At 29.3% G+C, this 72089-nt stretch overlaps 3 protein-coding genes, 2 non-coding genes and 3 pseudogenes across 10 annotated transcripts; 7 read left to right on the plus strand and 1 right to left on the minus strand.

Annotated features, from left to right (window-relative positions):
* The first annotated feature begins 16420 nt into the window (after window positions 1–16420).
* Window positions 16421–17733, plus strand: LOC114172001 (chaperone protein DnaJ-like). 2 transcript variants are annotated; one of them, XM_028056749.1, is made up of 5 exons: window positions 16421–16647; window positions 16743–16849; window positions 16949–17012; window positions 17145–17241; window positions 17387–17733. In XM_028056749.1, exons 1-5 carry the CDS (start codon window positions 16599–16601, stop codon window positions 17463–17465), a joined length of 396 nt encoding a protein of 131 aa, XP_027912550.1. In that variant the 5' UTR covers window positions 16421–16598; the 3' UTR covers window positions 17466–17733. The 2 variants fall into 2 exon arrangements, with proteins under 2 accessions (XP_027912550.1, XP_027912551.1); XM_028056750.1 differs by having other exon boundaries at window positions 16438–16647; window positions 16752–16849.
* A 1401-nt stretch (window positions 17734–19134) lies between these two features.
* On the plus strand, window positions 19135–19237 carry LOC114172003. The gene has a single exon (XR_003601785.1). It is a non-coding gene; the product is annotated as a small nucleolar RNA Z279/snoR105/snoR108 (small nucleolar RNA).
* Window positions 19238–27010: 7773 nt separating this feature from the next.
* LOC114172004 lies at window positions 27011–27114 on the plus strand. The gene has a single exon (XR_003601786.1). It is a non-coding gene; the product is annotated as a small nucleolar RNA Z279/snoR105/snoR108 (small nucleolar RNA).
* Window positions 27115–31549: 4435 nt separating this feature from the next.
* On the plus strand, window positions 31550–37283 carry LOC114172000 (annotated as a pseudogene).
* A 9007-nt stretch (window positions 37284–46290) lies between these two features.
* On the minus strand, window positions 46291–47441 carry LOC114172002 (ethylene-responsive transcription factor SHINE 2-like). The gene is made up of 2 exons (XM_028056751.1): window positions 47239–47441; window positions 46291–47104 (listed from the first exon to the last, which is right to left on the minus strand). The coding sequence occupies exons 1-2, from the start codon at window positions 47316–47318 to the stop codon at window positions 46579–46581; spliced, it is 606 nt and encodes a 201-aa protein (XP_027912552.1). The 5' UTR covers window positions 47319–47441; the 3' UTR covers window positions 46291–46578.
* Window positions 47442–59046: 11605 nt separating this feature from the next.
* LOC114171999 lies at window positions 59047–62281 on the plus strand (annotated as a pseudogene).
* A 1577-nt stretch (window positions 62282–63858) lies between these two features.
* Window positions 63859–67507, plus strand: LOC114171996 (annotated as a pseudogene).
* A 701-nt stretch (window positions 67508–68208) lies between these two features.
* On the plus strand, window positions 68209–71181 carry LOC114171997. Of its 5 annotated transcripts, none has more exons than XM_028056744.1 (5): window positions 68209–68412; window positions 69591–69796; window positions 70413–70500; window positions 70718–70837; window positions 71073–71181. In XM_028056744.1, exons 1-5 carry the CDS (start codon window positions 68357–68359, stop codon window positions 71152–71154), a joined length of 552 nt encoding a protein of 183 aa, XP_027912545.1. In that variant the 5' UTR covers window positions 68209–68356; the 3' UTR covers window positions 71155–71181. The 5 variants fall into 5 exon arrangements, with proteins under 5 accessions (XP_027912545.1, XP_027912546.1, XP_027912547.1 ...); XM_028056745.1 differs by having other exon boundaries at window positions 70718–70784; window positions 71073–71177; XM_028056746.1 differs by having other exon boundaries at window positions 70718–70784; window positions 71027–71175.
* The last annotated feature ends 908 nt before the right edge of the window (window positions 71182–72089 follow it).

Raw genomic sequence — 72089 nt, forward strand, 5'->3', positions numbered from 1 at the left:
AAGAAAAGAAAACTAAGGAAAGAAAGTGTAAAAATAAGTAATTCAAGAAGTTTAAAAAAATTAGGAAAAGTGAGAAAATAGATTTCAAGAAAAAGATTTTAAAAACTTTAAGAGAAGAACTCAATATGATGAGTAAAATTTTATAAAAACCATTTCAAGAACATAATTAAAGATTTAAAAAGGATCCAGAAGTTGATAAAAACTTTAAAAAGAATTGAAAAAGTTTAAGAAAATAAAATTCAAGAAAAGAAAACTAAGTAAAGAAAGAGTAAAAATAAGTAATTCAAGAAGATAATGAAAATGAAGAGTTTAAAAAAATTAGAAAAGTGAGAAAATAGATTTCAAGAAAAGATTTTAAAAACTTTAAGAGAAGAACTCAATATGATGAGTAAAATTTTGCAAAAACCATTTCAAAAACATAATTAAAGATTTGAAAAAGATCAAGAAGTTGATAAAAAGTTTAAAAAGAATTGAAAAAGTTTAAGAAAATAAAATTCAAGAAAAGAAAACTAAGTAAAGAAAGTGTAAAAATAAGTAATTCAAGAAGTTAATGAAAATGAAGAATTTAAAAAAATTAGGAAAAGTGAGAAAATAGATTTCAAGAAAAAGATTTTAAAAACTTTAAGAGAAGAACTCAATATGATGAGTAAAATTTTGCAAAATCATTTCAAGAACATAGTTAAAGATTTGAAAATGATCAAGAATTATAGATTTGAAAAGGATCAAGAAGCTGATAAAAACTTTAAAAAAGAATTCAAAAGGTTGAAGAAAATAAAATTTAAAAGATTTGAAAATGATCAAGAATTATAGATTTGAAAAGGGTCAAGAAGCTGATAAAAACTTTAAAAAAGAATTCAAAAGGTTGAAGAAAATAAAATTAGAAAAGAAAAACTAAGTAAAGAAAGTGTAAAAATAACTATTCAAGAAGTTAATGAAAACGAAGAGTTTATTAAAATTAGGAAAAGTGAGAAAATAAATTTGAAGAAAAAAATTTTAAAAACTTTAAGAGAAGAACTCAATATGATGAGTAAAATTTTATAAAAACCATTTCAAGAACATAATTAATGATTTGAAAAGGATCAAGAAGTTGATAAAAACTTTAAAAAAGAATTGAAAAATTTTAAGAAAATAAAATTGAAGAAAAGAAAACTAAGTAAAGAAAGTGTAAAAATAAGTAATTCAAGAAGTTAATGAAAATTAATAGTTTAAGAAAATTAGGAAAAGTGAGAAAATAGATTTCAGGAAAAAGATTTCAAAAACTTCAAGAGAAGAACTCAATATAATGAGTAAAATTTTGCAAAATTCATTTGAAGAACATAATTAAAGATTTGAAAAGGATCACGAAGTTGATAAAAACATTAAAAAGAATTGAAAAAGTTTAAGAAAATAAAATTCAAGAAAAGAAAACTAAGTAAAGAAAGTGTAAAAATATGTAATTCAAGAAGTTAATGAAAATTAATAGTTTAAGAAAATTAGGAAAAGTGAGAAAATAGATTTCAAGAAAAAGATTTTAAAAACTTTAAGAGAAGAACTCAATATGATGACTAAAATTTTGCAAAAACCATCTCAAGAACATCATTAAAGATTTGAAAAGGATCAAGAAGTTGAAAAAGTTTAAGAAAATAAAATTCAAGAAAAGAAAACTAAGTAAAGAAAGTGTAAAAATAACTAATTCAAGAAGTTATGAGAAGGAAGAGTTTAAAAAAGTTAGGAAAAATGATAAAATAAATTTCAAGAAAAAAATTTTAAAAAATTTAAGAGAAGAACTCAATATGATGAGTAAAATTTTGCAAAAAAAATTTCAAAAACATAATTAAAGATTTGAAAAGAATCAAGAATTAAAGATTTGAAAAGGATCAAGAAGTTGATAAAATCTTTAAAAAGAATTTAAAAGTTTAAGAAAATAAAATTCAAGAAAAGAAAACTAAGTAAAGAAAGTGTAAAAATAACTAATTCAAGAAGTTATGAGAATGAAGAGTTTAAAAAAGTTAGGAAAAGTGATAAAATAAATTTGAAGAAAAAAATTTTAAAAACTTTAAGAGAAGAACTCAATATGATGAGTAAAATTTTGCAAAAAACATTTCAAGAACATAATTAAAGATTTGAAAAGGATCAAGAATTAAAGATTTGAAAAGAATCAAGAAGTTGATAAAAACTTTAAAAAGAATTGAAAAAGTTTAAGAAAATAAAATTCAAGAAAAGAAAACTAAGTAAATAAAGTTTCAAAATAAGTAATTCAAGAAGTTTAAAAAAATTAGGAAAACTGAGAAAATAGATTTCAAGAAAAAGATTTTCAAAACTTTAAGAGAAGAACTCAATATGATGAGTAAAATTTTGCAAAAACCATCTCAAAAACATAATTAAAGATTTGAAAAAGATCAAGAAGTTGATAAAAACATTAAAAAGAATTGAAAAAGTTTAAGAAAATAAAATTCAAGAAAAGAAAACTAAGTAAAGAAAGTGTAAAAATAAGTAATTCAAGAAGTTAATAAAAATGAAGAATTTAAAAAAATTAGGAAAAGTGAGAAAATAGATTTCAAGAAAAAGATTTTAAAAACTTTAAGAGAAGAACTCAATATGATGACTAAAATTTTGCAAAAACCATCTCAAGAACATCATTAAAGATTTGAAAAGGATCAAGAAGTTGATAAAAGCTTTAAAAAAAATTGAAAAAGTTTAAGAAAATAAAATTCAAGAAAAGAAAACTAAGTAAAGAAAGTGTAAAAATAACTAATTCAAGAAGTTATGAAAATGAAGAGTTTTAAAAAATTAGGAAAAGTGATAAAATAAATTTCAAGAAAAAAATTTTAAAAACTTTAAGAGAAGAACTAAATATGATGAGTAAAATTTTGAAAAATAATTTCAAGAACATAATTAATGATTTGAAAAGGATCAAGAAGTTGATAAAAACTTTAAAAAAAAATTGAAAAAATTTAAGAAAATAAAATTGAAGAAAAGAAAACTAAGTAAAGAAAGTGTAAAAATAAGTAATTCAAGAAGTTAATGAAAATTAATAGTTTAAGAAAATTAGGAAAAGTGAGAAAATAGATTTCAGGAAAAATATTTCAAAAACTTCCACAGAAGAACTCAATATAATGAGTAAAATTGTGCAAAATTCATTTGAAGAACATAATTAAAGATTTGAAAAGGATTACGAAGTTGATAAAAACATTAAAAAGAATTGAAAAAGTTTAAGAAAATAAAATTCAAGAAAAGAAAACTAAGTAAAGAAAGTGTAAAAATATGTAATTCAGAAAGTTAATGAAAATTAATAGTTTAAGAAAATTAGGAAAGGTGAGAAAATAGATTTCAAGAAAAAGATTTTGAAAACTTTAAGAGAAGAACTCAATATGATGACTAAAATTTTGCAAAAACGATCTCAAGAACATCATTAAGGATTTGAAAAGGATCAAGAAGTTGATAAAAACTTTAAAAAGAATTGAAAAATTTTAAGAAAATAAAATTCAAGAAAAGAAAACTAAGTAAAGAAAGTGTAAAAATAAATAATTCAAGAAGTTATGAGAACAAAGAGTTTAAAAAAGTTAGGAAAAATGATAAAATAAATTTCAAGAAAAAAATTTTAAAAACTTTAAGAGAAGAACTCAATATGATGAGTAAAATTTTGCAAAAAACATTTCAAAAACATAATTAAAGATTTGAAAAGAATCAAGAATTAAAGATTTGAAAAGGATCAAGAAGTTGATAAAATCTTTAAAAAGAATTGAAAAAGTTTAAGAAAATAAAATTCAAGAAAAGAAAACTAAGTAAAGAAAGTGTAAAAATAACTAATTCAAGAAGTTATGAGAACGAAGAGTTTAAAAAAGTTAGGAAAAGTGATAAAATAAATTTGAAGAAAAAAATTTTAAAAACTTTAAGAGAAGAACTCAATATGATGAGTAAAATTTTGCAAAAAAACATTTCAAGAACATAATTAAAGATTGAAAAGGATCAAGAATTAAAGATTTGAAAAGGATCAAGAAGTTGATAAAAACTTTAAAAAGAATTGAAAAAGTCTAAGAAAATAAAATTCAAGAATAGAAAACTAAGTAAATAAAGTTTCAAAATAAGTAATTCAAGAAGTTTAAAAAATTAGGAAAACTGAGAAAATAGATTTCAAGAAAAAGATTTTCAAAACTTTAAGAGAAGAACTCAATATGATGAGTAAAATTTTGCAAAAACCATCGCAAAAACATAATTAAAGATTTGAAAAAGATCAAGAAGTTGATAAAAAGTTTAAAAAGAATTGAAAAAGTTTAAGAAAATAAAATTCAAGAAAAGAAACTAAGTAAAGAAAGTGTAAAAATAAGTAATTCAAGAAGTTAATAAAATGAAGAATTTAAAAAAATTAGGAAAAGTGAGAAAATAGATTTCAACAAAAAGATTTTAAAAACTTTAAGAGAAGAACTCAATATGATGACTAAAATTTTGCAAAAACCATCTCAAGAACATCATTAAAGATTTGAAAAGGATCATGAAGTTGATAAAAGCTTTAAAAAGAATTGAAAAAGTTTAAGAAAATAAAATTCAAGAAAAGAAAACTAAGTAAAGAAAGTGTAAAAATAACTAATTCAAGAAGTTATGAGAATGAAGAGTTTAAAAAAATTAGGAAAAGTGATAAAATAGATTTCAAGAAAAAGATTTTAAAAACTTTAAGAGAAGAACTAATATGATGAGTAAAATTTTGAAAAATAATTTCAAGAACATAATTAATGATTTGAAAAGGATCAAGAAGTTGATAAAACTTTAAAAAAGAATTGAAAAAGTTTAAGAAAATAAAATTCAAGAAAAGAAAACTAAGTAAAGAAAGTGTAAAAATAAGTAATTCAAGAAGTTAATGAAAATTAATAGTTTAAGAAAATTAGGAAAAGTGAGAAAATAGATTTCAAGAAAAAGATTTCAAAAACTTTAAGAGAAAAACCCAATATGATGAGTAAAATTTTGCAAAAACCATTTCAAGAACATATTTAAAGATTTGAAAGGGATCAAGAAGTTGATAAAAACTTTAAAAAGAATTGAAAAAGTTTAAGAAAATAAAATTGATGAAAGAAAACTAAGTAAAGAAAGTTTCAAAATAAGTAATTCAAGAAGTTAATGAAAATTAATAGTTATGTGATGAGTAAAAGTGAGAAAATAGATTTCAAGAAGATGATTTTAAAAACTTTAAGAGAAGAACTCAATATGATGAGTAAAATTTTGCAAAAACCATTTCAAGAACATCATTAAAGACTTGAAAAGGATGAAGAAGTTGATAAAAACTTTAAAAAGAATTGAAAAAGTTTAAGAAAATAAAATTCAAGAAAAGAAAACTAAGTAAAAATAACTAATTCAAGAAGTTAATGAGAATAAAGAGTTTAAAAAATTAGGAAAAAGGATAAAATAAATTTCAAGAAAAAAATTTTAAAAACCTTAAGAGAAGAACTCAATATGATGACTAAAATTTTGAAAAACCATTTCAAGAACATAATTAATAATTGAAAAGGATCACGAAGTTGATAAAAACATTAAAAAGAATTGAAAAAGTTTAAGAAAATAAAATTCAAGAAAAGAAAACTAAGTAAAGAAAGTGTAAAAATTGTAATTCAAGAAGTTAATGAAAATTAATAGTTTAAGAAAATTAGGAAAGGTGAGAAAATAGATTTCAAGAAAAAGATTTTGAAAACTTTAAGAGAAGAACTCAATATGATGACTAAAATTTTGCAAAAACCATCTCAAGAACATCATTAAAGATTCTAAAAGGATCAAGAAGTTGATAAAAACTTTAAAAAGAATTGAAAAAGTTTAAGAAAATAAAATTCAAGAAAAGAAAACTAAGTAAAGAAAGTGTAAAAATAACTAATTCAAGAAGTTATGAGAACGAAGAGTTTAAAAAAGTTAGGAAAAGTGATAAAATAAATTTCAAGAAAAAAATTTTAAAAACTTTAAGAGAAGAACTCAATATGATGAGTAAAATTTTGCAAAAAAACATTTCAAGAACATAATTAAAGATTTGATAAAGATCAAGAAGTTGATAAAAAGTTTAAAAAGAATTGAAAAAGTTTAGAAAATAAAATTCAAGAAAAGAAAATCAAGTAAAGAAATGTAAAAATAAGTAATTCAAGAAGTTAATGAAATGAAGATTTAAAAAAATTAGGACAAGTGAGAAAATAGATTTCAAGAAAAAGATTTTAAAACTTTAAGCGAAGAACTCAATATGATGAGTAAAATTTTGCAAAAACCATTTCAAGAACATAGTTAAAGATTTGAAAGTGATCAAGAATTAAAGATTTGAAAAGGATCAAGAAGCTCATAAAAACTTTAAAAAAGAATTCAAAAGTTGAAGAAAATAAAATTAAGAAAAGAAAACTAAATAAAGAAAGTGTAAAAATAAGTAATTCAAGAAGTTAATGAAAATGAAGAGTTTAAAAAAATTAGGAAAAGTGAGAAAATCGATTTCAAGAAAAAGATTTTAAAAACTTTAAGAGAAGAACTCAATATGATGAGTAAAATTTTGCAAAAACCATTTCAAGAACATAATTAAAGATTTAAAAGGATCAGAAGTTGATAAAAACTTTAAAAAGAATTGAAAAAGTTTAAGAAAATAAAATTCAAGAAAAGAAAACTAAGTAAAGAAAGTGTAAAAATAAGTAATTCAAGAAGTTAATGAAAATGAAGAATTTAAAAAATTAGGAAAAGTGAGAAAATAGATTTCAAGAAAAAGATTTTAAAAACTTTAAGAGAAGAACTCAATATGATGTGTAAAATTTTGCAAAAACCATTTCAAGAACATAGTTAAAGATTTGAAAAGATCAAGAATTATAGATTTGAAAAGGATCAAGAAGCTGATAAAAACTTTAAAAAGAATTCAAAAGGTTGAAGAAAATAAAATTAAGAAAAGAAAACTAAGTAAAGAAAGTGTAAAAATAACTATTCAAGAAGTTAATGAAAACGAAGAGTTTATTAAAATTAGGAAAAGTGAGAAAATATATTTCAAGAAAAAGATTTTAAAAACTTTAAGAGAAGAAAATCAATATGATGGGTAAAATTTTGCAAAAACCATTTCAAGAACATAATTAAAGATTTGAAAAGGATCAAGAAGTTCATAAAAACTTTAAAAAGAATTGAAAAAGTTTAAGAAAATAAAATTCAAGAAAAGAAAACTAAGTAAATAAAGTTTCAAAATAAGTAATTCAAGAAGTTAATGAAAATGAAGAGTTTAAAAGAATTAGGAAAAGTGAGAAAATAGATTTCAAGAAAAGATTTTAAAAGCTTTAAGAGAAGAACTCAATATGATGAGTAAAATTTTGCAAAAACCATTTCAAGAACATAATTAAAGATTTTAAAAGGATACAGAAGTTGATAAAAACTTTAAAAAGAATTGAAAAATTTAAAGAAAATAAAATTCAAGAAAAGAAACTAAGTAAAGAAAGAGTAAGAATAAGTAATTCAAGAAGTTAATGAAAATGTAGAGTTTAAAAAAATTAGGGAAAAGTGAGAAAATAGATTTCAAGAAAAAGATTTTAAAAACTTTAAGAGAAGAACTCAATATGATGGTAAAATTTTGCAAAAACCATTTCAAGAACATAATTAAAGATTTGAAAAGGATCAAGAAGTTCATAAAAACTGTAAAAAGGATTGAAAAAGTTTAAGAAAATAAATTCAAGAAAAGAAAACTAAGTAAAGAAAGTGTAAAAAAAAGTAATTCAAGAAGTTTAAAAAATTAGGAAAAGTGAGAAAATCGATTTCAAGAAAAGATTTTAAAAACTTTAAGAGAAGAACTCAATATGATGAGTAAAATTTTGCAAAAACCATTTCAAGAACATAATTAAAGATTTAAAAAGGATCAGAAGTTGATAAAAACTTTAAAAAGAAGTGAAAAGTTTAAGAAAATAAAATTCAAGAAAAGAAAACTAAGTAAAGAAAGTGTAAAAATAAGTAATTCAAGAAGTTAATGAAAATGAAGAATTTAAAAAATTAGGAAAAGTGAGAAAATAGATTTCAAGAAAAAGATTTTAAAAACTTTAAGGGAAGAACTCAATATGATGAGTAAAATTTTGCAAAAACCATTTCAAGAACATGTTAAATTAAAATGATCAAATTATAGATGAAAGGATCAAGAAGCTGATAAAAACTTTAAAAAGAATTCAAAAGGTTGAAGAAAATAAAATTAAGAAAAGAAAACTAAGTAAAGAAAGAGTAAGAATAAGTAATTCAAGAAGTTAATGAAAATGTAGAGTTTAAAAAATTAGGAAAAGTGAGAAAATAGATTTCAAGAAAAAGATTTTAAAAACTTTAAGAGAAGAACTCAATATGATGGGTAAAATTTTGCAAAAACCATTTCAAGAACATAATTAAAGATTTGAAAAGGATCAAGAAGTTCATAAAAACTTTAAAAAGGATTGAAAAAGTTTAAGAAAATAAAATTCAAGAAAAGAAAACTAAGTAAAGAAAGTGTAAAAATAAGTAATTCAAAAGAAGTTTAAAAAAATTAGGAAAAGTGAGAAATCGATTTCAAGAAAAAGATTTTAAAAACTTTAAGAGAAGAACTCAATATGATGAGTAAAATTTTGCAAAAACCATTTCAAGAACATAATTAAAGATTTAAAAAGGATCCAGAAGTTGATAAAAACTTTAAAAAGAATTGAAAAAGTTTAAGAAAATAAAATTCAAGAAAAGAAAACTAAGGAAAGAAAGTGCAAAAATAAGTAATTCAAGAAGTTTAAAAAAATTAGGAAAAGTGAAAAAATGATTTCAAGAAAAAGATTTAAAAACTTTAAGAGAAGAACTCAATATGATGAGTAAATTTTAAAAACCATTTCAAGAACATAATTAAAGATTTGATAAAGGATCAAGAAGTTGATAAAAAGTTAAAAAGAATTGAAGAAGTTAAGAAAATAAAATTAAGAAAAGAAAACTAAGTAAAGAAAGTGTAAAAATAAGTAATTCAAGAAGTTAATGAAAATGAAGAATTTAAAAAATTAGGAAAGTGAGAAAATAGATTTCAAGAAAAAGATTTTAAAAACTTTAAGCGAAGAACTCATATGATGAGTAAAATTTTGCAAAAACCATTTCAAGAACATATTAAAGATTTGAAAGTGATCAAGAATAAGATTTGAAAAGGATCAAGAAGCTCATAAAAACTTTAAAAAAGAATTCAAAAAGTTGAAGAAAATAAAATTTAAGAAAGAAAACTAAGTAAAGAAATGTAAAAATAAGTAATTCAAGAAGTTAATGAAAATGAAGAGTTTAAAAGAATTAGGAAAAGTGAGAAAATAGATTTCAAGAAAAAATTTTAAAAACTTTAAGAGAAGAACTCAATATGATGAGTAAAATTTTGCAAAAACCATTTCAAGAACATAATTAAAGATTTAAAAAGGATCCAGAAGTTGATAAAACTTTAAAAAGAATTGAAAAAGTTTAAGAAAATAAAATTCAAGAAAAGAAAACTAAGTAAGAAAGTGTAAAAATAAGTAATTCAAGAAGTTAATGAAAATGAAGAGTTTAAAAAATTAGAAAAAATGAGAAAATAGATTTCAAGAAAAAGATTTTAAAAACTTTAAGAGAAGAACTCAATATGATGAGTAAATTTTGCAAAAACCATTTCAAGAACATAATTAAAGATTTGAAAAGGATCAAGAAGTTGATAAAAACTTTAAAAAGAATTGAAAAGTTTAAGAAAATAAAAATCAAGAAAAGAAAACTAAGTAAAGAAAGTGTAAAAATAAGTAGTTCAAGAAGTTATGAAATGAAGAATTTAAAAAAATTAGGAAAAGTGAGAAAATAGATTTCAAGAAAAAGATTTTAAAACTTTAAGAGAAGAACTCAATATGATGGTAAAATTTTGCAAAAACCATTTCAAGAACATAATTAAAGATTTGAAAAGGATCAAGAAGTTCATAAAAACTTTAAAAAGAATTGAAAAAGTTTAAGAAAATAAAATTCAAGAAAAGAAAACTAAGTAAAGAAAGTGTAAAAATAAAATAAAAGTAATTCAAGAAGTTTAAAAAAATTAGGAAAAGTGAGAAAAATAGATTTCAAGAAAAGATTTTAAAACTTTAAGAGAAGAACTCATATGATGAGTAAAATTTTCAAAAACCATTTCAAGAAACATAATTAAAGATTTAAAAAGGATCCAGAAGTTGATAAAAACTTAAAAAAGAATTGAAAAAGTTTAAGGAAATAAATTCAAGAAAGAAAACTAAGTAAAGAAAGAGTAAAAATAAGTAATTTCAAGAAGTTAATGAAAATGAAGAGTTTAAAAAAATTAGAAAAGTGAGAAAATAGATTTCAAGAAAAAGATTTTAAAAACTTTAAGAGAAGAACTCAATATGATGAGTAAAATTTTGCAAAAACCATTTCAAGAAACATAATTAAAGATTTGAAAAAGATCAAGAAGTTGATAAAAATTTAAAAAGAATTGAAAAAGTTGGAAGAAAATAAAATTCAAGAAAAGAAAACTAAGTAAAGAAAGTGTAAAAATAAGTAATTCAAGAAGTTAATGAAAATGAAGTTTAAAAAAATTAGGAAAAAGTGAGAAAATAGATTTCAAGAAAAAGATTTTAAAACTTTAAGAGAAGAACTCAATATGATGGGTAAATTTTGCAAAAACCATTTCAAGAACATAATTAAAGATTTGAAAAGATCAAGAAGTTCATAAAAATTTAAAAGAATTGAAAAAGTTTAAGAAATAAAATTCAAGAAAAGAAAACTAAGTAAAGAAAGTGTAAAAATAAGTAAGTTCAAGAAGGTTTAAAAAATTAGGAAAAGTGAGAAAATAGATTTCAAGAAAAAAGTTTAAAAACTTTAGAGAAGAACTCAATATGATGAGTAAAATTTTCAAAAACCATTTCAAGAACATAATTAAAGATTTAAAAGGATCCAGAAGTTGATAAAAACTTTAAAAAGAATTGAAAAAGTTTAAGAAAATAAAATTCAAGAAAAGAAAACTAAGTAAAGAAAGGTGTAAAATAAGTAATTCAAGAAGTAATGAAAATAAAGTTTAAAAAATTAGAAAAGTGAGAAAATAGATTTCAAGAAAAAGATTTTAAAAACTTTAAGAGAAGAACTCAATATGATGAGTAAAATTTTGCAAAAACCATTTCAAGAACATAATTAAAGATTTGAAAAGGATCAAGAAGTTGATAAAAACTTTAAAAGAATTGAAAAAGTTTAAGAAAATAAAATTCAAGAAAAGAAAACTAAGTAAAGAAAGTGTAAAAATAAGTAATTCAAGAAGTTAATGAAAATGAAAGTTTAAAAAATTAGGAAAGTGAGAAAATAGATTTCAAGAAAAAGATTTTAAAAACTTTAAGAGAAGAACTCAATATGATGAGTAAAATTTTGCAAAAAACATTTCAAGAACATAATTAAAGATTTTGAAAAGGATCACAGAAGTTGATAAAAACTTTAAAAAGAATTGAAAAAGTTTAAGAAAATAAATTCAAGAAAGAAAACTAAGTAAAGAAAGTGTAAAAATAAGTAATTCAAGAAGTTAATGAAAATGAAGAGTTTAAAAAAATTAGGAAAAGTGAGAAAATAGATTTCAAGAAAAAGATTTTAAAACTTTAAGAGAAGAACTCAATATGATGAGTAAAATTTTGCAAAAACCATTTCAAGAACATAATTAAAGATTTGAAAAGGATCAAGAAGTTGATAAAAACTTTAAAAAGAATTGAAAAAGTTTAAGAAAATAAAATTCAAGAAAAGAAAACTAAGTAAAGAAAGTGTAAAAATAAGTAATTCAAGAAGTTAATGGAAAATGAGAGTTTAAAAAAATTAGAAAAGTGAGAAAATAGATTTCAAGAAAAAGATTTTAAAAACTTTAAGAGAAGAACTCAATATGATGAGTAAAATTTTGCAAAAAACATTTCAAGAACATAATTAAAGATTTGAAAAAGGATCAAAGAAGGTTGATAAAAACTTTAAAAAGAATTGAAAAAGTTTAGAAAATAAAATTCAAGAAAAGAAAACTAAGTAAGAAAAGTGTAAAAATAAGTAATTCAAGAAGTTTAATGGAAAATGAAGATTTAAAAAAATTAGGAAAAGTGAGAAAATAGATTTCAAGAAAAAGATTTTAAAAACTTTAAGAGAAGAACTCAATATGATGAGTTAAAATTTTGCAAAAACCATTTCAAGAACATAATTAAAGATTTGAAAAGGATCAAGAAGTTGATAAAAACTTTAAAAGGAATTTAAAAAGTTTAAGAAAATAAAATTCTAGAAAAGAAAACTAATTAAAGAAAGTGTAAAAATAAGTAATTGGAAGTTAATGAAAATCAATAGTTTAAAAAAATTAGGAAAAATGAGAAAATAGATTTCAAGAAAGAGATTTTGAAAACTTTAAGAGAAGAACTCAATATGATGAGTAAAATTTTGCAAAAACCATTTAAAGAACATAATTATAGATTTGAAAAGGATCAAGAAGTTGATAAAAACTTTAAAAAGAATTGAAAAAGTTTAAGAAAATAAAATTGAAGAAAAGAAAACTAAGTAAACAAAGTGTAAAAATAAGTAATTCAAGAAGTTAACGAAAATAAAGAGTTTAAAAAAATTAGGAAAAGTGAGAAAATAGATTTCAAGAAAAAATTTTAAAAACATTAAGAGAAGAACTCAATATGATGAGTAAAATTTTGATAAAAACATTTCAAGAACATAATTAAAGATTTGAAAAGTATCAAGAAGTTGATAAAAACTTAAAAAAAATTCAAAAAGTTTAAGAAAATGAAATTGAAGAAAAGAAAATTAAGTAAAGAAAGTGTAAAAATAAGTAATTTAAGAAGTTAATGAAAATGGAGAGGTTAAAAAATTAGGAAAAGTGAGAATATAGATTTGAATAAAAATATTTTAAAAACTTTAAGAGAAAAACTCAATATGATGAGTAAAATTTTGCAAAAATCATTTCAAGAATTTAATTAAATATTTGAAAAGGCTCAAGAAGTTGATAAAATTTTTAAAAGGAATTTAAAAAGTTTAAGAAAATAAAATTCAAGAAAAGAAAACTAATTAAAGAAAGTGTAAAAATAAGTATTTCAAGAAGTTAATGAAAATTAATAGTTTAAAAAAATTAGGAAAAGTGAGAAAATAGATTTCAAGAAAAAGATTTAAAAAACTTTAAGAGAAGAACTCAAGATGATGAGTAAAATTTTGCTAAAACCATTTCAAGAACATAATTAAAGATTTGAAAAGTATGAAGAAGTTGATAAAAACTAAAAAAAAAAATTCAAAAAGTTTAACAAAATGAAATTGAAGAAAATAAAATTGAAGAAAATAAAACTAAGTAAAGAAAGTGTAAAAATAAGTAATTCAAGAAGTTAATGAAAATTAAGAGTTTAAAAAAATGTGGAAAAGTGAGAAAATAGATTTCAATAAATTTTTTAAAAACTTTAAGAGAAGAACTCAATATGATGAGATAAATTTTGCAAAAACCATTTCAAGAACATAATTAAAGATTTGAAAAGTATCAAGAAGTTGATAAAAACTTTAAAAAAAATTCAAAAAGTTTAAGAAAATGAAATTGAAGAAAAGAAAATTAAGTAAAGAAAGTGTAAAAATAAGTAATTTAAGAAGTTAATGAAAATGAAGAGGTTAAAAAATTAGGAAAAGTGAGAAAATAGATTTCAAGAAAAAGATTTTAAAAAATTTAAGAGAAAAACCCAATATGATGAGTAAAATTTTGCAAAAATCATTTTCAAGAATTTAATTAAAGATTTGAAAAGGCTCAAGAAGTTGCTAAAAACTTTAAAAAGAATTGAATAAGTTTAAGAAAATAAAATTCAAGAAAAGAAAACTAAGTAAAGAAAGTGTAAAAATAAGTAATTCAAGAAGTTAATGAAAATTAAGAGTTTAAAAAAATTAGAAAAAGTCAGAAAATAGATTTCAAGAAAAAGATTTTAAAAACTTTAAGAGAAGAACTCAATATGATGAGTAAAATTTTGCAAAAACCATTTCAAGAACATAATTAAAGATTTGAAAAGAATCAAGAAGTTGATAAAAACTTTAAAGAGAATTGAAAAAGTTTAAGAAAATAAAATTGAAGAAAAGAAAGCTAAGTAAAGAAAGTGTAAAAATAAGTAATTCAAGAAGTTAATGAAATTGAAAAGTTTAAAAAAATTAGGAAAAATGATAACATAGATTTCAAGAAAAAGATTTTCAAAATTTTAAGAGAAGAACTCAATATGATGAGTAAAATTTTGCAAAAACTATTTCAAGAATATAATTAAAGATTTGAAAAGGATCAAGAAGTTGATAAAATTTTAAAAAAGAATTCAAAAAGTTGAAGAAAATAAAATTTAAGAAAACCTATTCATGTCGTTTTGCCCGTCCGTATTGTCGGGTTTTTCCTAGTCGTCGGGTTTGTCCTGGTCGTCGGGCTCGTCCGGGTCGTCGGGCCCGTTCGGGTCGTTGGGCCTTTTGGGATCACCGGGCCCGTTCAAGTCGTTGTTCTTGTCGAGGTCGTCATGCAGGTTCGAGTTGTTCGACCTATTATGGTTGTCGTGTTTGTCCGGTTTGTTTGGTCTGTCCCACAGATAGTAATATATTTTAAAAAATAATATATTTTTCATGTGAAAGATGAAAGCCCATGGGTTGGCCCAAGCCCACAGGGCTTTTGTAAAGTTTTTAGCCCTGTGGACTTCTTTGATAGGGGTTTTTTTTTCAATGTGGGCTTTTTTGGCCCTAGTCCACATGGCCCAGGACCCAATCCTGTGGGCTGGGCCAAATTGCCACCTCTATACATTATTAGACTTTTAAATTTTGATATGGCGTTCGTCAAAACTTCTGAATGTTAAGTGTTAGAAAGAAAATGCCTTAGAGAACTACAGTGACATGGAACATTGGGAACCATTTAAAATTACATAAATAAAAAAATCATTGACAGTATGAGATGAAAGACTAATACAAAATCTAAAGTGGAAAACTTGCCTTAAATTGCATTCATACCAACATGATGTTTTTAGATAGGAAAATAAAGGAGGATGCTCCCGGATTTGGCCTTTCATTCCTTTTGGTATAGATATGGATTGATTTGGGAATGAGAATTATTTTGACAAGTATTACATGTGATGAAAATTATACTACATGGGTACTTGTAATTTCTTAATATATTAAATCTTATAGAAAACAACGAGTTCAGCGAGATTTACTAATTTGAGTTAAGTTTTTATAATGTTATTTTTACATGAGATATATTTGAAAATAGTGTTTGAATGTCACATAAAAGAGGTATAATTTCAATTATATATATATATATATATATATATATATATATATATATATATATATATATATATAACAAATTATTTTAGATTGATTAGTATTTGTATTATAACCTTTGATGTTCATTGTGTTTTGGAAAATGAATGCATAGTGAATTATAAAAATGAAAATTTTGAAAAGTCATAAGAAGGTGGTTTAGGAGGAATCATGTATCAATGATTAAGTGAATGTTAAGATCAAGTGACCAATTGATATTAAAACACAAATGAATGATTGATAATATAATGTAGATGAAAATATTATGCGGTGAACATAGATGTAGATGAAAATATTATGTGATGAAAAATCGATGGATGTTTTATTAATTATGTGAGTTTAAGAGAAATCCAATTTCATGAGATTTTTTAAAAACTTCTTTAATAATATTCTAGATTAATAATTATTTTGTATACTAATGAATTTAGATAATTTACTTGTATGTTCTTTATGCGAATATTTTGACATGTCGTGACCATGTTTTAACGTGTAAATAATTGAAACTAAGTAATACAAATTAAGAATTATTCAAATATTCATGTTTGACAACTATTTATTTTTTTACTATGAATATAATATATTAAAGTAGTTTTATTAATGTCATAAATAACAAATTTATATGTTTTTGTATATATTTTAATGTATATTTATGAGATTTTATAAATAACATACAGTTTAAATACCAATTTTGCACTTTTGTGAAACAATATATGAAGGTAATGGGGTTACACTAGGGGTGAAAGTTTGTTGCGTTTTTTAAATTTGTTTAAATGGCAATAGCAATCAAAATACAAACAAACACACATACATGTAATGAAATATTTAATTTTATTTTTTTCTTTGTATTTACCTTTTCATTTTAATAAATATTCATAAATACCGAATGTAAAAGTAGTATAGAAATACTTGATATTTGAAAATTATATATTTTTAAAAATTACGTTTTCTAATATACACTTCAACTATGTTAACATTTAAAATTTTACATTCAAATATTTTTATTTATTAATTAAAGTTGAAAAAAAGTTTTGCTATTTTAATTATTTTACATGTATTAAAATGAAAATTGATATACACAAAATAAAACAGAGTGGATTTCAAATTTTAATGCTCCATACAACATCGCCTTCAAAGTGAGTGAGTGGGTCCTACAGGACTGAATAATCATTCTAGAATCAAAACGAGTTGGGACATAACATAATTGAGCTCCATTCTTACCATAGAAAAGAAAAAAATATCTCACTAATATCTCAATCCATTTTTCTCATTCTGAGTCTCCAACAGCTCCTAATTATCTAACCTTATCACTTCAATTGTTCATTACGCTGTCAAACTTAAACAAATTACAGTCTTATTATACTCTAAATCTTCCAATGTTTCCTGCCCTGTGCCTAAGTTCCCCAAGAGCTACACCACCATCAGGTTCACCCGTCTGCATATATTAATTTCTGTATTGTGTTATATCTTTATATTCGTCGTTTGATTCTAAGTAAGCTATTTCTGTGCTCAAACTTTAGAATCCTTAGGTGTTAGCATAGAAAGCCATGCAAATTCAAAGCATATTGGAGTCAATTATGTGTTTATTGGCCCTCTCACTACCAAATATCGCCCTGTCATTGTTAAGGTACATTTTCATTTGCAAATAAGTTTCCTTTAGAAATGACACACGAGGAGATTCAAATCCCATGTTTGTATAAGCTAATGTCAGTTTCTATTCACACAGGCTGCAAAAGAAGACCGAAACACCAAACCGAATAGTGTGATTTGTGCTGACTGTGATGGGAATGGTAAGATGCTTGTGACTTTAGAACCAGAAGATGTATAAAGGATTTGAAATAGTACACTTAAAAAGACAAAAAGAAAAAGAAAAGAAAAGTATCTATGATTTGAAAGTTTTGGTTTTGTTGTGTGATTAACAGGAGCAGTTCAATGCTCTCAATGCAAAGGCAATGGGGTGAACTCTGTTGATATTTTCAATGGACAGTTTAAAGCTGGTGACTCCTGTTGGCTTTGCGGGTACCTAAATAAACCATTCCATTTTGCTTGTGTTCTATCTCATACATTCTAAAATTTCACTTCTTCAATGGTTTGTCTTTGAATTTTGAATGGTGTATGAACAACATTTGTTTTTTCACCTTACAATCTTTTCTGTTTTTTGTAGAGGAAGGAAGGAGATGTTATGCGGAAATTGCAATGGTGCAGGCTTTGTTGGTGGCTTCTTGAGCACTTACGATCAGTAGGAACAAAGTCCTTGAATTGCTGTGATACTTATATGTCTGTGCACACATATACATGTCTTCAACACTTTCACTCTGCAGATTTTATATTTGGTACTTGTAAGTTCACTTGAAGACTTCAATGGTTGTTTAAAAACAAAAAACATAACAGTGTGGCTGCGACAGCTCTCTGAGATTCCTTTCATTTAAACAAAACTCATCATATTAGCTCTGCTAGTCCTTTTGAAATTACTTAAAGTTACTCAATCCAACGTGGGACTATATATTTTAAGCACTTGGGGAATACTCTTGTACAAGGCATGCTTCAATTTTTCAAGTTTGGGTTTGTTTCTTTTTATGATGGTCATCAAATATACAAGGGGAACACAATTCAAGGTGAATTGGAAGTTTTATATTAAGTACAAAAATAAGATAAGTAGTATATAAGTAGAAGAATTTTTAAAACCTATTATAAAGTCTAGTGATGCAGAAGAGGCAGTGAGAAGATGCTAGCTTAGAGTTGAATTCAACTCCTAATTTATTCCAAGTTAGTGTGTGTTTACCGTTAAAAGTTAGATTTGGTTGAATGAAACTGAAACTTTATCCAATGCATGGAAAGATTGCTTTGAATATAATCACACTTTGGATCTCTTTAATACTTTTAATACTCAATGAAAAAAAAGAAATTGCCAAACAGTCAGTGTGATTCTGAATGTTCTTCAAGTGACTTTTGAATGCTCAAACAGTAATCCAACCACACTTAATCTTCTGCTGATGAAAGTGTTCATGTTATCAATTTCAGCAAGTTTTTTAGAACATGCATCAGGGACTTTGTTTGGGATAAAAAACAGCGAAGTAGTGCACCAGTGTTATCATATTTCTTTAATATCTTCCCTATATCTGCTTACAAATTCATCACCAAACCCCTCAGAATTTCATAAAATCAGAAAAAGGGCGAGGAAATGGTTGAGCTCATTAGCATCCTCAAGAGTGGAGTGAGAAATCTTCGGACACAAACTTCAATTGTTTCTCCAAGTATTTTTCTACAGAACTACTGGATCTGCCTCTTTGAGGATCTTCCAGAACTTCATGACAGCAACTCTACTAATGATTGATCAATTGTTCAGTTTTGCACAAGAATGTTAGTAGAGTTGAGAGGATTAGACTAAAAGTAAATAAAGGAAACAAAAAATGCTATTTTTCAGGTTCTGGAATTAGAATATTAATACTGAAGTTGGAACATCAGTAATGTTCCACAGAGAATATGATTAGGCTTCACCGTGTTGTGAGTGATAACCGTATAATACTATGAAGACCTGAAGACTGTTAAAATAATATAGTTCAACTTTTGATCTCAAGTCTTGAACATTTTCCTTACTACTACTAATACTATAGGATGTTTAGGATTGATAAAAATTCACTTGGTGCCCAAGTCATAAATTGTGGATGGACCAAATGCTGTAGTTCTGTAATTAGATGGATCATATCCAAATATTCTATGCTAATTCATCAAACAGTAACTTTGATTCAGCCTGTTTTAACTAGATTTTTTGCAACCTTATCATGTCCCGAGGAACATGTGGTATGAAGTAAAATAGTCCCACATCGCCAATACTATGTAATAGAGCTAAACCAGGACCTATAATTATTTAAAGTTTTATCCTTCTAAAGCATGATCCTTCAGGCAGTTAACGGGATGTGATGAGTGGCAAATGCTTGCATTTAATATGCAAGAGGGGTGTCTGCCCCAGCCTGGTTACGACAGTGGGCACTCTCTTTTTGACCTATCTGATCCCTATTTAATGCCATTATTAATTTCTTCTGAAGTTAGATAAATTTTTTAATTTATTATAATTCTTTTATTATTTATATTAGTTAATTATAATTATTTTATTTTTATTTATTTATTTATATATAATTTAATTATTTTAATATTTTAATTTAATTTATCTTCTACTTTCAAATTATGTAATGATTTTTTCTAGGAATGTTTTATTATCGTCACTAATGTTATGCCAGTGGATTCAAGCATTATTTTGTTGTTTTTTCAAGTGATAGTCTTTTATTGCACATGTTCAAATAAATTGTGACGTTTTAAAAACATAATAAAAGTGGACTATGTGCACTCCCTCCAATATAAAGGTTTTCTCTTTCCAACTATTTTTATTTTCAGTGACACTTAAACTTGAATTCTTTTACAGAGACAGCACTTGCGAAAGATATATTAAAAATAATTCGTTTAGGATGTGAAAATGAAAAGTAAAATGAGAAAAAAAAGAAATGAAACTGGATAATTGAGACGTGTATTTATAAAAATTTAGGAAAATTTTAATAATATAATAATTACAAAATAATATATTTATTAAATAAAAAATAATATTTTTATTATTATAAAATAATTTTAATCAATTACTAATTACAATTTTTTATTAATTAATTTTTATTATTACATATTTTAAAAATTTAATTTATAATTATTTTTATTTACTATTTGTAAAAATACATGTTTAGTTTATATGTATGAAAAGTAAATATAAATAATTTTATAAAAAAAGTTTATAAAAAAAGTTTTTTTTTTTATATTTTGTATGTAATTTTTTTATTGTGATGGTTATTTAAATTAAATAAATAATTAAATTTTTAGAAAATATCAAGTAATAAAAAATAATTAATTTTAAAAGTAATCACTTCAAAATAAAAGGTATAATTAGTCGCATAGTACCCAGTTTGGTACTGAAGTTCTAATTGGTACCCCGGTTTAAAAAAGTCTCAATTACGTACCCAAATTAGTTTAAGTGCACCAATTGAGTCCATTGACTTGACGCCGTTAGAAAGGTTAACGTTGACTGATAGTGGTTGGTCTCTGAATTAAATTTGGAACACGTGGTGATCAATTTTGACTGACGTGGAAATGTGGGGCAGAATATTCAATATGTCTTGTAATGAAAAAAAAAAGAACGAAATAAAAAAAGAAAGAAAGAAAATAAGAATTAGGGGCGAGAAGTTAAAAGAAGTGGCAAAACGCTGGAAAAAAAGGTGAAATTGGGGAAAGGTGAGGTAGGGGAGACGAAGTGGTGCTCGATTGTTCGCGAGTTGATGGAGAAATTGAAGGTGCATTTGGAACACTGAAGCGGAGAGTTTAGAACTACTTGTCGGCCATTGATAACGAAAGGTTAGTATTGTGTTTTTGTTTGATTTTGTTATTAGGGTTCTAATGTTAGGGTTGTTTTTTGTGAAGATTTGTTATTTACGTGTTTAGGCGCTGTGTATTTCAAGCATTTTACTTTCAATGTTGTCTATTTTTGTTGCCTTTGAGTCAGTATAACTTTATTGGTTTGTCCGCCATTACATGTGACGGTGACGGTGTTGGGCATGTGGTGTGGTCCCTGTTTCTTAATTATTGTCGGTGTGTTGGTGTTTAGTGGTATTGAGTGTAAATTGTGTGTTATTGTTTGGTTTTTTTGTATATGTGGCAGGGATATAAGTTAGGCATATAGTATGTTCCATGAACGACGAAAATTTTGAAGTAGTGTTTCACCATGGGGAAGGTTTGTGAATGAGGGTTCACTGAAATACGTGGGAGATAGTAGTACTTGTTGTGTGACCCTGACAGATGGTCTTTCTTTGAGATTATGTCAATTTGAGGGAGATGGGTTATGTGAATGTGAAGGAATTGTGGTTTTCGGTGGGTGGGGGTCTGTGTTGGAAGGAAGGTTGGAGTTGCTCAATGATGATAGAGGTGCGTGTCATATGGTGAACATAGCCACCCTGAATGGTCAAGTGCACCTGTATGTGGTCCACTTTGTTTGTGAACCTCAAGTTGTCATATGATAGAGGACCACCTGCTGTGGAGGGGATGGTGGGGTTGCTGGGAAGAAGTGCTGTTCAGACTGAAATGATCACGTGATGGGGATATTGGAGTGGCTAATGAAGATGTATGTGTTGGGGATGGTGAAGAGGAGTTGCCTGATAAGGAGAATGGTGTGGGTAATGAAGAAGTATGTGTTGGGGATGGTGAAGAGGAGTTGCCTGATAAGGAGAATGGTGGTGGGTAATGAAGAAGTATGTGTTGGGGATGGTGAAGAGGAGTTGCCTGATAAGGAGAATGGTGTGGGTAATGAAGAAGTATGTGTTCGGGATGGTGAGGAGGCCTTGGCTGATAAGGTGAATACAGAAGTTGGTGAGGAGGATGGTGAGCATGAAGTTGGTGGAGAGACAGGCAATGAGGAGGATGATGAGTACGAGGTTAGTAGTTGGACTGAGTCTGAAGGTGATGTCATGAATGAGGACGAATTATATGATGTTAGGATTGATAGAGATGACATGGATGATGAACTACACGAGGTTAGTGTTGGATGCCATGAAATGCCTGGTGCAAGTGCTAGTACTGGGACAATGTCACAAGATAAAATGTGTATGCCAGAGGGATTTCTGATAATGAGTGGGAGTCTGAAACATTAGATAGTGGTGACCATAGTGATTCAACAGATCAGGATAGAGACAACTACGGTCACTTTGGGACTTTTTCAATGCCTAAAAGCATGGAGGACTACAATTGGGAAGTTGGAACCTATTTTGCTGAAAAGGAAGAATTTACAGATGCAATAAGAACTTATGGTCTCCATAGTGGGAGGAACTAAAATATTCAGAAATGATAAAAGAAGAATATGTGTGAAGTGTCTAGGTGCCAAAGGTAAGTGTAAATGGTATGCGTATTGTGCTTATAAGGCTGCACAAAATACATGGCAACTTAGGAAGATTATAAACACCCACACATGTAGTAGAGAATTTAATGTCTGTTTAATGACTTCTAAGTGGTTAAGTGGGAGACTAGAAAAGACATTAAAAGAGAACCCAAATATTAAGCTAACTGATCTGAAGAACAAATAGGGAGGAAATGGAATATTGGTGTGTCGAGGTCTACCACCTTTAGGGCTAAGAGTATGGCATATGCTAACATTGATGGATCATTCAGAGAACAATATAAGCGAGTGTATGATTACGCTCATGAACTGCTAAAGTCAAATCCAGGTTCAACAGTTAAAGTTCATGTGGATGAGAATGAAGGCAATCCCATATTCAAGCGGCTGTATGTTTGTCTTAAAGCTTCAAAGGATAGCTTCATTTCTTGTAGACCTATCATCGGAGTGGATGGGTGTTTCTTAAAGGGAAAATATGGAGGGGAATTGTTAACTGCAGTGGGCAGAGATGGCAACGATCAGATGCTACCATTAGCATATGCGGTAGTTGAAGTAGAAAATAAAGAGACTTGGACTTGGTTTCTCGAATTGCTCATAGAAGACCTTGGTGGGCTCAGTTCTGTCAGACATTCACATTTATGTCTGACCAGCAAAAAGTAAGTAACATATTTTAATTGCTACATTGTTTAAAGTTATTTATTTGAACTGTTATCCACTAATGAGATCATTTCCACTTCATTTCTTGTAGGGACTTTTGCCAGCATTGCAGGAATTGTTGCCTGGTGTGGATCAGAGGTTTTGTGTTAGACACATATATTCTAATTTCAGGAAGAAGTTTCCAGGCAAAATCTGAAACGGTTATTATGGAAAGCAACATATTGCACACATCCTCAAGCATGGGAGGCTGTCATGAGGGAGATTAAAGAATTGAATTTAGATGCTTTTAAGCACCTGATCCAGATTCCCCCGAGGCAAGTGTATAAAAAACATGTTATTATTTTCTATTTGGTAATGGTATTATCATTTTGTCTTATTGGTTATGGTATTATCATTCTGTCTTTTGCAACTAGATTTTGGTCGAGATCAAGGTTCGTACCAAGACCAGCCTGTGATACAGTTGTGAACAACATGTCTGAGGGTTTCAATAACACAATAGTGGATGCAAGGAGTAAGCCCATCATTACCATGATGGAAGAAATACGCATTTATCTCATGAAAAGATGGGCATCAAATAGGAAAAAGATAGCTACAGTAGAAGGTCCCATTTGCCCAAAAATAAAAGCAGACTACAGAAGGAGACTGAAAAAACTAAGTATTGGATACCAAGGTAAAATGTTCATTGTTTATTTCTCATTTTTCGTTTGTGCATGACTCTCACTTTGGTTTTGGTTTATTGGCAGTTGGTCTGGGGAAAAGCTGTTTGAGGTCAGTCACACTTGCATCACTGGGGAAAAGTTTGTAGTAGACATAGATAAACGGGAATGTAGCTGCCGCAAATGGAGCATAACAGAAATCCCCTGCTGTCATGCTTTGACTGCCATGAGATTCCTAAATTTCAATGGAGAGGATTACTTGCCACATTACTTTCTGAAGTCAACCTATGAAGAGACTTATTTGTCAATGATCTACCCCGTTAATGGTCCTCACCTATGGGAAATGACATCATACTGTGATGTTTTGCCTCCTACCAAAAGAATCCTTCCTGGAAGACCAAAAAGAAACGCAGGTTGGAGTCTTGGGAGCTGAGGAAGGATGATACACAAGTACGACAAGGTGGAACGCGTAAAAGGTGTGCCATATGCAGACAGCTTGGACACAAACGAAATAATTGTCCCCAAGCACCTCCACCTCAGCAGCAACCAACCCCAACTCCATCTGCTACACAACAAGGAGGCACAGAACCAAGTGAAACTCAAGGTACTCAATCCCACCAAGGGCAAGCAGTGCAACCCACTGAATCTCAACCAACACAACCAGTTGAAGCACAGCAGGTGACTCAATCACAGATTACTGCAACTGCGCCTATTCTACCATCACAACCACAACATGGAACTCAAACAACTCAGATTTCTTCATGCAATGTCAGTGACCCACCAACAAGGCCCACATTCAGAGAAAAAATATCATATAGGAGGGGTCCAATTTCGAAGCAATGAGTTTAATGTGTCATTGCAGCAGCTTTTTGGAAGAACGGGGTTGGGACAATTTTGGTGTAGGGGTTGTGTATTTTGAAGAACATGGTTTTTTTGTTTCTTAAGTTTAATTTGTAATTGCAGCACCTATTTAACCCAAACATGGTTATTTATTTTGGTCTAGGGGTTATGTATTTTGAAGAACATTGTCATTTTGTTTGTTAAGTTAATGTGCAGCAGCTTCTTGGAAGAACAATGTTATGTATTTTCGTGTAGGGGTTATGTATTTTGAAGAACATGGTCATTTATGATTAATACCATTTTGGATTACTTATATGCTTCATTCCTTTCTGTTCTGAATATGATTCATTTTATCTTACTTACATGGTTCATTATAAATCAATAATACAAACCACTTTCTCAAACTTCTCGTCCATTTAAAAACAGTTCATTACAAAAGCAAACAACAAAATACAGACCAATTACATAACTTCCTACTCACTACAGAACTGAATTTTACAACACTTCATGGGATGTGTATCAACTTCCAAACCAATATTACATTGATCAAACCCAAACAAATTATAATCCCACTTAAAAACCTAACCCACTTTCTAGAAATTACAAGTGACTTTTCCATATGGTATATCTTTCTCCTTTGTCTAGCAATGGTAGCATCTTTTTCATCTCCATTATCTTCATTCAACCACTTGAAGTAATTGCACCCTTTAAATACATCATTGCCACCACTCCGCTGCTTACAAAATACAAAGAAAAACACACAGCCTCTGATTACAGTCCACCACTGCAAAATGAATGAAAAAGAAATTAAAATCAATGTACAAACCTTGAAGTTGGGGCAGCCCCAAAACTCTTTTCCAGCATTCCTAATAGTTTTCGCAACTCTCAACACAGCTACCTCCCCACAATAACACATTGGTCTTTCACCCAAACCCCTATTCCAACCACCAGGGGAGGAGACGCTTTGCTGCTGTGAACCCCACGAAGAACAGCCACAACCTTCTTTACGAGACATTGCGGAATTGGAAAACGAGTGGAAGAACAAACCAAATTAGGGCACAAGATATTGTGCGAATATTGATGCAGATATTGATGCAGAAAAAACCAAATCACTGTGCGGATATTGATGCAGAAAAAATTGATCTGGATTAGGGCAGATACTACGGGAGGAAGAAGACAACAAAAATGGGGCAAATCTCCTTCAAATGTAAATACCACGTGGACACTGTACAATTATAATTTCAACCACTCATGTCTTATTATTTGACACGTATCGCTTCTGCACTGCCACCTCACCACTTTCTAAACGCCGTTTCGGAAGATTTAACGGTTTGGACTCAATTGGTGCACTTAAACTAATTTGGGTACGTAATTGAGACTTTTTTAAAACCGGGTACCAATTAGAAACTTCAGTACCAAACTGGGTACTATGCGACTAATTATACCAAAATAAAATTAATAAGACAATTATTTCTTTCAAAAAATTAGTTATTAAAAATAAAATTGAAAAATAAAATGTTTACATCAAACTAGTTTATCTCTTTATGGAATGATATAGATTATTATCATTTTATTTGTTATATTATATTACAGATATAATATAATTGATTATCATATATTATATATTAATTGATACTCAATAATATAATAATACATAACTCAATAGATAATCAGTTGTAATTGATTTTTCTATATATATATAATCAATGTTTTGTATATAGATATTTGTTTTTTCAGGACATTTGAGTTATTATTGCCCTTGTTATGATTTTTTTGACTAATCTTTTTTTCACATCAAGGTATCTCAAGGTGTGGTTGCTCGCACTCACAATTTTGTTCCTAAATATGTGTTTCTCTTGTTCTTATGTAAAAATTTCTCACCTAGAAATAAATTGAATTATAAATGTTTGTGAATTTTTTTTATATTAAATGTTTTAAAAAGGTGAAATAAGAAAGTACAAGAGAAATGATGAAACAACTAATATCTTGTCCGAATTTTTTTCAATCATATTCATTCAATTTTTTTTTTCTCATTTTTTAAAAACTCATATTTTTGTATAAATTTTTAGAGGAATCTAGTCTTAGTAAACTTATATTTATAATTCATATATTAAGACATTAAGAGTTAAACATGGAGTAGACTCTCTAAATTTTATGTTTTAAGGACCTAGAAAATTGATAAGAAAATATGGATAGTCATTTTTAAATTTAGTTACTTTAATAAGATTAAATTCAAATTATTATAACTTAACTCTTAAAAGTTCTTAATTAAATCTTCTATAAAAATAAATTTATATATCTCATTTCATTATAAATATAAAATTATAAATTCATTAATCTCATTCTATTGCAAATAAATAATTTTGTATAAACAAAATTATAAAATACTTTATAAATTTCATATAAATTTTCACTAATAGTATAATAGACTTCTCACAGACAGTCCCACTACTTGTTATCATGGTTTAGGAAACTTAAGAACACTTAAAAAAACTAACATTAGAAAAAAAATTGTATCTCAATACACTTTTCACAACACATACTTATTATCCGAATAACTTTGATTCAATGTGTTCTTTTTCTATTACGTCGAAGGGGCATGTGTTATGAAGTAGATAAGTCCCACATCGACCAATACTATAAAACAGAGATAAACTAAGATGTATAATTATTTAAAGTTTTGTATTTTGTAAGTATGATCCTTCAGGCAGTTAATGGGATGTGATGAGTGGTAAATACTTGCATTTAATATGCAAGAGGGATGCCCGCTCCAGCCTGGTTACGACTGTGTGGCATTCTCGTTCTGACCTTTCTGATCCCTAATTCATGCCATTTTAGTTTGTTTTAAAATTTAATTAAATATTTTATCTGATGTTTGATTTGTTGTCTATCTTTTAAGTTTTGTAAAATTTTAACAGTCTTATTAAAATATAAGAATATTTATTTTTTATTAATTTTTTTATTTTTAATTATATTTTAGTTTTAACAACATTAAAATTTAAATATTTTTTTAAATATATTATCAATCATGGATAATATTTATAAATATTTTTATCTTATAATTATTAATAACACTTATATAAATATTTCTGTCTTTTTAAAAATTAATTTAAAAAAATAAAAGTATACTAATAATTATTATTAATATCATAATTTGGATATTAAATAACATTTTTAATTATATTTAGAGTTATTTCATTATCTTTTTATTTAAATTTTCGTGTTTTCTGGGAGAAGTCTTTACTCATATTATGTTAGTGGTGACTTCATATCTTTATATTAAGTGATAACCCTAATCTTTTATTGGATGTGTTGAATTAAATTGTGACTTCTTAAAAACTTAATAAAAGGTGGGCTATGTACACACTACCTAGTATAAAATCAAGGTTTTCCTCTCTTGTTCAACTTTTTTTTTTCCTGACACTTAAAAACTTGAACTTTCACAAAAGACAGTACTTGAGAAGGTATATTAAAAATATTTTCCGTTATTAAAAATATTCCGTTTAAAATATGGGAAAATGAGAAATAAAAATAATAAAAAAATAGAAATGAAACGTATATTTATAAAAATTCAGTAATAATTTAATAGATATAATAAGTTTTGAAAAGTTATAAAACAATATATTTATAAAATGACATTATTTTTATTATTATAAACTAATTTTAATATAGGCTTAATATTTAATTTGGTCATCTAATTTTATTTGAATTTTTTAATAGACACAAGTTTTTTATTTGTTTAATTCAGTCCTCTATTTTTTTTAAAAAAACATTTTATTTGATTATCTTTGTTAATTTAAAATAAATGACATGCTATTAAGTAGAAATCGAAAAGGTGACGTACTTACTATCTTTTTATAAAGAAAAAATGTGAAAGTTGTACTAATCCATTCTAGTTTGTCTTTATCTTAGGGTTTTGGTTTACACATATTTAAGGTGAGTTATGATTATGTATCCTTCATTTTCATCTTGTTCATGCAATCCTTAAGGATGTAAAATCATAACATTTCCTCTAGTGGTGTTGGGTCGAGGGGTTTTAGGATAACACACATTGGTAATTATGGAGAGTTTGCATTGTTGAGAACGACAAAGACTATAAAGAATGCGGGAAAACAATTTTAAGGTTGTCTTAACTATAAGTTAACATTAATGAAAAATTTCTTTTGTATAGTGGTTTGTTTTACCTTTGTCCTAACCCTCATGTTATGTTTTCTATTGAATAATATAGTGAAAGTGAAAATTTTGTTGGATACAATTACTTCAAATGGTGCATTAAAGATGTTAGTGACCAAATGAATTTTACCAGTTTGAGACAAAGGAAGAAGATATTTAATTTAGAGAAAGATGTTAAAGTGTTAAAGAAATGGGTGAAAGTATTGATAGGGATGTTTGTATTTTTGGTATATTGAATGTGACCCTATTGTCAATATTACTGAGAATTCTACGAAAAAAGAATGGGTTGTATGAATGTGAATGAAAAGATTGAAGTAGTATGTCCCTAAGTAGGTTCTAAGTAGGCCATGTATGTAGTCTAGGTGTAAGTTTATTTATTATGATCCTGTAGTGATTGTGTTGCATTGTTTGCATTATGATGAAAAGGTTAAATGAATGGAAATTTTGTGTTTATAGAAATCTATCAGTTATGGATTTATCTATTGATATAAATCGGAAAAGTTTGTTATTCCTTCGTAAAAATCTATCATGGCAACCTGAATATGGAATTTAAATATGTCCTTATCTTTAAAATAAAAGTTCCAAAATAATATTCTTCCATGTTGTTGATAAACACTAGGCAAGTAGCTAATTTATAGCTACTCCATCCATTTAGTATCATTATCGTATCTATCGGTAAACACTATTTAGTTCATGAATAATTGATACATAGCAGCAACAACAATAAATTTTATAACACTTCCATTTAAACATAAAAATTGTTTTGGAATTTTAACAAAATACATTATATGTTCATAAAATTCGCAACATTGAACATAGATGTCCATAAAAGTTGCAGCTTCAAAAAACACATAAATTCATAATTCATGGTTTCTAGACACGGCCTCTTATGTTTATGTCTTATGTTGGATGTGAGGCATCTTAGGTTTGGGGAATTGGGTGTGCCTCATCTTGGGTTTGGGGAATGCACGGAACAATGTACCAAAAGAAAAGAAAAAGCAATGCTTCAACACACCATGCACATGAAGAATAGGAGTGATAATATTAAGCATGATGACCCAAAACCTCGACTTGCATAACTCGTACTCTAGGTAAAAAAAAAACTTGCATTTTTATATATTGATTACTTTTTTTCTGAATTTTTGCATGAACATTCTAAATTTTTGTATGAGTGAAAAAGAAGTGTTATGTATTTTTAAATATGCTAAAATTTGAAGAATACACTGTGTATTTCAAAGTACAAATATGAATATGATGGAAATGTTGAATTATTAATTATCATTCAACTTTCCAAAGTCTTTGTTTAATTTTGTGAACTTGTTAACGTTTCTCAATTTGTTAAACAGTGAAAGTTATATCATAAGAATTAAGAAAAAAAACAAACCGACTCGCAAGCCAGAACTTATGTGAGACGGACCAAACTTTTCAACACGGGATGGGCCAACCCAGTCCACAATTTGTAGGTCAAGTGTGGGATAGGCCTAAACGGGTCGGATTGACCCATATTGTCATCCATAATAAAGAAAACATGATCTCACTTTAAACGAAATTGAAAAATATGTGTATCCTATAAATCTCCACCTTTCTTTACTCTCAAATCTGTCTATTAAAACTCAAATCTCACTTGCTAATAAATCGTTTTCATTTCCTCTCAATAGTTACTCACCCATAAATGAACACATCATTAATCTTTGATATTTGTGAAAATATTAGTTTTTGTAACCATTGCCGTATGTTTTTTTTTATTATTATTTACTCTTGGAAATTATAGATGATATTTCCTGAGTTTTAGAAAAAGTTTATAAAACTCGTACAAGCACAATTCAATTTTTTTTTTATGTTTTTATTTCTTTTGTTGTAGGGTTTATAATATTTGCTTTTTTTTCTGTTTGGTTTGGATATGCAAAAAAGTTGGGTTGCACTCAATGCAAGAATCTATCCAATTAAGTTTTTTGTGTGTTGCCATGAAGTTGACTTGAACTTTGTTCAATTCATCCTATTAAAATGGTCCAGTTTCTATCAAAGGGAATAAGCATATAATAAAAGTTCATTATATTTTATCATAGGAGGATGTTTCATGATTGTATTATAGAAGGATCTTTCATGATTGTAATGTCAAAACGTCAACAATAAAAGAATGAAGTAATTCAGTACATAACTTAATGAAATTGGAAGATATAAGGTTATATAACATGTCATGTTGGTATAAACAGGAGACACACATTACATGCAAATTAAAGAACAACTTTTTTTATATAATATATTTTATTTATTAAATATGTATTTATAAGTTTCTATTTATTTATTTTAATAATACATATTTTAAAAATATGAGATTAAATATTACCAAAAAAAAATGTAGTCAAAATGGACAATATATATTTAAAGATTTATTATCATGCTTTCCTTTTGAAAACAAAGAAGACATATTTACTACTTTTAAATTGTGCATTCAAAAGATTTGATATCACTTTTCTACATTAATTTTCACACATTAAATATATGTTGTTGTTTTAAAAATAAAAACAAAAAATAATTGAAATGATACTTTTAAATAAAAATAGAAAGATAATAAATACAATGCAAAACGTAGTTTACAAATATTTAAAACTAAAGGCGTATAACATTAAATTATTCATGTCACAAATAAATATATTTATTTCTTATTTATTCCTTATCGTACTTACTTTCTTAATAACTTATTCAATGAAAATAAGGTTGACGATGATGATTTTAAAATTATACATAATTATTTTAAGTCAAAATTATACGAACATAATTCTGTAAACAAAATTTACATTTACTTTTCATTGCAGTAGAACAATTATTTCAATTTAGCAAAAAAAAAAAAATCAATTTGGACTGCATTATGCTCTATCTTATTTCTTTTTATTGAAATTATTTTAAATATTGAAATTATTTATTACGATTAATACACAAAGTTACATAAAATAATATATATTAATTATTTTCATTCGCTATTATCTCTAACAAATATTTTAACTGTGATTAAATTGTTTTTAGCCCTAAGAGTGAAATGAAAATGGCTACACTGATTGGAGGGTGGAGAGCGCAATGTAGCAGTTGAATAGAAAAGAAACAGAACAAAGACACTGACTCACAGAATCTTTATGTATGCAAATAATATAAACTTCGTGAGGAAGTATCCGAAAACATAAATCGGACCACACTTGACTCGTCAAACTGCAATTCCACTGCCCAATCGCAATCCCTCCACACCTTCAAACACAGGCAGGTAAATCGCTTTCTATCTTCATAGTTCACTTCTCTTTTTCAAATATGCATACATTGTGAACCTGAATTTATCAACCATTTTCTAAACAAAAGGGTGTTATTGCCAGTAATACTCAGCGTTTCTTGATTTGATAAAAACGGTGTCTTGACTTTAGTTTCGTTAGTGGGTAAGCTTTTGGCACTAATGGGCTCTGCTTTCTTCTTTTTGTCTGCAGATTTTCTTTTTGGCATTGGGTTTGGTATTTGATTGTGTTTTGAATTGTGGGTGTCAGAATTTTATGATAGGAGATGCATGTTACAGCCATTTGATGTGGCCCCTAATCATAGTTCAAAGAACAGTAATGGAGTACCAAGAAAGAAACTAATTGTATTGATTAGAATGATAAAAGATTCAAAATTATAGAGAATTAACTCTGTTTATAGAACAGATAGTCTAACAGTCCGACTAACTACGATTTTCAACTAAATGAAACCCAAAAACCAAACTAGTTAACTAGTTTTCAATTAATATCTCCGGCAGTGAGTACTCCAAAAGGCATTGTTGTCAAGATTTCTTGTTAAGTAACTGTTAAAGTCTTTCTTATATCTCATTATATTCTTGTAATTTTATTTCAATTATTGATTTAGTAGCTGAGCTAGGGAGTTTTATTTCAAATATTCATTTTCTGTTTTGTTATGAGTTTTCTTTTTGAAGATATTTGCCGTGGTTTCCTTCTTCTGGATTCTACTAAAAACTGCGGCCTTATGATGTCAAAAATGTCAGAAGTTGTGGCCATTGCCCCTCAGTTTGAAATCTTTTTTAAAACCTTGCATTCAAAATCAATTTGCCATAAGCCCATCCAAACACATGATTAAAACCTCTGATTTGTAATTATTTTAGTCAATCTGAATCTTAATAATGTAATTATTTTAAAGAATTTTAATCAAATTCTTCTTGATTTGAGTTAAATTGTTTCATTCTTCTGCTGCACTATAAACTGTTAGAGTGAGAAATTTTGTTCTCATATTTTAGTCAGGCCGTGATGGTCTGTTCAAGGTGCAATTTGTTTCTGAAAGGTTAGTTTTATTAGTGCATATTTTTTTGGAGCATAGAAATAATGTAGAAGTGGTGAGGTAAGATATGTGGTGACTGTCTGTGAAGAAGGTTTTCCTTGATAGAATTTTTTGAAAAGGTTAATCTAACATGCAAATTTTTGTGGCTTAGAATTTGCTGACTATTGAGGCATGGACGTAGAAGCAAGTGATAACGATTCAGTGGTGACTCAGATCAGCATTGGTGGATTTGGCAGTGAGGTAAAAGCAAGTGATCTGGTGAATTATTTGGAGGATAAAATTGGACTTGTTTACAGGTGTAGGTTAAAGACTTCTTGGACCCCTCCAGAGTCATATCCAGAATTTAATATCACTGATACCGCAAAGATTACGAGAACAGATGACTATATGAAAGTCAAGCCTCATGCCTTCGTGCATTTTGCATCTTCAGAATCTGTGACTGCTGCCCTGAATGCTTCAGGTAGTTGTGATATGTTTTTAAAGAATGAATCCTTAAAGGTCAGCTGTGGACCAGAAAATCCATACTTCCTGAATAAAAGGAGGAGAACTAAAACTCCTTTTAAGATGTCTGATGTAATTGTTGAAATTGGGACATTGGTTAGCCCATGGGAGTTTTCTGTTGCTTGGAAAGGACCTGATAAAGGAGTAAAATTTCTTGTGGATCCTTTTGATGGCATGTGCAGGTTTTGTTTCACTAGAGATACTGCATTCTCATTCAAGGGTATAGAGAAAAAGGCAGTTATAAAGTGTGATTTTCAGGTGGGATTCCTGGTTAGAGACATTAATGAGATAAGGAGATATAATGATACATCGTATCTCGTTGTTTTATTACACCTAGCTTCTTCACCTTGGGTTTGGTACAGAACTGCCGAGGATGACATTGAAGATTTAGTACCATATGATTTACTGGATGATGATGATCCTTGGATTAGAACCACTGATTTTACTCCCAGTGGGGCAATTGGTCGATGCAATTTTTATAAAATTTCAATCCCTCCTCGGCATGGTGCAAAATTGATGAAGGCCATGCTTTATCTGAAAGCTCAGAGAGTGCAAACACAAGAGCTTCCACCTAAACAGACCACCCTAAGGGCACTGAATGAACCTGATTTTGGCAGGCCGATGTCAGATGCTTTCTTTTATGTAGATTATCAGAAGGACATTTCTTTTGACGTAATGTTTTTGGTCAATGCTATCGTACATAAAGGCATATTCAATCAACACAGGTTGTCTGATGGGTTTTTCGAATTGCTAAGAAATCAATCTAAGGAGCTCAATGTGGCTGCCCTGAAGCATTTATGTTCTTACAAGCGCCCGGTATTTGATGCAACTAAGAGGCTAAAATTAGTTCAAGAATGGTTGCATAGAAACCCAAAACTTTATCAGATCTCTAAAAAGTTGGATGATGTGGTTGAGGTTAGAAGATTGGTTATTACTCCATCAAAAGCGTATTGTATACCACCTGAAGTTGAACTGTCCAACAGGGTTCTCAGAAAATTCAGAGAAGTTTCAGATTGTTTCTTGAGAGTCACCTTTATGGATGAAGGCATGCAGACAATTAATGTGAATGCCCTTAACTATTATGTTGCTCCTATTGTGAAGGAAATCACATCAAACTCTTTCCCTCAAAAGACAAAAATATATAATAGGGTAAAGACCATCTTGGAAAAGGGATTTTCCTTTTGTGGCCGAAAATATTCATTTTTAGCCTTTTCATCCAATCAACTTAGAGATCGTTCTGCTTGGTTTTTTGCTGAAGGAAAGATAAGATGTGATGAAATACGGAGTTGGATGGGCAAGTTTAATCAGAAGAATGTTGCAAAGTGTGCTGCTAGGATGGGACAATGCTTCTCATCTACCTATGCAACAGTTGAAGTTGTTGCAAATGAGGTGAACTTCTCGCTACCTGATGTTGAGCGGAATAATTACGTTTTCTCTGATGGAATTGGTATTATCTCTCCTGATCTTGCAAGGGAAGTAGCAGAAAAATTGAAATTGGACAATATACCCTCTGCTTACCAGATCAGATACGCTGGTTTTAAAGGGGTTGTGGCTTCTTGGCCTGCTAAAGGGGATGGGATCAGACTTTCTTTGAGGCCTAGTATGGACAAGTTTCAATCTTCTCATACTATCTTGGAGATCTGTGCTTGGACTAGGTTTCAGCCTGGTTTTCTTAACAGGCAGATTATAACATTGCTTTCAGCACTGGGTGTGCCTGATGATATATTTTGGCAAATGCAGGAGGCAATGCTTTGGAAGTTAAACCAAATGCTTGTGGATGCAGATATCGCTTTTGACGTTCTTACCAAATCATGTGCTGAGCATGGGAATGCTGCAGCAATAATGTTAAGTTGCGGCTTCAGTCCCCTAACAGAACCTCATCTTAGAGGTATGTTAACTTCTACACGTGCTGCACAGCTTTGGGGACTCAGAGAAAAGTCCAGGATTTTTGTATCATCTGGGCGATGGTTGATGGGAGTCTTAGATGAGTGTGGTGTGCTTGAACAGGGGCAGTGCTTTGTTCAAGTGTCTACTCCTTCTCTTGAGAATTGTTTCTCAAAGCATGGGTCAAGGTTTTCAGAGACAAAGAACCTGCAAGTAGTTAAAGGTTTTGTGGTTATAGCCAAAAATCCTTGTCTTCATCCAGGTGATGTACGAGTTCTGGAGGCAGTTGATGCCCCCGATTTACATCATTTATGTGATTGTCTTGTTTTTCCTCAGAAGGGTGACAGACCACATACAAATGAAGCTTCTGGAAGTGACCTTGACGGGGATCTATATTTTGTCACATGGGATGATAATCTCATTCCACCTAGTAAGAGGAGCTGGATACCTATGGAGTATGCCGCTGTAGAAAGCAAACTTCTGACACGTCAAGTCATGACTCGAGTACGTGTTTTTTTGAATGTCATTGCATTAAGATCCCTATTAACTAGCAGTATATATATATATATATATATATATATATATATATATGCTTTGTTCTATACACGGAGAACATTAAATTAGTATTGTTAATTTTATGCATAAATTATTCATAATGTCACACATTTGATTAGTAATTTGAATGAGACTTGGATCTAATTCTACACACAGTCACATGAAATCATAGAGTTTGAGGTATATGTTGCAAATGTGTTCTCTTGCACATGTTTATATGCTCTTCATCTTGTTCTCTAGTTTGTCTTGTATCACATATGGTGTGATTTTTCTTGTTGACGATGTATTGCAAAAATGAGTCCGCAATTTAAAGAGTTTTTGTCTTTCTCACTGCAGGACATCATAGAATTTTTTGTCAGAAACATGGTAAATGAAAATTTGGGTGCTATCTGCAACGCACATGTGGTGCATGCTGATTCCAGTGACTATGGTGCATTGGATGAGAAATGCATACACTTGGCGGAGCTAGCAGCTACTGCTGTTGATTTTCCAAAGACCGGGAAGGTTGTCACCATGCCTCATCATCTGAAACCAAAACTGTACCCTGATTTTATGGGGAAAGAGAATCACCAGTCTTACAGGTCGAAGAAAATTCTGGGTAGACTTTACCGGCGTATCAAAGATGCTTATGATGAAGATATTGATGCACCCTATTTGAACTTTCTGACTGGCGATATACCATATGATAAAGATCTTGAGGTTCCAGGATCTGCTGATTTTCTTGTTGAGTCGTGGGAGCAAAAATGTGCATATGACGGCCAGTTGAGTGGGTTACTTGGTCAATATAAAGTGAAAAGAGAAGAGGAAGTTGTCACTGGACAGATATGGTCCATGCCAAAATACAACAGTAGGAAGCAAGGGGAGCTTAAGGAGAGGCTGAAGCACTCCTACAGTGCCCTGAAAAAGGAATTTAGGCACATTTTTGAGAGATTGAGTTCAGATGTTGGAGATTTAAGCGAGGAAGAAAAAATTCGTTGTATGAGCAGAAAGCTTCGGCCTGGTATCAGGTGACATATCATCCTCATTGGGTCAAAAAGTCCCTTGATCTGCAAGATAAATCCCCAGGGAACCAAGAGATTGATAGTTTGGGAAGCACGGTGATGTTGAGTTTTCCTTGGATTGCAGTTGATTACCTAGCTCGCACAAAGATAAGGGAACGCCATCGGAAATCTGGAAATTTTGATTCAACTAAGCCAGTTGATTCTCTGGCAAAGTATCTATCAGAAAGGTTATAGTTCCATTGATCTATCTTGCTCCTGCCACAAGGCCACTCTGCCATTCCCGAATGTTTTCCTGAGCATGTGTTGTATTGTATATCACTTATGATGTGTCTTCACTTAAACTAATTTATTTGTGTCTGGGATTGTTTCCAAGCCAGGAATTGCATTTGCTTTTGAGACTGTAGTTAGTTTCATTTGGTACGTTGAGTATATGTTCTACTACTAGTCTTTTGAGTGTGATTTCAAATATTATGTTGCTTCAGCTTTCTAAACGTACATTGTACCATCAGATCTTTGTGTGAAGTGTTCATATGTATTCTAGCCAATAGCTTATAATTATTGTTAAAATTCTTAGAACTATATGCCATAGAATTAAAGCGGGTCATGAGTTAGCAGTGAGGTTCATGTGGCAGAATTACATTGCACATGTATACATTTATGTTTCAATTTGTGCTTTACTAAGTACTTTACCTAGGCAAAATGTACAAAATATATTATTATTTTAGGTTAAATATGTTTTTTATCCCTTAACTTTGAGTAAAGACTTAAATTAATCCATCTTTGAAACTTTTGTTTAATTTAGTCTCTCAATTCTAGAATTGTGTGTATTTAGTCATTTTAATCAAATTTTATTAAGTTTATTTGACGTTTCAAACATTTTTCATGATACATTCTCACTTTAATGTTAGCTCAGAGACACATTTGAAATGTCAAAATTTAGTTAAAAGGATTAAATCTATGCATTTCTAAATATGGAGATTAAATTAATCTAAAATTTCAAAAAATGACTACTTTCAATTTTCATTGTTTCATTCTCTTTACAATGGGTGTGTTTTTATTTTAGTTTCTGCATTTTTTTTATTTAGAAATCACTTTTCAATATTTATAAAATATATGAACTTTCTTTTTAATATTTGAAAGATATTTTTCCTTGTTTTTCCTCCTTTAAAAATTTAAAATCACTAATTTTTTTTATCCCTAATGTCTATTTAAGGATAGATAAATAATGTAAATTTTACACATCCTAAACTTTTTTAAAAGTATTGCTTATTTATACTATATCACAACACTAAAAATGTGTTTTTATATGTCATTTTAAGAGAACTTGGAATATCTTAGGACAAAATATGTTGTTTAGATAAGGAATTTTGAAACAAACTAAAACTTTAGAAATTCATTACAGTAATTAAATTATTCAAAATAAAAGAATTTTGAATTTCACCCAAAAAGAAAATTAAATTCTTCATATTTTCAAATTCATATTTTAGTTTTCACAATTTGGGTCAATCTAAGTCTGAATCAATCATGTTCAACTTGGGTTTGAGTAAACTCGACTTAACATGATGTGAGATCAATCCAATTTAGTTTGGCGTGACCTCAATCTAGTGTTACAACCCAACACAGACCGAAGTCAACTTGGCCAAATTTGACTCAATTTGTATTAGTCTCACTTGGGGTCTAACTAACCTAATCTGAACTTGATCGAACTTGATCCGACCTTTAAATAATAGTAAGTTAATTCAAATTTTGGTAACTAATGTTAGAAATCAATTTAGACTCTAATTCACAAATCAGTTATATTTTTTTATTAATAATAAAACTATTTTAGATATTAATAATTTTTAGTTTATAAAATTATGTTTAACTTAGTCAAAATATAATGATTAAATATTTTGTCTCTAAAATTTGATTGTTATTTAATAATTTTGTTGAAGTATATATTTAGATGCTTAGTTGTTTAGATAACTTTAATTTAGTTCTTGTTTAGAATTCTTATGTATATCACTTTATTTTAATTTTTGAGAGAAACTTGACTTATTTTATTTTATTTTTCTTATAAATATTTGTTAAAAAATCATCCAAAGTAAGTAAATTGACATCATAAGTCAATTATGTATTCGGCTCTAAGACTCAAAGCATAAATAAATATTTTTAGACTGTGCAAATTGGACTGAAAAGAGCTTATGGTTGGTATCATGTGGTTTATATCTGCACAAATATAAGAGACTTAAATTTTGTGCGTACACATCAAGAATGATATGTTGGTGGCTGTAAAGTAATAATTGATGTTAATTAATGTTGTGTGATATAATTCACAAATATCTATACTTCTTATGCATGTAGTAAGATATTTAATCTTGATGTTTATATACATATACATATACATGAAAATACATATTTTAATAATCTCCTAGATGACTTAAAAAAAATCTCAGAAATGGGTGTCATAACCTAATTTTCTGTTATATATTTATTATCACGTATCAAATATTAACAAATTTGATGGGCTTCTTAAATTTATATATAAGTAGTTGAATACTTTATACATTTTTACTACATATGTCTTTTTACTGATTTAAGTATCAAAATATTTTTTGCATATGGATATCTCTTCTAGTTTTGTTAGGAATTCGATTTTTTATTTGAAAAGCAATCCGTCTTTCTGAGAATTTCATTCACCTCAGATATTGTCATAGGTGAGAACAATTTATTTTACTTATTTAAATATAAAATTAGAGTTGCGTTATGTGTGGAAAAAACTCATTACTAAAAGTATGATAATAAATACATATAAAAGAAAAAAAACTCTTTGTGATTCTCTTATCCACGAAGGTGCATAGTTTTAAATTATAATTGGAAATCCATTCATTGTTGGATCTGATTGAACAAGTTCATGTGATTTTTAGTTTTCAAAGGTTATTATCGATTAGAGATATGAAAAAGAATTGTCCACAATAGTGATTCAATTTTGTAGGTTTTAATTTGTAGGATTGTCCAAAGACGTGTAGAGAAATCTTCTTTGCAAGTCTTGGGATCTTTTTGTTAGTTAGGAGTCTCAAACCTCTCTATATATAGATCACTTCCCTCTCTTCTGGAGCAGCCAGTTATGCTCAAAACGCAATCAATCTTCCAGCAAATATACTGGACAAATGTAGTACAACAAGTGTCGTATCTATATAGATTTAGAAGAATGCATAATGTTTAAAACTTGTTTGATTGGATTAAAACAATGGTTGAGTTGTGTGAGAATTGAACTAAAACATATTGTAGTTAAAAGAGTTGAAATATAATAAGACATGTTGAGATCTGATTTCGCCATTTATTTCTCTTGTACTAATCATCTTTTAATACATCAAGATGCAATTATTCATGTCTCCAAAGTGCTCTTTAAATGTAACTCTAGATCTATTCATGACATCTAAAGCTTAAGATCATCAAACTTCAATATGATTCTTTAGTGATTGTTTGAATGAACCACTTGCTTCACGTTCAGGATCTATAACTAGTTAGGGCCTTAGATATATTCCTAACATCTAAAATTAGGAGGAGAATTAGTTGGACCATCACTTGAAACCAATTCTCACTCAATCCCAAGCGAGTGATATAAGAGGAGTGATCAATTTATCTACAATATGCATAAACTAATTTACAAACATGTAGACAAAAACATTCTTAGATAAATGAAACAGGACCAGTACAAGAGAGTTCAAAGGGTTACATGATCTCTCAACACTAGAGAGTTTAGCTTCTCATGATGATAACAAATACAAAGCTTTGAGTGGCCATAATTTTCTAAAAATATACTGTAGAAGTTCCTTAAGACTCTCCTAAAAATTTCTACCAAAGAGCTCCGAAAAAGGACTCTCCAAAAGCTTTGTGGCTCATCATTGCCGCTCAGCCGCATCAACACAATTTAGCCCAATTTTGTAGTACTTTTGTCAATTTTTCTTATTTTCCTTTGATTGTCTATTTTGGTGTTCCATTTTGCAAAAACAAACTACATTGGGGTTAATTATCATAAAACTATCAACCATCAAAACTAGTTAAGTGCCAAAATCATCTTAATTTTTGCTCAATATGAGCACTTGTTTGAGACACATTTGCTCATCTCTTAACCACTTTTCTTCTTTCTTTTTATTCTTTTATAATCCTGAATTTACTTACTCTTTAAGAAATTATCTTACTAGTTATGAGTTTTTCGAGAATAATTGAAAAATTCTTGTTATATTATGAGGGATTCACAATACATTATGAATAAGTTTTTAAGACCACTGAGCATATACGCCACAAAAAATAGATTTTGTTTGTGTTTTCAACATTTACAACAATGTTTTGGTTTATTTTATTTAATTGTGTGCATTTTATATATTTGTTGGTTGTGTTCTTTATTGATCAGAGAAATTTTTTCTTTAGTTTAGTTAGATTTGCAAATTTTATCTTTAGATCTCTATATTTTTCATGTTAAAAAATATTTCATGTTAAGAAATATAAACCAAAAGATAAAGATTTAATTATTATAATGATGTGATATTGATATTTTTATTCTTCATTGTACGAGTCTGATTTTTTTCATCCAAAGGTTCTTCATTGTACTTGTTTACATTGTCATTTGATTTTTTTTCTTATTTGTTCTCAATGCATATGTTGGAAAAGTCTTTATTGCCTTTATTTGGTTACAAGGACATTTTTTTTTTATAACAAATTTTGTTAAGATATGTTATTAAGGCAGTTTATGGGTCGTCTGAGCCAGTTTTAACCATCGGCTCTGATATCACTTGTTAAGTTTTATAAGGAGAGGTATCACTGGGGAGATCAAACACTAATGAGATCTGAACTCAACTACATAAGGCATTGATATCATTCTCAACTTAAAACCTTAAAACAATGGATTTATGGGCCTTGATCCTTATATGGTGCACTACTTTCTCATTTTTAGACTTAAACTTCCACCAAATTATCCAAATACATTCTTATAAATCGAAAGAAATTTGATTTCACTTGTTACTACTGTTGTGCATCCTCTTAAACTATAAAGTATATATGTACGAATGATTTGGCATCTTGTGGTGTTGAGAAGGGAAGGCTTTGATTTGAGAAACATGAAAATGTGTGTTGAAATTGCATAAAACGAAAGAGGGTTGGAAAATGGCGATGTACGGCCACCAACTAAACTTGTGTGAAATGAATGGTTGAATAGGAGTTGCCCCCACAAAAGTACATGAAGACACTGTTGAGACGATGTGTAGGGTGGTTTCTACAACCTTTAATCAATGACATTAATATAGCATGATGACTATTGCAATGCCAAGACCTTGAAATTTAACCCTAAAAAATAAAAAGGGTTTCTCATCATAGTAATGGAAACAGTGTGCATATACTACTTTGCTCCTTGATGCATGGAGCATTTATTGATGATCCAGCTACTTGTGTCATCTCCTCCTTTATGTCAATTTCTTCTTTATCATATACTACAAAATTCGTGGCATCTACCCTTCCTAACTTCTACTAAATGTAGGCCACAAAAATTAGATCATGCCTTATAACCACCACCTTCCATTCATTTTGTTGCTTAAAAAACTAAATACGCAAATTAGCATTTAATTCTATCCATTTGTTACTTGGATTGAACTTCAATTTTATTGGTGTTGTATCTTTATGATAAACTTCTTTTGAAATATTTGTTATTATTTCAATATTATTTTTATGTCGTGTTTTCAAAGTATATTAATTTTGATGTATTAATAAAATTTTTAGTATATTTTAAAACATTAGAATAATTGCATGTCAAAAGTACGAATAATACAAAAAAATTCGTAATTTGAAGTCAGTTTAATTGCTCAAAAATTTGGATTCTCGGTTGAACTTTTTTTGTACTGTTTTTCTACTGTATTTTTATAACACATTAATTATCATTAATTTCAACAGATTAAAATATATTTTAATGTTCAGAAAATAACAACATTCAAACAACAGAGAATCTGGTTGTAAAAGAAAAGATAGGTTGCTGATTTTAAAAAACTAAGTGACATCATTTTTATAGTCTATTAAATTGCATTGACTCGCTAACACATGATTTTTGAAAGAAAACCCCCACAGCCTTTCCATTATTGCTCAACTTGGAAGTTAGATACATCAATATAATTGTTATCACAGTTACTTTTAGACGAAAATGGAGTCTGGCATGTGATTTTATAGTTGAAAAGTTTCTATTATTTTCATAGTCGAATTTTTATCGTTGTCGTACGAACTTTCACTTATAAACATGTACAATCTGTGCATGAGATTATAGGCAAAGTAATTTAGGTAAAAGAACTTCTTAATAAACCTCTTTAAAAGGTTTATAAGAAGAAAACTTAAATATTTTTTTTATAAATTAAAATTAACTTAAATATGTTGAAAACATTTTTTTAGAAAAAAAAAGCTGGACAGGTTTGCAAATGAAAGTTACATTCAGGTTTCATAGAACTCAAACCAAGAAGAAAAATACACATCATTACAATTTTATTTTCATTATCTTTGTACTTTAAAACTTGGTATAGTTTGGTCCTTGTGCATGTTATTTTCCCTTTTGCATCCCTTTCATACATTAACTTCTGCCTTTTATAACAAGGAAGAAGAACTTTCCTCAAAATTTCTAAACCAAACCTCAGAGGTAAGGAATTTTGAAAACAATGATATCCTAAGAATATAGGCATGCTAATTTATTTTATGTCCTACTAAAAATTTTCTGTTAATATTTGTAAAAAATTCAAATTCATAGAAATATTCTAATGAAATTACAATTTTTGTAAGAAAATTATAGAAAAGGTCTTCTGAGATACGAAAGTATTTATTAAACTTTGTGTCTGTTTGTTAGAAGTAGACTTGTAAGGTGGGGATTGCATCCACTTATATATTCTGAATTGACCTTATCTCTAGTCAGCGGTCCAATATCGGAAGGAACAAAATGTCCAAAAATGCAAACACTGGTTCATGTTAGAAGTGAGTTTTGAGCCTAACTCAAACCCATAAAACCGGCTTGTAAGATAAGGATTGCACCCACTTATATATTGTGAATTGGTGTTATCTTTAGTTGATGTGTGACTTCCAACCGTGTCCACTATTCAAAATTCTTATAATTGAGTTCATGTTTAATTGTTTTCATTAATAGAGAAATATGATTGTTATCTTATCTCTCGTCATCTTACTTATTTATCTTTAATGGTTAAAAAATGTGTAATTTTCTGGTTAATATAAAACTATATTATAGACAATACAAAAACAATAAATAATTTATATTATTTTTAAATGTGTTGAATAACAAGGAACTGTTCACTTACATAATAAGATAACAAGGAACGGTTATATTATTAGTTCACCTTGATTAACGATGACAAAATAACGTAATAAATAACAATTACATCACTTAATTAATAAAAAGATAAACGGAAGAGACTTAATTAAAAATATAAAAAGTTTTAAGTAAAAAATATTTAATAAAAATCAATTTAAAATTAAAATACTCAAATTTATGAAATATTTAAAATTTAATTTAATAAAAAATTAAACTTGATTTAGTTGAACTGAGTGTGTCATATTGAATTTATTATTATTAAATATTTAAAAATAAGAGTAATATAACAAGTAGACTCATGAGTTATCTTAAAGTTTACAAGATATAGTCATCTTATAAAACTTTTTTATGAATGGTAGTGTAAAAGGTGTCTAGGTGCATAGACTTTTCCTCTTCTTCTTCTAATATAATTCAATTTCAGAGAGATTTTTAAGATTATTTTCCAATACAAAGAAATCATTATGTCCTTTATTATATATTATTTAAACTATTGCATACAGTAAAATAGTAATTCCTCCAATTCAAAATCTAGAAAAAAGGACTATGTTGTTATTTTCATATTCTGAATTCATAAAAACATACAATGATGAGAGTTTATAATTATTAATTGAGACAGTACAACTGAAGAAATTTTCACCCTAGAAGTACAATTTTTGTTCTTGAATATGATACACTGTTGGGTGGTGAAAAATGAGCAGGAGAATAAATTTAATGTATTTGATAGATATGAGAATGTTGCAATAGATAAATAGATTCATTTAATAACAATAGAAATAAATGTGTTTCAAAGAAAGTTGACATAACATCTGCTGTAGAAAAAAAGATAATAAAATTGGTAGTTTGAGTACATGCAAGGAACACCAATAGAAAATCAAGAAGGAGCACAGATAGTATAGAGAGTGACTTTATATCTAAAAGTAGGGGAAAACAGATAAAAGTTATAGTCTATATACAGAAGAAGTTATAAATTATTTAGATGACAACAATTTATCTATTATGTAAAAATTACGTTACAACATTTTAATATTGTATGATATATTAAAAGTATTTAAAAATAATTTTAATTATTTTTTGTAACGAAAAATTAGGTGATAAATTTATTATGTATATGGTAATCAAATCCAGAAATATTTTTCTCATTGATAAAACTGTTAAGATATTTAATCTTCCTAAGATGCATTTAAATCTAAATAATACTTTACAATTTTAGTTTTGAAAATGCTGATTTTACATCTTTATAATAACACAAATACTAAATAGTTATTAATATTGAATACATCAATTTTAAATACTTTTTATATTTTATATTTCAACTTCTATAATTAATATTATAACACATTTAAACATTCATAATTTTGAGCATAAGATTTAAAGTTGATCTATAAACTTCATCCAATCAAATAATTATTACAAATGTGAACGAATTTTAACTGTATGTCAATGTATAATTATATTTTGGGGGCATTTTTTGATATGCTGTTAGCATATTCCTATTAAGTAGAAATGCATGCTAAAAGTTTTGTCAAAAATGTATTTTATTAAGAAGAAAGGGAAATGAAGAGAGAGAAAATAAATAACGTGAATAAAAAAAAACAAAATGAGACAAGAAAAAAATTATACGTCTACATATTTGGATAATCATAATTATGGTATAATAATAGTTAGTGCTTTAAAAGTATGTTCATAAAGAAAAATCTAATACATATTTGGACAAAAATTTGTAATCTTAAGACTTTCAATATATACTAAAAATCGTACATATTGGATTATTCGTGAGTTAGAAAAAAAGTTTGATGAACATCAAATTTATTTTGAAAAGAATAGAATGTTAAATATAAATAATGAATACTATGATGTGATAAAAGAAAGATGAAAAAAAGAATAGTTCTTAGTAAAATATATTTTGACATACAGCTGTAAGACAGTGTGATGGCTTATGAGGGAAAGATAGAAACTGAATTCCAGTGTAACATGATTCAGGAAAGAGACAGAGAAGTACAAAGCTGAAAGAAGAAAAAAAAATTGATGATTAAGATCAGAATATATGTTGCTGTTTTAAAAATAGATTTAGTTCTCACAATGATTGCTTGAATTAAGTATCGATAATTGCAAACCTGTGACCCATGCATGTATATATAGTAATCGGGATGGTATCCATGATTGTTCCCCAGGCGATGTGTTACTTCAAAGGAATAGTTAAAATTGACACTTACATACACCGAGTTCCTTTTCTTGATCCAATTTGATGATGAATTCGGATGCTTAAATACCACCAATCATAATATTGCAAAGTGTATTAAGTAACTATCAAACTGGGCATCGTCATATCAGCACTTTTGACAACATTTTTACAGAAACACAAAAGTAAACGAATTGAAAGTGATATACATATATATATATATATAGAGAGAGAGAGAGATGACATGAGAAAAGAAACTATATATGACACGGATTAAGGTTCCTTTTTTTTCCTTGCGGGGTTACCAGAATAACAGAAGAAGTAGAAGGTGCAGAAGGGTTGTTTTGTTTCTAGTTCCAATTGAGTAGCTCCTCGATCATCTGCAGAGCGAGTGTATCCTCTTCTTCTTCCTCTTCTTCTTCTTCTACGACTACTTCACTGTTTGCAGCAGTGTGATTAGCACCACTGTTGGGGGACCATGCTGATTCACCCTGGGTCTGCTTCTTGCCAAGCTCGACCCTCATGACCCAGCTGGAGCCAGAATGTGGTCCTGCACCTTTCTGCCACACTCCAATGTGGGAGTTATCAGCATCGAGCCTGAGACAGGTGAGGGAAGGGGCAGGGTCTTTGCAGTACTTTCTGAGCTTTGTGCTGAGGAGTTCGGAAAGAGCTTTGGGAGATAAGAAAGCGTTGTCAGAAGCAGCAGCAGAAGAAGTGGCAGCGGCGGCGGCGGCGGCGGAGTCAGGTTGAGGGTGGTTCTTTGAAGTGGGGAAGTTAGTCTTGGCATTCTGACCGTTCATCAAAATGGCTGCTTGATCATAAGCCCTTGCTGCAGCCTCAGCTGTCTCAAAGGTCCCAAGCCACACCCTTCTCTTGCTGCAGTGAGGAGAAATAAATAAAGAAAGAGAAAGAAAGGATTAGTAATAGATAAGAGGAAGAACAGAAGAAAAAGAAGAAGAAGAAGCAGCATTGTATATTGTGTTGGTGTTGGAGATTAATGAGATGATTACAGCAAAGGGTGGCGAATTTCTGACACCCAGGAGCCCCACTGGCGTTGCCTGACTCCTCTGAACTTCTTGGCTTGTACCATAATGGCGCGTGAGAGAGTGAGGAAGAGAGGTGAAGGGAATTAATAGAGGGATTAATAGGAAGAAAAAGAAGAGTAGTGTAAGTATTTAACAAGTGTTAATGAAATATATGTGGGTTGTCGGTGAGATTGGACGGAAAGTTGAAGTGAACAGTAGAGAAGCAATAAAGTTTCACCTGCACCACTTTGATAAATCCATGCCTCCTTAACAACTCAAATTAATGACCACCTTGTAGGCCTCCTTCTGCCCACACACATTATGCAATCACAACCTGTGTTCCATTTCCACCCACGGAATGTCAAAAATATATATTACCCTGTAATTTCACCTTTTCAGCTCACTCTTTCCATCACGTGAATTCTTAACGGATAATGTTTTCTCATGGATTGTCTTATTCATGGTTACGTCAAGTAATGTTTTTACCATGGAGTCAACCGATTCCTAATATCTGTTACAGAAAAGCTTTCTCCTTCATATGCACCCATCATCTCCTATTTTTCATAGCTCCCAAACTAGGATCATCTCTCATCCCTATTTTCTTCTCTCTTAGACTAATGCAGATTTTTAAAATCCTAACTCTTTCATTATTAGGAATCAGTTACAGGATACGTTGAGTATTGATTTGAACGAGACCGAAAGAATGTATTTAAGTGAATTGGAAGGTGAAATGTGTGTTATTTTTTTATTGTAGAATGAAATCTGATGTATTTTTTAAAGAGATTTAGGGTGAAAGTAAATGAATTTAGAGGTAAAATTTGTAAAACCTTGTAAGTGATATAAATGATGTGATAGATAAAAAATAAAGTTTTAATAGATTAAGATATAATTTAAATTTTACTCTTATAATTAAAATTGATATATTATTTTATTATTATTATTAATATTATTATTATTTATTATATATATATAACCAAACATATAAAACATATAATAATACCAACATATAATATATGTTGGGTCCAATTTATTAATATATGCTAGAATCGATTTCAAAATAAACTAATAACAATGATACAAGTGTACGTTTTAATTTTTTTAAGGAAAAAAAACATATATTGGAAACTCTAAGCCTAAGTATTTAATAATTTTTTTAAGAAGTAAAAGGATGAACATGCAAGTTATTAGAGAGGGTGAGAATAACAAATTACTGAATTGAAACATTCTCAACTTAATATATCCAATCCATTTTACTGAATTGAAAAATGATAATCGATTTTGTCTTGCTAATAGTCCATTTGATTAGCCAATTGAGATAATTGATTTGTTAACTACTCCCATGAAGATAAATGATTTTAGTTGATAATTAATTTGGAATCTTATAATTGATTTGAAATCCATCACTTCAATATCTCATCAAAATACCTAAAATAAGTAAAACATCACAATTACAAAACAAACATAACCAAACGAACTAAATAGTATAAATAAATGAATTATATAGAACTCTATTGAGTTATTAAACAAAGCTTCACACAATGCATCTAACACATTTCTTACCTCACTAAGAACAGAAAGGAATAAAACAAAATAGTTTTAAAAAAATCTGACAACTTTTAAAAAACTATATTGAATTCAAATGCATGAAACTAAATACCTATTATATATTTCATGAAGTCCAAACATATTGGATTATCCATGATTATCAAGTAATTGTTCAAAGTTTAGTAGAATATTATAATTCAAGTTTCAAGTTAAATAAATCTGAACTTAACTTACCAAAATTAGTAACAACTTCAAATTTAAGTAAAAACTGTAAATATACGTAAAAAATATCAAAATCCTAGAACTTTAAATTATGTTCATGATCCCGATTATTCATTATTCATATAATATTACAAAACACAACTCAATATCAACTAAAAAAGAACAACTTGACTAACTTAATTATTTGTACTAATTAATTTGATATGTAAATATCTCACAAATCAGTCCGCATCAATTAATCAATCATAACCTAAGTTGAAATGTTACTAGTTTTCTTTATTTGGATTTCCTTGTATCCTAGGAAAAACATAGTTTAAAGGAAATGATGAGTGACTAATGTCCATAGAAGTTCTAACATTAGAGAATTAAACTTTATTTAACGTATTGTAGTGACTTTAACAACGAAAAAGAGAGACTTTAGAGTAGGTTTGGAAATTTGAAAAGAAAGAAGAAAGAGAATGAAAAAGCAATAACATGTTTTCTATTTTAAAAAGAAAAATAAAGAAATGTTATTGATTACAATGACACGCCACACAACTAAATTGATCCCATTTTATTACTTTTCTATTATAACCTAAAACAAACCTAAGTTTGTTTACTACACCTCTCTAAAATACTATTCTCACACCCTTGATTATCCCTATTATCATAAATCTCTTAATATAAAACATCACATATATAGAAAACAAAAATTTAAATATACATAAAATTTAGTTATCGTTTACTGAATAATTTCATGCACTAATTTATTACACAAAAACCATAAGTACTTATATAATTAGTTTCATTTAAGCTTGCCCCAATGGTGTATGATTCAAAACCCAAGTACAATTTTTCTTAACTTTCTCAATTTGAAACTTTCTAAATTCAGGCCAGAAAAGTTGCTTGAGCAATGTTCTCATACCTAGTCAAGTTCATAACCAAATGTGAATTTTTGGTATGTGAAAAAGTTTCATACGAAAAACATATTTATTGGACAAAACATTAAACAAATAAAAAACATAAAGTATTAAATTTAAGACTTTTAAATGCAAAAAGAAACTAAAACATAAAGAACTAAAAAAATCACTTATCCTTTTTTATACATTTTATGGATTATACATAACGATCCATGAATATCCCAAAGATTCTTTATTCTAATAATTTATTAGATTTCTTATTTTACCTCATTATTTTTACTTCATAAAAGCTGTACAAGTACAAATTAGTTAAGCATTAGATATAAAGGAAAAGTACAATGGACCAAAAGGAATTAATATCATCTAAAATTTTCAAAATGATACATAGATTAATAGTGAAAAAACAAATTCAAGAAATCTGAAAATTGAAAAAACAAAGGGATATTTTTATTATTGATTATTTAAGTATAATTTAACAAATACTTATTTCTCACATAAATTTGTTTTTATCACAATCAACATTTTCGCTCCTATAGTTCTCAGACAATTAAAGATGTATTTTATTAAAAATAATTTATCATCATCATAGAAATGTTTTATATATATATATATATATATATATATATATATATATATATATATATATATTACTAGGAAAAAGGAGGAAAAACAGTTTTTTTGTCTAAAATACAAAATTAAAAATATACCTAAAAGAATTAGCTCTTTAATTTTTTTCCAAGTCAAAAGACTTTGAAACAAAAGGGCTCAAATTAAAGATACTAGTTGATTTGTTGAAATTTGGTTTATGATTATGGTAACCACTTTGCTTTTCCTATTTTTATCCACTTTATTTATACGTGTGGTTTAAGGCATAATGAACCACTTATGGATACAATAATGTACACTATAATAGTGAGAAAAGTGTAAAATTTCATTCATAAAAATAAATCTAAATATTTTTTATTAATTTTTTTTTATTGTCCCCTACTAAATATTAAAAATATAGTAGAAATATACTGTGTTAATATTTTAAATATTTTTTTAATATATTTTAAAACATCAAAAATTAATTATAATCGCTATATTACGAAAGAAAAAAATCAAAATTCCATGGAAATTGACTTAGTCATCGTCATATTTTGGCGTTTAGTAGAAGGTTGTTAATTTATTGTTTAACAAACATATCCAAGTGTCTCTTCGTCATTGGAGCTATTTATTGTGGGGGCAAAATTTTGAACCTTCCACAAATTTTTCCCTTTTTTTATTTTGTTACGATATAATAATTAAAAATTTGAAACTTTAATTACATTCTTTATTTTATTCTTTAATTTGATAAAAGCATTTTTATTAAATATCTGGTGATAAGCCTTGCAATATTAGGTGGATTTCACCTACTGTTGTTGAAATAATGTGATAGCGATAGTGGAGACATAGAAAATGCGTATGGGCCATCAATAATAAAGGAGAGGCTGCTGTTAACATCTCAATATTTGAGAAAAGTCCCACATCCTTATTGGTTACTTAGCCACCAATTCATTTCTTAAAAGAATTTCCACATTACCACAAATTAATTTCTCAATTATAACAAAAAATAACACGTTGTCTTTATTTTCTAAAGCTTTAATTAAGTTCTATCCATCTTATAATTTACTATTGGGTGTTAACAAATTTATTATAAGTCCAGAAGTGGTAATATTTAGATATTCAAAAAAAATTCAAATTGACACTTTAACTTTTAATTATTTTAAATAAATAGAAAAACAATTTTGATTATATTGTTATAATAATATATAAAATAAATTAAAATAATAAGTATGTAATTTATTTATCAAAAATTTTCTTTCGCCAAAAGACATTAGATTGAATTAACTCGTTTTAGTTCATTATAAGATGGATTAATCAATTTTATGAATTGGCTCGATTTGAGACTCTTGTTAATCATCATCCTTAAATATATCAATGTAAACTTTATAAAGCAATTGACCTGGTAATTAATTGGGTTAAATATGTTTGTTATTCCTTAACTTTAAGTAAAAATTAGAATTAGTCACTCCTTGAAACATTAGACCAATTTAGTCTCATATATTACATATGTGTGAATTTAATCCTTATAAAAAATTTTATTAAATTTATTTGACGTTTCAAAAGCATTTCAAGATAATATTTGAGTAGTTTATACCGTTTGACACATTTTCGCTTTAATGTTAAATCAAATACTATCATGAAATGTATTTGAAATTTCAAATAAACTTAATAAAATTTGATTAAAAAAACTAAATTTAGCATATTTAAAAGTTGAAAAACTAAGACCAAAGTTTCATAGATGTACTAATTTTAATTTTCAAATATATTTAATTCTAATTAATTTATTTTCTCATAGGTGTTTCCTTATTGTAAAAAGTTCAATAAAAGGCTAAAGTCATTTAAAACATATTTATAATTAAATATTTAAAAATAGGCTAATTTTTTATGACGTCGTTAATTCTTCAACGACTTTAAGTTTTTGATCAAGCATTTTAATTAAAGTTAACAAATGTGCAATGAAAGCATTCTAACCGAGAGTGTCTCGAAATAAACTTTTTTATTTTGTAAGCTTAATTTTGTGTACAGTTTGTGGAAATACAAATACAAACAGTAATACAGTAAATACAAAAGTCTGAGACAAATAGCAAATTTTAATTATTATTATTTTAGATTTTGTTTTCCTCTCCCAACCACATTTCTCTTTCTCCAAACATAACAGACCCTGAATTCTCTTTCCATGTTTCTCTCCAAATATATACACATCATAATCAACTTAATACAAATGTGTTTTTATAATAATAATAATAATGATGATGATGATAGTAATAATTAAATAAATATAATATGTTAGAATAAAAATATCGTGATATTTTATTCATGCAAAAAGTAAATAAAAAAATATTACTGATTCACGGCAGTTTTTTATGCAGAGTAAATAAAAAAAATCTGAATGTAGTTAAGCTAATAATAATAACTGCTACCAATAAGACGGTCAAACTAAACAATGTGACGTGATTTTCAAATTTATGTTGAAATGTGACTTTTATTATTACTATTTCCATCGCATTTAATTAAACTTCCGTACTGCATGTTTGGCCATTTCTGAGAAATCTCCAAACTAATTCCAATTTTATTATTTCACTCAATTTGACTATTCTCTGGGTTGTGGTATACGTCACCTTACGGCAATTAAAGGAGACAGAGAATATCTACCATTACTTAATAAAATAGAAAATAAAATTGTATTCGCAGTATTTGCAAATGGATATTAGATATATTTTTATAGATATCTGTGTAGTGGATATTATTTTTTATTATTTCTTGTTGGTAAGATAAGTATTTAATATAAAAATAATATATTTTTAATATTAAATATTAAAAAACAATTACAATTGTATTAATGTTAAATAATAATTGATTGAATATTAAATAATTATAATTAATTATATTTAAATTTAGAAATAAGTTACAAAAATAAAATACAAGAAAAAATAATAAATATTAGATTCCTTAATATTTTAATAACTTAAAACAACGATAAGTATGAATGAAAAACAAGCATCGAGAATATGACAAATACATATATTTACGTTCTTATTTCAATTTAAGAAATCAAGTATTATTTTTATCCTATTAATATAAAAGTTTATTGTTTAAATTGTGATAAATTTAAATAATAACCAAGAGATATATTCATTTGTCATCTTCATTCGTAACCGAAGGTTTCTTACCGTTCCTAGTTCTTATCTATAACTTAGAAGCATAAATAATTTAAGGTTTTAAATTTTAAATTAAAATAACGTAGTTAATAGTTAATTTAATGTAATGAATATTGAAAATAAAGTTTTACTTATAAATATTGAGTGTTTTCACAAATTTTAATTATAAAAATTTTGGTAGTGGTGGAATGAAATTATTTATAAGATTTGCGTTCTCTTCAATGAAAAACTTTCACTCTGTCATTGGTGTTTTTTTTATTCTCTATAAAAAAAGTAGAGTGTAAAACGTTTTAAGGAATGAAATAATAGGTACCGGTGTCTTAAATGACCAGAATAATTAATATCTATTAAAGTTTACACAAGTTAATTATGATATTAAATTAAATTTGATTTAATAATTATTAGTATAATTTTGTTCTCTTTAAAGAAAATAAAATATGAATAAATATTGTACAATTTTTTTAATATTTTATTTAATATTTATTAATAAATTTAAAAATAATTAAATAATTATATATTTGTTAATGTTAATAAAAATTAAAAAATAATTAAACATAAAAGAATTAAATTAATATAAAAACTAACAAAAATAATATTAAATATTTAAAGAGTTTAAAAATAATTAAAGTATTAATTTGAAGTTTTATTAAGTTTATTTTTATTTATTTTTAGATGATCTTTGTAACATCCTTCATAGTCTAATAAATGTTAAAGAGATATTTTTTTCTTAATTTTTATTAAAAATTTTAAAAATTCTAAAACAATTATTTTATATCATAAAATTATTATTTAAAAATTTTTAAAAAAAATTGTTTTTATAAAATCTGTTATATATATTTATATTATTTTAGTTAATAAAATTATTTATTTCAAATTTTAATGAAAAAATGAAAGTAGTGCTCATTAATTATTTATCAACCTGTTTCAGTGGTTAACATCTTCATTATATAATTCAACTGTTCATACACATAGTAGAAAAATGAATGTTTGGAATTTTATCAAGCATGGAGAATCGGGCCCGAAATATTTATTGAGCAAATAAAAGAATAATAAAAGTCAAGCCAAGGAATGGATCATTAAGCAAAAGCCTCAATTAAATTGCTATTACATCACATTCACAATAATTTTAGAAAAACTTATATTTTTTGCATAGTTAAACATATGTGTCTTATCAATTTAAAACGTATAACCAATCCTTAAAAAAACGTAATTTATATAATTTTAAATTAGTACTGATTAAAAATGTAATATATTTCCAAATTATCATGTGTATTATTGAACTTCTGTTCTACTATATCCTTTTTTGTCAATTCATGTCCTATTTCAAAGATAAGAAATGGATTAAAATCTTTTATACTGCATAGAAAATAAAAAATCTCACATGCTTAATCATTTGAAATACTTCGCTACTTGTTTATCGCAAAAGACAACTCCCAGTTAATTTAAATATATGTGTAATATACATGCAACATCAAAATATATCAAATTTTTATTTCTTTGTCATACAGTGTCTCCTTTACTAGTTTGGCTAATAAATAATTGTATCTCTTCCACTTTGTTTATATCTATAATTAATAAATAATAGTTTCTATAAAAATGTGCTATTCAAGTTATTAACATCAAATATAACAAATGTAACTCCGGTTTCAAGTTATTAAATTAACAAATATTACAAGTTACTAATTTAATTATATTATATTTATAATTAATATAAGGAAGATATTATGTATTGTAGGATATAATCGTAAGATGATGTAATTCGTCTATGAATATACAAGAGAAATGAAATTACAAAAATAACTAAATTTATATGAAATGATTTATTTTAATTAAAATTTTTCTTTTTTTTATAAAAAGTATTTCATAAAAAATGGTTGGTGGGACATAAAAGTCTCTTCAAGCGATAGGTTTGAAGTTGAGTAGTTTCTTTGAGAGCAGTGGCTAGACCAATCTACACTGTTAAGCAGTTAAGCACCATATCACATAGCATAGAGGCAAGGTTTTTCAACTAGTTAATATGTTGAGGTTCATAAGTCAAACAAGTCTAGGTGATTGTGGTAAGAGAAAATGAGGAGAACATAGTTTCTCTTCTACCCGATGAATGAATTTTCGAGATTGAAATTTTTTGTTGTTGCGAAGATCGTAAAATCCACTTTTTGTCTCAAAGTTTTGGGCTTAGTCTTACTAGAGGGCCCAGGGTCAACCCACTTATTTTTCATGACCCCTTTCAGTTGCTCCTTTACTCCCATTTTGTCTCCTCACCTAAAACAACTCTTTTACCTTCTCCCTTTTTCTGAAGTAGGAGCTCTGCTAGGCCTTAAGCTACGTATTCCTTCGAGTGAGCTGTTAGTAGAACGTTCCTTCCTCTACACAAGTCAATCCCCAACCCCTATTACATCTTGTTTTTTCTTTTTTGAAGCTTTGGTTCCACTGTAATATATGATAGGGTCTCAGTTTCGTCTCCCTTGGTTTTGTTTTCCACTGTAATTGTGTTGTAGTGTTCTTTTTTGGGACTTGTTCTTGCTGGGCTAGCATCTGTCAAGATAAGGAAAGTTAGGGTTTTGAACGTTTTTAAAATATGTTGCTTGTTTTGGTTTTGTTTTCTTGTTCAAGTGCTTGGATGTTGATTGTGATGGTGTGATAATATGATATATGTATTTTTGGACGGATTCTGATGTTGCATGCAGGAGCAAGAGAGAAACTGCTATTCTTGCCTAGACGAGAATCCTCTAGCCTAAGCGAGAATAACATAGAACTCTCCTTTGTCTCTGCGCGAATTGTCGCTCAAGCGAGAATTCTCGCCCAAGTGAGAGCAGTCTCACCTAAGCGAGATGGTCTAGCTTAAGCGAAAACTCGCAGTGATGCACTGTACCATCTGTTTGAGCTCTCGCCCATGTGAGGAGAGTCTAGCTTGAGCGAGGGACCCTGTCGCTTGAGTGAGGGGACCCTATCGCTTGAGCGAGAATGATGCAGATTTGCTCCAAACTCTGTGATTTCACTTGTGGATGGATTGAATTACTCTTATAAGCATGAACTAGTGACTTTGTATGTATTATGGGATATTTTGAGCTAAGATTTATGTGCTTGGTATGAAATGAAATATGAATTTGGTGGGTTGGTTGTGCATTGGCATGAGAATATAATGCTTTGAGATAACATGTGGATTTGGTGTGAGAAAGATGGATATGGTATGAGCTACACATAATTCCATGAGACTCTTAGCAAGATTTTATGGTGGTGTTGTAGTGTATATAATCAGATAAGGATTCAAGCAAGGTTGCATCCTGAAACTCTAAAGAATCAATCAGACTCACATAGAGCAGACTGATTCAAGTGGTGAGAATAGCAAGAGGTCCTAGACTCTGACAGGATAATGACCTTAGATGATCATGGACTAACCTTGTGCGTGGTAGGGTGAAACCCATTGGCAATGACTCTGCAGAGCAGTTGAGGTCACCACAAGTGCAGACATCAAACGAATATGATCTCTTATATGTATCCGGATAATTGAGTTAGTGAGTCTTTATTGTTTGCCATCACATGCCTTATATGCTTACTGATTTATTTGTTCATAATATGCTTGCTCATTTATATTTTAAGAAAAAAAAATTTCTTTAGCTTACCTTTTCTTGTTGTGTTTGTTTCCTGTTTGGTTTTCCTTTTGCGATGATCACCAAATCTTTGGTGTGAGCAGATGTGGAGACTCGGGATGATCGTGATGTTGACGGAGATATTTCTACTTAGTTAGACTCATTGGTTCTTTATTACTCATTGTTGAGCCTTTCTCCTTATGAACTATTATTTTAATTTCATTGCTCTATGAGCAACCTTTTGTAAATTGTTTCATGTTTAGTCTATGTTCAAGGTATTTTGTTGTGCGAGGATCCAACCTTTTGGTATATTATAGATGACTGTAATGGTTGATTCTTATATACTTATGTCGCTACTCTACTTTATCCTATAAACATGTGACATTTTATTTATTAGAATTATTCTATTAAATCGAGACGTATAAATTTCATAAAAATGTGCTATTCAAGTTATTAACTCATCAAATATAACAAATGTAATTCCAGTTTCAAGGTATTAACAAATATATTAAAAGTTACTAATTTAATTATATTATATTTATAATTAAAATAAGGAAGATGTTATGTATTGTAGGATATAACTGTAAGATGATGTAGTTCGTCTATGAATATACAAGAGAACTGAAATTACAAAAATAGCTAACTTTATACAAATGATTTATTTTAATTAAAAATTTACTTTTTTTATAAAAAGCATTTCATAATTTTATAATAACAAAAAATCGCAAAAATCAATTCAAAGTAAAGTATTACTTTATTTATGCTGAATTAAAATGGAATCGAAGTGCATTTGTCTTTTATATTTACTTTAGATAAATTTTTTAAATCCAATCAAATTAGGGTATACTTTTTCATTAAAAAAATATAAAAGTATTTTTATTATTTTAGAAATAAATATTAAGAGATGTTTGTTCCAATTCAAAGTATAAAATTGTATTTCCTGTACTTAAATTCCCACAAATATTATGTCCCAGATTTCCGTGAAACATTATTCATTCAATTGTTTTTTTTTTTCAGAAATATTAAAACATATTTAACTAAAAAAGTTCAAAATAAAACAATTCTTATACGTTAATATAACTAATAAAAACAAAAATTAACGTGTGAGAGATAATCATTTTAATTTTTTAATAACATGTTCTGTAAAAACTTCCCCGTTTAAGTATTTAATTAGTAGATTTAAACATTGTACTATTTTGTCTTGTTTTAATTTTGTATGGTTTTAGGACTTAACTGTGCGTGGTATAGTTACATATTGTACAAAAATAGACAAATTGAGTTAAACACAGAGAAAAACACAATTGATGGTGATGTTATGTTCATGTAAGTAAGAGTTGAAAGTTCTGTCATATTTTTCTCCATATGTTTCCCATTCTCACACATTAACAGTACCTTGATTTTGTGAAATCCCTTTGTGACTGGACTCATTTCAATTCACTAGAAACAAAAATCCTTAACCTGAACCTTAACAACAACAATGGACCCAGAAACACACAAAAAGTCATAGCATCGTACAGGAGTCACTGTTGTTACTTGCTTCAAATACTTTTTAACTGCGGAATATGTTTGAAAACAAACATTCTCGTACAATACTCTCTTCCTTGAATGTTAAGGTGAGAACTAATTCCTTAGTTGAGAAATTGCAAAAGAATCTCTATTCTTCAAAGCCATGTTTGTTTGCATAGTATATCTCTTGCTTCAGAATTAAGACACACTATTTATCACATCACATCCATTACTCTTTCTATAAATGCATTCCATGAAGAGACCTTCAACATACGAACTGTATATCGTCGACTTTTTCCATGTAAGCAACTTCCATTTTTGCATTGATTTTAGCTATTTTATAAAATCTGTAACATGCATGCATGTGTTGGTGTTGTGGAAAGTAAAAGCTAAATATCTTTCTCGCCAGTTGCAGAATGTCGCGTTTGCTGCATGGAACGCTCGATGTGACCATATACGAGGTGGATGCACTGCCAACTCTTAACGACTGCGATTTCAATCTCTGCTGCAAGGTTCATGCCTTAACCCAAATTCTCCTGTTCTGTTCTTTCGTCAAATGTAGTCACAATACATATCTTTTTTCTTTCCGATTACACAAAAAAAAAATGATATTTTCCTTTCTCTTCATTTATGATATACGATATTAATGAAGAAATGAACTAGTTTTGTATTTGTCAAATATAGTGTAGTATATAAGGATTATGTGAAAATTATTTCTTGTTTCTTGTTCATGTCTGGTTTGAATTTTGTAAACAGGGTACAAATCGAAGCGTGAGGAAGAGATTCCTTTCCCAACTCAAGAGTTGTCTGTTCTGTCAATGCCAAGGCCAACCCGGGGTACCTTAATTTTGGAGAAACTCTATTTTTATTTATTTATTTAGGCTTTTTTGACATTTAATTTGAAGTATGAAGCTTAAATTTCTTCTGATTAGTCTAATTCTTTACATGTAATAACGTTTCACAGTCTACCCAAACGGGTCTGTATGCAACAGTTGATTTAGATAAGGCAGAGTTGGAAGGACTAAAGTGGTAAATGATGAACCCTCCAACCCACGTGGAATGATACCTTTCGGATATACTGTGCCCATTTGATCTCCCATGTTATATTCACTGTCAAACAAAAAGACCCCATTGATGCAACTCTAATTGGAAGAGCTTATGTCCCAGTTGAGCAAGTCGTCAAAGGTAACATAGTGGACACATGGGTCCCAATATTGGACGAGGATCGCAACCCCATTCCCAGTGACTCTAAAATCCATGTCAAATGCAATTCTCTAATGTTTTGAATGACATAAACTGGTCTGGAGGAATAAGAAGTCCGAGGTTTCAAGGAGTTCCCACACCTTCTTTAGTCAAAGAACCGGCTGCAACGTTACTTTGTACCAAGATGCTCATGTTTCACATGGTTTTCAACCGTGGATTCCCTTGTCGGGAAGGAATTATGAGTTTAGGAAATGCTGGGAGGATATTTACAGTGCCATTGTGGAGGCTAGGTACTTTATTTACATAACTGGTTGGTCTGTGTACACTGAAATAAGCTTGATTAGGGACCCCATGCAGCCCAAGAGAATCACCCTTGGGGAACTTCTCAAGAGGAAAGCTGAGGAAGGTGTTAAGGTTCTCATGCTTGTTTGGGATGATAGAACATCTGTGCCAGACTTCAAGAAAGATGGCTTGATGGCAACCCATGATCAAGAAACTGCTGCTTACTTCAAAAACACAAAGGTGAATTGTGTTTTGTGTCCGCGGAACCCGGATGTTGGAAGAAGCATTGTGCAGGATCTGGAAACTTCAACAATGTTCACTCATCACCAGAAGAGTGTAGTTGTTGATACCCAATTTGTTGGTGCTCCGGTGGGACAACGACAAAAGAGAACAATAACAAGTTTCATAGGTGGCATTGATCTTTGCGATGGGAGATACGATACTCAGGAACATCCTCTGTTTTCAACTTTGGACACACTGCATAAAGATGACTTCCATCAGCCAAATTTCCCAGGTGCTTCCATCAAGAAAGGTGGTCCAAGAGAGCCATGGCATGATATTCACTGCAAGTTAGAAGGATATGTTGCTTGGGATGTTTTGTCAAATTTTCAACAAAGGTGGGAGAAGCAGGTTGGGAATCAGCATCTATTCCCTTCGAGCATGCTTAATGAATACTTTGTCCCTCGAACCACTGCGGCAACGACCAATGATAATGAAACATGGAATGTTCAGTTGTTCAGATCCATTGATGGTGGTGCAGCTTCTGGCTTCCCCCCAGACCCAGAAGAAGCAGCTGAATTAGGCCTTGTTAGTGGGAACAACAACATCATTGAAAGAAGTATTCAAGATGCGTACATAAATGCTATTCGAAGAGCACAAAACTTCATCTACATTGAAAACCAATATTTCCTAGGGAGTTCATATGCTTGGCAAGCATCTGATATAGTAGTAGAGGATATTGGTGCGTTGCATCTCATACCAAAGGAGCTGTCATTGAAGATTGTTAGCAAGATTGAAGCAGGGGAAAGATTTTCTGTGTATGTTGTCATACCAATGTGGCCAGAAGGCATACCTGAGAGTGGTTCAGTTCAAGCAATACTAGATTGGCAAAGGAGGACAATGGAGATGATGTATGCTGATATAGCTCAAGCCATTCAAAGAACTGGAATTGAAGCGCACCCGAGAGACTACTTGACCTTTTCTGCCTTGGAAACCGTGAGGCTCAGAAATCTAGCGAGTACACTCCCACTGAGGCACCAGAACCCGACACTGATTACTGCAGAGCACAAAAGTCTAGGCGATTCATGATCTATGTTCATGCCAAGATGATGATAGGTAAGGGATCCAACCCAAGACCACTTTTTTATGTTTATATGCACCAAAGTTTTCCGACATTTTTATGTTACATTGTTTAGTACTTTTGTATTTGGTCGTGACATGAGATTAAGAAGTTGTGTTGTGGTGACTCTTGCTTCCTTCAGTTGATGATGAATACATAATCATTGGTTCTGCGAACATAAACCAAAGATCGATGGATGGAGCAAGGGACAGTGAGATTGCGATGGTGCATTCCAGCCACGGCATTTAACGTGTAATGGGCCACCCAGAGGACAGATATATGGATTTCGACGTGCACTGTGGTATGAACACCTCGGAGATGTTGATGATAGAAGCATTTTCGACGATCCTGAAAGCGAAGAATGCATGAAGCTTGTGAATAATCTTGCTGAAACCAACTGGGGTGTGTACTCTGAGCAAACTTTTGATGAGAATAGAGAATTTCACCACCTCATGCGTTATCCCGTAGAAGTAACCAAGCATGGAGCCATAACGAACCTTCCGGGGCTTCAATATTTTCCTGACACTAAGGCTCGGATTTTGGGTTCCAAATCAGATTATCTTCCTCCGATTCTCACCACTTAGCTTATAAACCATATGTAATTACTTGTTGGGAAGAGGGTGTCGAAGAATGTATGTTCATGTAAATGTCTGTTCTTACCATTTCCATCATAATAAACGTTACGCCTTTAGTGTCTAAGTACAACTCTTTTCTTCGTATTATCCGATTTATATTTGGGTTTAATTATTGTTTAGATATGTCTAAAAATATTAAGTTTGTCTTTTAATTTTTATTAATTTTAATTTGATTTTGATTTTGAAAAATTGATATAATATGGTCGATCCCTTAAATTAATTAAAATGGATGAATGATTTTTATCAAAATGAGAATGATTTACTTTATTGAGAAATTTAACAGAAAAGATTAAATTGTATCAATTTTATTAAAAATTGTAAGGGTAAAGATTAATATCATTGATGTAAGATGTTGAGAGGTTAAAATTTTAATCAATGATATTATTTTTAACCTCTCTAAATTTTTAATCAATGATATTAGTCTTCATCTTTATCTTTTTCGTTCAAATTTAAATTAATCATAATCCTCAATAAAAATATTTAATAAAATGTGAATTTTAATAAAAATATTAATATAATATTATATAAAATTAAATTTTCTCTTAATTTAGAGAGACAAATTGTTCAATTTTAAAAAAATTAAATTAAATAAAATTAAAAAAATATAAAATATAAAAACTAAATTAAATATAAACATTACCTATTGACTTCACACGTGGTACGTGATTAGAAACTAACCAACGGACTAATGAAATATTTTGAACATTTGACAACATATCTGAAATCTTCTTTAAAGTAATTTTCACATTCATTTCTCTTGATTTGATCGCTCAGTCACTGTGAACTTGGCCGATGAGACCATACCATTTATATCATTCACCAACCTAGCCCCACACAATACAATATGTATGTGAGGTGAAAAACTTAGTCTTATAATAAAAATACATAATTATCTTGAAGTCATCTATGTTTAAGTCAAGCCTTACCCTCGATGTAACACGCTGGCTCCTTGACTCTGTTAGATTCTCACTTGCATGGGAAAACTTACTTGTTTTCCTCCTTGTTTCGTCCCAGAAAAACAAAAGCTAAAAAGATCGAACTTTTTAATTCAATATACTTCAACGATTCTTTCCAATTTGACTAAACCACAAGGAGATCTCATCGATATTCCTGAGTGAGTTTTGGATGTTTGGTTTTGGAACAATTTATGTAAGTAAATTAACCCAGAAATTGAGATCTAAGATCACTTGCCTAGCCTTTGCCTCAAAGAAACATAATACTGTTGCTTCACTTTGATGATTAGTGTTGCTCATTTTGTACTTTTCGAACTATACACGAAAATATTTGATGGTAAACTTGACAAAACTTTTACCTTCGATAATTCAACATTTAATTTATTTAATTAAATGCAAAAAATGGTAACTTGGGTGGTGGACAAACCACCTTACCTAGTCCGTTTGAAGTAGACAAATGGTTCTTACAAGCGAAGGAGAGAATTGATTCTAGTTTTTGGTTTTGTTCTCCAAACACATCTCTTTCTTCAAACAGAACATTCCCAAGATTCTCTTTTCACCTCTCTCTCTCTCTATTTATATACATTATCGTCAAAACTGAAATTTTATTTGACTGAATTTGATTACCCTCTATGGTTATGGTGCAGATCATAGCATAGAAGGTAACAATATATAAAGTTGTGAAAGAAAATGCCTGAGCTGCTACACGGGATTCTTAAGGTAACAATATTTGAAGTTGATAGATTGCATACTGGATGTCATTTGGATTTCTGTCAGAAGGTATCTATCTCATTAAACTCTTTACTTTCTCAGTACAATCATCTCATGTTACAACCTTTTTTCGTTCATGTCATGCTTCTGCATTAGTTTTCACAGAGATTAACATGCTTATGTTTCTTTTCCTTCTTTTCATCTGCTTTAAAAACATTGGAACAAAGGGTACAACACACAAGGGTAAGAGATTTCTAGCCCAAGTCAAGGGTTGTCTGTTGTGCAGGCCTGAGGTATGTTAACCAATCAACAACTTTTCAATCTTTTAACACTATCACATTACTTCTTTCACTTTTTCACTCACGTATATACTTCATCTTTTTCATTAGTAAATGTATAAGACTGGGTTGGCTTCGAAATTTAGAAACTTGACAATATGGGAATGCAATATTTGTGTTTTTGTTACAAGTTTTAAAATATTACTTGTGAAATATCTAGTTTTGGAAAATGTAGAAATACTGGATTTTATTTTATTTTTTATTTCTATGATGGGCTTTGAGAACGTAATATTTCAATTTAAATGTGAGAAGTTATTTTATATTACAATTTTCATGTTTATAGATTTTTTGTTTCAATTATTTTGAATTTTAAAAAATAATCCTAAAAGTATTAAAATTTTAAAAATCATATTTTAAATTTATTAATACATAGCATTTTAATTATGGTGTTTATGAAAATATAAACTTATATATCGAAACTTTTAAAGAAGAAATATGATTTTGGTTGAAGTCTGTTTGATCAAATTTACTCAATGATGGCAAGTATTTCATATTGTAGACGGAACAAGTGTTTAGAAACAATTTACTCAAAATGCGACAATTACTTTTTCAGAAAAATATGATTTTGGTTGAAGTTTGTTTGATCAAATTGAATTTCATCGCTAATTCTTCGAACAATTAAATAATTATTTAGTCTGTGAGCGAGATGAAAATACATTATGGGGGGAGATGCAGAATTATTTTCAACAATTTTAACAATGCAACACTAAAACTAATTTTGACAAGAGAGGGTACTAAGAGTAGAATCTTGTTTTGTTCAATGGAAACATGTGAAAACTTGAGGAAGATTGTTGGGACAAGATTGTATGCAACAGTTGATTTGGACAAGGCAAGGGTTGGACGAACGAGAATGATAGGAAACCAACCCTCAAACCCAAAGTGGAACGAGAGCTTCGAAATCTACTCTGCACATCGTATCTCAAACATCATATTCACTGTCAAAGATGGTAACCCGATCGGAGCAACTCTAATCGGAAGAGCCTATGTCCTGTGGAGCAAGTTCGCAAGGGCCCATAATTAAGAGGTGGGTTGAGATATTAGACGAAGAAGATCATCGTCCCGTGCCGGGTCACTCCAAATCCGCGTCAGCGTGCAATTCACCAGCGTCACTCAGGACCCAACATGTTCATGGTCTCAGGGAATTCGCATGCCGTTTTCTGGAGTTCCCCGTACATTCTTCAATCAGAGAGAAGGTTGTCATGTTACCTTGTACCAGGATGCTCATGCCCCACGTGGCGTTGGTGTTGTCCCGTACATTCCAATATCCGAAGGAAAAGACTACTTGCCGCAAGATGTTGGGAGGACATTTACACTGCCATTATGGATGCTAAGCATTTTGTTTACATAACTGGTTGGTCCGTTTACACTGAAATAGCATTGGTTAGGGACAAGGAAGAATCAAATATCACCCTCGGGAGTTACTGAAGAAAAAGGCCGATGAAGGTGTTAGAGTTCTTCTGCTTATTTGGAATGACAGAACTTCTGTACCAGAATTGACCAAAGATGGCTTGATGGGAACTCATGATAAGGAAACTGCTGCTTACTTTAGAAACACAAAGGTGCATTGTGTTCTGTGTCCACGGAACCCGGATGATGGGAAAAGCATGATTCAAGAACTTCAAATATCAACTATGTTCACTCTCACCAAAAGAGTGTGGTCGTTGATGCAGGTTTTGTAGGGCCATCACAGAAGAGAAGAAGTGTGGTGAGTTTCATAGGTGGTCTTGATCTCTGTGACGGGAGGTATGACACCAGGGACCATCCTCTATTTTCAACTTTGAATACGGTGCATAGAACGATTTCCATCAACCAAACTTTCCAAATGCTTCCATTGATAAAGGTGGTCCAAGAGAGCCATGGCACGACATTCATTGCAAGCTAGAAGGTCCTATTGCTTGGGATGTTCTGTACAACTTTGAGCAAAGGTGGGAGAAGCAAGTTGGGAAGGAACATCTATTCTCGCTTGATGATCTTGATGGCATTCTAGTCCACCCATCTGATTCACAAAATCAGAAGTGGGAGTAGAAGACCATGGAATGTTCAGCTGTTTAGATCCATTGATGGTGGTGCTGCTTTGGGGTTTCCCCAAGCCCGGAAGAGTTGCTGAATTAGGCCTTGTTAGTGGGAAAGACAACATGATTGAGAGAAGTATTCAGGATGCGTACATTAATGCTATCAGGCGTGCAAAAAACTTCGTCTACATTGAGAACCAGTATTCCTAGGGAGTTCATATGCTTGGCACCCAACTAATGAGTTTGTGATTGAGAACGTTGGTGCTCTGCATCTTATACCAAAGGAGTTGACATTGAAGATTGTGAGCAAGATTGAAGCAAAAGAGGTTTTCTGTGTACATAGTGATCCCAATGTGGCCTGAAGGTGTACCTGAAAGCGAGTCGGTTCAAGCAATATTAGATTGGCAGAGACGAACCATGGAGATGATGTATTCCGAAATTGCTGAAGCCTTGGTAAAATTCGGCATTCAAGCACACCCTCGAGATTATTTGACATTTTTTTGCCTTGGCAATAGGAGCATAAGGAACGGAGAGTATACTCCTCCACAGGAACAGAGCTGAGAGTGACTACAGAAGAGCACAAAATTCAAGGAGGTTCATGATCTATGTTCATTCCAAAATGATGATAGGTATGAGATCAAACACCATTATGTTAAAGTTAAGATCTTCAACTGTTGTTCCATGTTTGGGAAAGATTTGACAAATGATTAACAGGTGTGTATTGGTTCCCTCAGTTGATGACGAATACATAATCGTTGGGTCTGCTAACATAAATCAAAGATAATGGAGGGTTCAAGAGACAGTGAGATTGCAATGGGTGCATTCCAACCACGTCATCTAGCATGGAATGGAGACCAAGAGGGGAGATATATAGATTCCGACGTGCATGTGGTATGAGCACCTTGGGGACCATGGTTTTGACTCAAAAATCTTCGACAACCCAGAACATTTGGATTGCATAGGTCTTGTGAATAGGCTTGCAGAGGAGAACTGGGACATGTACTCTAAGGAAACATTTGATGAACCTACAAAATTCCACCACCTCATGCGCTACCCTATACATGTCGCCCACGATGGAACCATAACATCTCTTCGTTTTGAACATTTTCCTGACACCAAAGCTCGGATTTTGGGTTCCTATTCATATTTCCTTCCTTCGATTCTCACTACCTAAGTATTCATAGAAAGGAGGGATCAAGAGCAATAATGTACATTTGCACCTCCTAGTTAGCATTACATCATTGCATTTTTAATAAAATAGAAATGAAATATTCTAATTTCAATTCTTTTCTTCATCCACAAAAATTACAAATTCTGTTAAAGTTGACCGAGTATAGTATTACTAAGACCAACAACTTATTGCTTCATCATCATGAATCAAACTTAAAAGCACTAATTCAAATCATTAATCGTCTTTTTTCTTTGTATAGAGTCGACACGATAGACTAATTAATAATGCGTTAGAGAGGACAGTCTCTTAGTTTAAGTACGAAATTAATTACTTTATTTTACTCTAAACTTTTGATTTGAGTGAGAATTTGACTACGATTTTATGTGAATTTATTTAAATTCAATTCACTTTTTAAATTTTGTGTTTTTTTTTTCGCTAAGAAGTGGGGATAGTTTTAACGAAATATATTAAGGAATATTAAAAGTTGTGATATGATGCGTTCGTTAGCAATACTTTGCATTTAAAAAATTACCTGTAATTTGTTAATTATAGTATATCATGCTAAAGATTCTTCTCAGCATTCTGGTGAAGAAACGAAAGCTGTTATTTATGGCTAACCCCATCTGTATTTCCAATATGAGGGCATAAAATTCGTTGATGAGTTTGAGGTTTCTCACTGAAGTGGTAGTTGATTCTATTCCAAATTTATCCCTTTTCTGCTAAATTGTTATTATTTGAAACCAAAGTGCCAACACTAGAACAGAGGATTTTATCCTCTTTATTATTTGCTACAGTACTATTTGCTTTATTAAATTCAGAGAGAGAAGAACTTCTCTCTGCCTCTTCATTTTTTTCAAAATAAACGGAAAAGAAAAAATCGTGCATGCACGTTACTGAATAATCTTCGTCCTGGATTTGGAATTTGAGGTGATAGATCTGCTAAGAATTCCGTAGATGCATATCTGTGGATACGTTCCACCTTGGCTCTGTCAGATTCTCGCTTGCATGGGGTAAATTATTTGTTCCCTCTCTTTCTTTGTTCGGTACCAGAATTTATTCTTTTAAAGGATTGTATTTTTCATATCAATACACTTGTACGCTTCTGCCAAATTTGGCAAAACCATTAGGAGATCCCTTAATAGATATGTCGTTAGCGGATTTCTGAGTGAGCTTGGGTATTGTTTTTGGAACAATTTAGTGGAAGTAAATGAAGTCAGAATTGGATCTAACTTTTCCAATTATTGGAAACTGAAAGTTTGATCTTGTTAACTGTTTTACCACTGCTGAGTAATTTAATTTAAGGTTTATCTCTTTAGTTTTTAGTAATTGTTTAATTATATGGAATCTTTGCTTGTACTGCCTTGCTTTCTGATCAAGTGTGAGATCGGGGGATCAGGGAAATTTGAAAAAGTTTACAGCTTGTTGCTCTTTATCGTGTTCTTCTGAATCTGGTAACACTAAACATAGAATTTCGCTGGCCTACTGAGTTCGTGGTATTCTAGGTTCTGTTTGTTAAGTCAATTGAGAAGATGCTCTGTGAACAAACTGTTATGCCTTTTTCTCTGTTTTTCCATGCTTGCTTTAGTTCTTTTGTGTGCCATGGAAAGATAGGCTCCCCAATTACAAGGGGAGTTTCAATGTGAGGAGAATTATATTAAGCCTTGTTGATTGTATCTTGCTGTTCATGTAATTTTTTTTGTTACTCCAATTGATAGCTGATGACTTTATCATATTCATATGTTGCTCCTCTGTTCTTCCATTTTTTACTGTTGTTGTTGACTTGACTGTAGTATGCAAACAGAACTGAATCCAACGTCTGTTTCCTTATAAGTAAAGGAGAAGGACACTAGATATAGGAGTAATTCATACTTGTTCACTACGCTAATTGACCTGAGAAGCCTCCACAAAAAGTATCATACCAAATAATTGAGTGAATATGCCTCAAGTGGGTTGTTCATCCTATCGCTTTTACATTTCCTCAAGGTATTGATTAGGTCCAATGAGAACTAAAATACAGTAGATGGACTGAACATCCATATGCTAGGTTGAGTTATTCAACTTAATTTTTACTGGTACATTGAACTCTTGCTACAACACTGTCTTCTTTTAATAAAGCTGGTAGACTGATTATATGGTTTATAGTTTGTGTTAATCAAGCTTGTGGTTAAACCTGCTTTGTAACAGAGAGAAGTTGTCTGGGATGCTTCCCAAATCCTCCTACGATTAAAGGCCAAGGAATGAGCAACATATCAGAAGATTTTTGGAGCAGCAGTGCTTTGGAAATAGATCAGAGGGCATTTCAATCCCAGAAAAGCGTCGCATCAATTGGCTTACCTTCTGATCCTCAAAGTAGCTCTGGCATTCAGATTGATTCTTCTGAATTTGTCAATGATGGCAAGTATTTTCTTAAAGTCAGCTTATCTATAATCTTTATTGGCTTATTGGTTAATCTCATTATCTAAGGGTGCTTTTCATCTTGTATCATCTTGGTAGTAGCCATTTTCTCTGATGCGGACACAATCTTGCTCAAACTGTTGATAGAGCCATGCAAGACTTATTTCCTAACTGTCACATATCTTAGTATTTTCATGGAATTTTCAAATTCAAAACCCTGACCCTGTAGGGGGACAGTTACAATTACAATTCCAATGCCTTGAAATAGCTTGAATTCCACACTTTTAATGCTGGTTCTGCCATGCAACTTTCACTTTAAGCTTTTGTTTTGCTTTTCATTCTCTTGTTTCTCTCCCTCAGGCAACACAGACACTGATTGTCTACTCCTTTATTTGTGTACATTTTTCTTGTAAACTATATTTTCTTTCAAGTTGATGTAATCTCTTTAGTTACATGTAATAGCCATATATGGAACTTGAAGTACAAATCTAGTTTTCTGGATTTCTCTTGATCCACGTCTCTGATGTTATTTTCATTTTACTTGATGTCTTTCAGTCTTGCATTTTCTTACACTTTCTAACATATCTCCAACTGATTATTATTACATTATATGCAGGTCTTCTTCTCTGGAACCAAATGAGGCGATATTGGGTTAGAAATAAAAGGTCCCAGAAAAAGAAAGAAGTTGGAGAACCTCTAATAAGGTAAATAAATATACAAGGATATCTATGTTATTTCGTTGAATTTAATTTTTTTGACCATAAAAATCTTTGTAAGTAAAAATTTGCACGGATAAGGTGGAAGAGCAGGAAACTGGTGGAGAGGTGGAATTGATCAATAACTATAGGATTCAATTCAGTGATCAAAGTCACTTCTCAAAATGTTTGTTTAAGTTCTAATTCTAGAGTTTTGACTTTATAGTTGGAATACCTCTTATGAGAATCTAATGGGAACCGACAAGGCTTTTCCTCGGCCCATTCCTCTTGGAGTAAGTTCTTGCATGCATTGGATTGTCTCTTCTCATTTCCATGTACATGACAGGTCATTTACAAGTTTAGTGTCTATTTCTCTCTTTAATAATTTTAATCCAGCCTCTCTCATTTATAATGTCTATCAAGAAAGAAATAGATGCAAACACATGACTTTGTCCTATAAAACTGAAACATATGCAGGTTTCTTCTCATTCATGCATTCTTACTTGGTTATTTTCTGTTGATATTCATGAACAAGGATTCAGGAAATGCTCCTAACTGATTACAATATCATAACCTGGCAGGAAATGGTTGAATTTCTTGTTGATATTTGGGAGATGGAAGGATTATATGACTAAGCAGACAAAACAGGGTTTTTTTCCTTAGATTTTGCAGAAGGATAATTGTACAAGGATAACCTTTTTCAAAAGCTAAATGGGTTAGCTCTTAACTAATTGGGTTTATTTTTTCTTCTGGGGTCCTCATTTCTGATTTCTGCGTAATTAACGAGGTGATTCATATAAATTTGTTAAATCTGTTTTTACGATTTGTAAATAGAGTTAAATTTATGCTACTCCAATTTGTTTTATGTAGTTTAAGGTTCCCATATAAATTACCATGCATATACGGTAATGATACTTTTTGATGGTGCAATTAATATTAAGAACTTGACTTTCATAAGATGAAAGGGTGTAGAGTAGAGGGAAAAATAGTAGTAAAATGCAGCTGTATATAAACTTGTAATTATTTAATAGAAAAGCAGTGTTTGATATTATAGTAAAAGCATAGTCAGATAAAACAAAATGATGAAAAAAAGTAGTGTTTTAAAGTATAATGATTTATATTTCTTAAAAGATCACGATAAGATGTGTGGAATTGGAAGAAAGATCAGCAGAGAAAATGGTGAGCCTGGAGCCTCCAAAGTTGACTTAAATGCCCATGTTTCTTGATTTCAACGTGTCTTATTAGTTACTGGTAATAAGTAGGTACGTGGGGCGGGTAGGTTACGGATACTAGCTTCCACATATCTTAGTTGTTGGATGAATATTTTTCTCGTATCTGTATCTTATTTATGCGGATATCCATTATGCACGGGTACCTATGAGTATTTACAAAAGAAAAATTTAATATTGAACAATATATTTTAAACATAAATTCAAATAAAAATACAATGCATAACATTCATAAATTTAAATTTTAAACAAAGTGCAAATAACTCATTTAAATAGTAATCAATGAAAATTTACAAATAAATTGAGATTTTTTAAAATCAATTAATTAAAAAAAACTCATTCAAAATTAATGTGTTAATATTTTAATCA

Source organism: Vigna unguiculata, unplaced genomic scaffold (genome assembly GCF_004118075.2).
Source record: "Vigna unguiculata cultivar IT97K-499-35 unplaced genomic scaffold, ASM411807v1 contig_465, whole genome shotgun sequence".
NCBI lineage: Eukaryota > Viridiplantae > Streptophyta > Magnoliopsida > Fabales > Fabaceae > Vigna > Vigna unguiculata.

Bases quoted from the DNA above. Each gene is read 5' to 3' on its own strand.
- LOC114172002 (XM_028056751.1), bottom strand. From the start codon at position 47,318: ATGGTACAAGCCAAGAAGTTCAGAGGAGTCAGGCAACGCCAGTGGGGC. The intron at 47,105-47,238 runs GTAATCATCTCA...TCCTCACTGCAG, and splicing joins GAAATTCGCCACCCTTTGCT to CAAGAGAAGGGTGTGGCTTG.
- LOC114172001 (XM_028056749.1), top strand. From the start codon at position 16,599: ATGTTTCCTGCCCTGTGCCTAAGTTCCCCAAGAGCTACACCACCATCA. The intron at 16,648-16,742 runs GTTCACCCGTCT...CTCAAACTTTAG, and splicing joins AAGAGCTACACCACCATCAG to AATCCTTAGGTGTTAGCATA. The intron at 16,850-16,948 runs GTACATTTTCAT...CTATTCACACAG, and splicing joins ATCGCCCTGTCATTGTTAAG to GCTGCAAAAGAAGACCGAAA.
- LOC114171997 (XM_028056743.1), top strand. From the start codon at position 68,357: ATGCATATCTGTGGATACGTTCCACCTTGGCTCTGTCAGATTCTCGCT. The intron at 68,413-69,590 runs GTAAATTATTTG...TGTAACAGAGAG, and splicing joins CAGATTCTCGCTTGCATGGG to AAGTTGTCTGGGATGCTTCC. The intron at 69,797-70,412 runs GCAAGTATTTTC...CATTATATGCAG, and splicing joins TTCTGAATTTGTCAATGATG to GTCTTCTTCTCTGGAACCAA.